Source organism: Schistocerca cancellata, chromosome 8 (genome assembly GCF_023864275.1).
Source record: "Schistocerca cancellata isolate TAMUIC-IGC-003103 chromosome 8, iqSchCanc2.1, whole genome shotgun sequence".
Lineage (NCBI taxonomy): Eukaryota > Metazoa > Arthropoda > Insecta > Orthoptera > Acrididae > Schistocerca > Schistocerca cancellata.
In genome coordinates, this window is record NC_064633.1 from 458,179,206 (window position 1) to 458,251,294 (window position 72,089).

General features: G+C 42.5%; 1 protein-coding gene across 1 annotated transcript; it reads right to left on the reverse strand.

Moving 5' to 3' along the window:
* Window positions 1–7,972: 7,972 nt before the first annotated feature.
* Window positions 7,973–56,815, reverse strand: LOC126095625 (luciferin sulfotransferase-like). The gene is made up of 6 exons (XM_049910391.1): window positions 56,614–56,815; window positions 48,988–49,087; window positions 48,759–48,903; window positions 36,005–36,125; window positions 19,604–19,698; window positions 7,973–8,281 (listed from the first exon to the last, which is right to left on the reverse strand). Exons 1-6 carry the CDS (start codon window positions 56,813–56,815, stop codon window positions 7,973–7,975), a joined length of 972 nt encoding a protein of 323 aa, XP_049766348.1.
* Between the last annotated feature and the right edge of the window lie 15,274 nt (window positions 56,816–72,089).

Genomic DNA, 72,089 nt, shown 5'->3' on the forward strand with positions numbered 1-72,089 from the left:
GACCTTCTGGTGACAAACAGACCCGAGCTATCTGAAACAGTTAACGCAGAACAGGGAATCAGCGATCATAAAGCGGTTACGGCATCGGTGATTTCAGCCGTAAATAGAAATATTACAAAAGGTAGGAAGATTTTTCTGTTTAGCAAAAGTGACAAAAAGCAGATTACAGAGTACCTGACGGCTCAACACGAAAGTTTTGTCTCAAGTACAGATAGTGTTGAGGATCAGTGGACAAAGTTCTAAACCATCGTACAATATGCGTTAGATGAGTATGTGCCAAGCAAGATCGTAAGAGATGGAAAAGAGCCACCGTGCTACAACAACCGAGTTAGAAAACTGCTGCGGAAGCAAAGGGAACTTCACAGCAAACACAAACTTGGCAAAAGCGTTGCAGACAAACAAAAATTACGCGAAGCGAAATGTAGTGTGAGGAGGGCTATGCGAGAGGCGTTCAATGAATTCGAAAGTAAAGTTCTATGTACTGACTTGGCACAAAATCCTAAGAAATTTTGGTCTTATGTCAAAGCGGTAGGTGGATCAAAACAAAATGTCCAGACACTCTGTGACCAAAATGGTACTGAAACAGAGGATGACAGACTAAAGGCCGAAATACTAAATGTCTTTTTCCAAAGCTGTTTCACAGAGGAAGACTGCACTGTAGTTCCTTCTCTATATTGTCGCACAGATGACAAAATGGTAGATATCGAAACAGACGACAGAGGGATAGAGAAACAATTAAAATCGCTCAAAAGAGGAAAGGCCGCTGGACCTGATGGGATACCAGTTCTATTTTACACAGAGTACGTGAAGGAACTTGCCCCCCTTCTTGCAGCGGTGTACCGTAGGTCTCTAGAAGAGCGTAGCGTTCCAAAGGATTGGAAAAGGGCGGAGGTCATCCCCGTTTTCAAGAAGGGATGTCAAACAGATGTGCAGAACCATAGACCTATATCTCTAACGTCGATCAGTTGTAGAATTTTGGAACACGTATTATGTTCGAGTATAATGACTTTTCTGGAGACTAGAAATCTACTCTGTAGGAATCAGCATGGGTTTCGAAAAAGACGGTCGTGTGAAACCCAGCTCGCACTATTCGTCCACGAGACTCAGAGGGCCATAGACACGGGTTTCCAGGTAGATGCCGCGTTTCTTGACTTCCGCAAGGCTTTCGATACAGTTCCCCACAGTCGTTTAATGAACAAAGTAAGAGTATATGGACTATCAGACCAATTGTGTGATTGGATTGAGGAGTTCCTAGATAACAGAACGCAGCATGTCATTCTAAATGGAGAGAAGTCTTCCGAAGTAAGTGTGATTTCAGGTGTGCCACAGGGGAGTGTCATGGGACCGTTGCTGTTCACAATATACGTAAATGACCTGGTCGATGACATCGGAAGTTCACTGAGGCTTTTTGCAGATGATGCTGTGGTGTATCGAGAGGTTGTAACAATGGAAAATTGTACTGAAATGCAGGAGGATCTGCAGCGAATTGACGCATGGTGCAGGGAATGGCAATTGAATCTCAATGTAGACAAGTGTAATGTGCTGCGAATACATAGAAAGATAGATCCCTTATCATTTAGCTACATAATAGCAGGTCAGCAACTGGAAGCAGTTAATTCCATAAAGTATCTGGGAGTACGCATTAGGAGTGATTTAAAATGGAATGATCATATAAAGTCGATCGTCGGTAAAGCAGATGCCAGACTGAGATTCATTGGAAGAATCCTAAGGAAATGCAATCCGAAAACAAAGAAAGTAAGTTACAGTACACTCGTTCGCCCACTGCTTGAATACTGCTCAGCGGTGTGGGATCCGTACCAGATGGGGTTGATAGAAGAGATAGAGAAGATCCAACGGAGAGCAGCGCGCTTCGATACAGGATCATTTAGTAATCGCGAAAGCGTTATGGAGATGATAGATAAACTCCAGTGGAAGACTCTACAGGAGAGACGCTCAGTAGCTCGGTACGGGCTTTTGTTAAAGTTTCGAGAACATACCTTCACCGAAGAGTCCAGCAGTATATTGCTCCCTCCTACGTACAACTCGCGAAGAGACCATGAGGATAAAATCAGAGAGATTAGAGCCCACACAGAAGCATACAGACAATCCTTCTTTCCACGAACAATACGAGACTGGAATAGAAGATAGAGGTACTCAGGGTACCCTCCGCCACACACCGTCAGGTGGCTTGCGGAGTATGGATGTAGATGTAGATGTAGATTTATCCTGACTAAATATCATTTCTGTTCTTCATACCCTTAGCGGATATCGGATTAATTCCTTCCTTTCATACCCTTGAAGGTCCGGAACTTCTGCAGGGCTACTGACGCGCAGTCATCTTTCTTGTAGAAGAGCTTTACCAGCAGCGCGCCACCCTTCGTGGAGTCAGTCATGTTGGGCGTCGCGGACGTAAACTGATATACAGCCGAGTGCCATGTGACTGCTGGTGGCATAGCCTGATGCTTACAACGCTATCTAGTTGTTCAAATATTAGTTAAAATTGTTTTCTCTCTATGACGTTTCCTCCCGTCAATAATACGCTTTTGAAATTTGACCTCTTCTTCAACAGGTGTTCTCTTTTTACAGCGTTTTTTCTGGAACTTTAGTTATAGGCACAATGTAGTAGAATATATTGTTGATCTAGCGCTTTCGCGGGGGTCAAAAATCTACATAGTCTTCTAAGAAATCAACGCACATCAAACCATGACAGCTAAATTTTTTTTTTGAGGTATATGCTGTATATAAATAATGTTTCTATACAAATTTTACAAAACTATGAAATTCCGTTTATACTATATTCCACATCTGTAACTCTATAAGTATTCTAAATGGAAGTCCCAAACCGCGATTTTCTGTCTTTATGTTACAGATAATTTCAGAAACTGCTGTAGGAATTTGATATCATTTTCACTAACAGACTGATTCACAAGGATGGTTCGTTTATATAATTTATAATCACACTGAAGTGAATAAAGCCATAACATACCTCTTAATATTGCGTCGGACCTCCTCGTTTTGGGATGGAGTCAAGAAGTCGTTCGAAGTCCCCTCTAGAAATATTGTACCCATTCATAAATACGAAAATGGTGCCGTTGCAGGATTTTGTGCACTAACTGACCTCTCCAGTACGTCCCATAGATGTTCGATGGGGTTCATGTCGGGCGATATGGGTGGCCAAGTCATCCGTTCGAATTCTCCAGAATGTTCTTTAAACCAATCACGAACTCGGTGAGACGCTGCGCAGTCATCCATAAAATTACCATTTCCAGTCAATGATTGGTTCAGTCGGACCAGCGAACGCATTACGTTCCACGTAAACACAGCCCACACCATTACGCAACCACCACTAGCATGGACAGAGCCTTGTTGACAAGTTGTGTCCATGGTTTCGTGGGATTTGCGCCACTCCCAAAACATACCACCAGTTCTAACCAACTGAAGTTTGGACTACAGTTTTCCAGTCGCCTAGGGCCCAGTCGATATGGTCACGAACTCAGAAGAGGCAGTGCAGCCGACTTCGTGCTATTAGCAAAGGCACTAGCGTCAGTCGTCTGCTGCCATAGCCCACGAACGCCAGATCTCGCCATACTAACGGATACGTTCGTCGTACGCCACACACTGATTTCTGCGGTTATTTCATGCAGTGTTGCTTGCCTGTTAGAACTAACAACTTTACTCAAATGTCGCTGCTCTCGGTTGTTAAGTGAAGGCCGTCGGCCACTGTGTTGTCTTTGGTGAGAGGTAATGCCTTAAATTCCGCATTCTCGACACACTCTTCACACTGTCGATCCCGGAATACTGAATTCCCTAATGATCTCCGAAATGGAAATGCGTCTAGCTCCAATTATCATTCCGTGTTCAAACTCTTAATTCCCATCATGTGGCCTTAATCTCATTTGACACCATTTCACCTGAATCACCTGAGAACAAATGGCAGCTCGGCCAATGCACTGGCCTTTTATACCTTGTGCACGCGTTATTACCGCCATCTGTATATGTGTATATTGCTATTCCATAAATTGTGTCACCTCACTGTATAGGAATGATGAGTATGTAAAATAGATATTGTTATTTCTTCAACACTTAAACAATCAGAGCTACGAGTTCGTCAGCAAAGAGGAGGCGGTGGCTGGCGACAGAAACAGTAAAATGAAGAACGGCCGCAATTCCAGAGAACAGTGGAGCTTCACCCAAGTCTACCTCTATGTACTGTACATTAAAGTTCTCGATCACATTTTTCTGTTTCTGTCTGAGGGGAAAACTTCTGGAACTACTGTAGCGATCTTGATACGGTTTTCACTACAGAGTGATTGACGATGAGTGTTTGTATACATAACATATGCCGGTAAAAATCGTTGATTTACCATTGCCGATTTGGCTTGTTCTGAGCTGTGGCTGGTTCGTGTATTTATCCAGACCGTGTTTTTGTTTGCTCTTGTGTAATTGGGCTGGCCTGTAGACATCCTTAATATCTATCTTTTTTGCTGAAGGTGTTATATGGATAACTATTTGGTGTGGTTTGTTGTTCATAGATTATGTTTCGTTTATAACTACGTGTACACTTGTTTCCTCCCGCTCATTTGTGAAATTCTGCGTCTTGTTATGTTACTGTGGCTTGGACACACGTTTCACTGCACAATATACGTTTCGACGCCCTTTTGACTGTCATTTGTTTAACTATCTGGTTTCGGCTTGACGACCGTGAACTTCGAGTTTGTTCCGCTTGTTTTCAATTTGTTTTGTTCATGTGTGTGGTTTTTATTTTGTGTTATCAGATAGCTCATTTACAGTACTGAATATTGTATTGTTGCAGAGTATTATTTGATCATTGACATTTTAGTCCAGTGTGATAGCTTTTTGCATGTTGTACTAATTTTCTTCTGTTATGAAAATGATATAAATGATCATTGTGTTTTAGGGTTTTGGGATCTGTATCTACTTCTGGTGCAGTCGTCGTTTTTAATTAAGTGGTTTCCAAACGTGGAATATGTGCTGTCACTTTTCAGTACTCTTAAATGTTCCTAAACTGTTCCGAAGTTTGAGAGGTAGACCACAATATCACCCAGAAATAGCTAAATATATAACTCGCTTCTCTTCAAGTGCATCACAAACGGAAACTAGTTCCTGACTGAGCTGTCATTGGCCAACGGTCACTGGCTATTCAAACCGAATGACTGCTTCCACATTTCGAGGCAATGGTTGGAGCTGTAGATTACCAGGCTACCTGGCCCGCTTGACGGCAGCGCCAGTTCAGCGCGAGGTGCAGCCACTTGACAGCCATCTGATCAATCGCATTCTGCCTGACAGCAAAGGAGTTCGGTGTGGCCTACGGCCAATTACTGCGCTGGAATCTGAATTGTTTGCTTTTAAAATTTCATTCGAGTGGGAAAATGACTGTAGTACAATGATTTATGCTAAAATGTACTGTTTTAGTTCCTGTAAGTAATGTGTGAACACATTTGCGTAACTACTGTTGCATTTTTAGGGTTTAAAGGAAGAACTTCTTACTCACCAAGTCTACAAAGCATACTCAGTGGCAAAAAGCAACACCATTCAGATCAGAAATGCATACTCATTCCATAACAGGATGCAATACAGTTGATTACTGACATAATTACAAAACAAGTTATAAGTACCATTGTAAAATTTCCCTTACCTTTATAATCACTGGTAACACTTCAAAATTGGTTAAAATCATGCAGTATCGACTGAAGTGTCCTACATTCAGTAGTATTGATATAATAGATGAGGATGTGGGTTTAGACGAGCCTACTGCTAATTCGCAAACAGACATATGACTTCGACATGAATCAGTATTTTTTTCCCTTTACTGTTATTTCAGTTCCTCAAAAGTGATCTGACTGGCAGCGATTAAATCCACTCACCAGCCAAAGCGCTACATGTTTTACAATGTTGTATAATATATAACGAATGAAAGTTTAAGAGCTACACAGAAAATGAGCGCTACATGTTTTACAAAGTTGTATAATATATAACAAATAAGATTTTAAGGACTACACACAAAATGAAAATTTGATGTATATGTAATATAGTCATGTGCTTAACATAAAAGTTGCAAATTAACAGAGATAATTATGTCGGTGTTTCTATGATATTCTGGTGATGTTGATTATCCATCGAAAACAATAATCTTCGTGATGGAGATGAAAAGAAATTTACGTTAATTGGACCTTGAGGAACTGTAACAGGCATATAAAACTGTAAAGTTTAATCGTTGGGTGGTAGGGAGGATACAAAGGACAGGATATGTTTGGATAAAAAATTGTTCGTTTTTACCACTCCTAGTTATATGTACATGGTTTTAAGGGGTTTAAGTACATATATTGGTACCTTAATGTGTACCCACTTCAGTGTATTAGTTGTTATTCCTGTACATTTTATAGTCTTCTTGGTAACACATCACATAAGTACTACCTGATGTTTTCTGAACGTTTGTAATTGCTCCACCAAGTGGACTACATCTGTCGCTATAGATTCACCATCTTGCATCCATGGGTTCATACTCCAAACCTAACCTCTGCCCAGGGGACAATAAGCATTACGGCCTACTCCTGCCACATGAAATTGGCGATAATAACCAAACTAAAAACATACTATTCCTAATAGCTATAATTATTAATCCACAGCTGAAGTAAATAATGATATAATGTTGTTCAGTACACTGTCATCAGTCACCAATGAAAGTATCTCCATGAGTTCCCCTAAAAATCTGTATAATAAATTATGAATAGTTCCGTTAGTCTCTAGATTTGAGTGGCCTCTAATTCACGAGTTGTCAAAAATCTTTTAAATGAAAGAACTCATCGATAAGATGCAGACTGTAAGAAAATGCATGACACCAACCCCAGACTCCTAGTGACAACTTCTAGTGGTTCACAGCATTACTGAAGGATATATAGATAGATGGATAGATAGATATCCTTCAGTTATCAAAACACACACACACACACACACACACACACACATATATATATATATATATATATATATATATATATATATATATATATATATATGTGTTCTAGGAACAAAAAAGGTATGAGAAACAAATACATATTATTTTTACTGAAGTGTTATTTCGTCTCTGTCGCTCCTCATTAGTGGAGAAAGTGCTGCCAGTGGTACAGATTTTTCTCTCCTCATCCTAATGGTTTTAAATTACAGCTAGTGATACAGTTAAGGTGATTAAATACTTACATGCGGTCTTAGGATTATTTGAAATGTGATATACATTGATGATATATAAAAACCTGTTTTTTTTCATCGTTTTAAAATCGAAGAAAATAAATCATCGAGTAAGATAAAAAGGAGAGACATCTTGTGAAGCAGTGCAATACATTCATTCAGAGTTGAAGGACCTACAGTGGGGAACGATACAGTTCTTTAGCGTTCTGAGGCGTAACTATAAACAGAGGGGTCAGGTGGAATGTGATGTGGAAATCAGAATATATGGGGGTAGGGAGGTAGGAGACAGCAATTGAAGGGGACTGGGGGATGGATGGGGCAATAGTATGAAGGAGAAAGGAACTGCGAAAGAAGGAAAGAGAAGAGAGGGTTTTGCAATGAGGGTATAACTGTGAGAGTCAGACTGACTGTAAATTTGAAGAAAAAATAGATTACTTGTGTGTAAGTGGAATTCAGTTGAAATTTTGTTGTGAGAGGTAATATCTGTGTGTTCTCTTTGATATGCTGGTAAGTGACAAGTCTAAGATATGATCATCGAGTTCGGTGCTCCATATGTCGTCACTGATCAACCTGTAATGTTATCAGATTTCAAATGGGGCCATAATCTCTGGCTTCTCATATGTTGCCTGGTAACGATAGTTGGTCTCAGATGGGCTTCGAATATATGTTTCGTTGATCCCCCACTAGCAGTGACAGGTCTCAGATGTCGTCATTACATCCAGTGCTGAATATGACCTCTTTGATGCACTTATAACAGTAGCTGGTCTTAGACGGGGCCATCATACCCAGTGCCACGAATGTTTTCCTGAATCCACCGGTCGAAGCGACAGTTCATTTCTGGGGACATGTGCAGCTTGGCCTGGCCTACTTTGCCCTCTCGCATGAAGGTCTGATCCGAGGGTGGCGGCGGTAGACCGATACTGGTCCTCAAACTGAGCAGCACGTCGCTGCAGTTGGTGGCCCGATTAGCCTTCATGCTGGTGAAGCTCAGGTGGTCCTCCAGTTGGTGCAACTGCTCGTCTGTCACGCTCTTGCCCAGGAATGCGGCTGTCTTGCGGATGACTGCTCCCAAGTCCTGTAAAGAAACCACCAGCTGTGACATCCTGTAGGCATGCCACAGAACCTTTGATAGAATATCGTCAACCAGTCCAGCCAATACCAAGGACAGACAAGTGTGTGAGTTGTATGCGAAGAAACTTGACAGCACATAAATCCTAGTTACTGAACAGAACAAAATAGACAAAAATGGAAAAGAAAATTGAGGATCTGTTACATGACAATCAATATTGCTTTAGGGAAGGCACCATAGAGACAGTTCTAACATTACGCTTGATAAAGGAAGTAAGACTTCGCAAAAAAGTCAACGCACTTTCATAAGACTTGTTGGTCTAGAAAAATCGTTCGACACGGTAAGAGTATATTTAAAATCATACAGAAATATTTATTTACATCAAAACTGTTTAATATAACACTTTTTTACAACAGTCAAAAGAGTAAAAATATGTTTCCTAGACCCATACAGATTCCTGAAAATTTGTGCTTGTGAATTTCTTAACTTCTATTACAATACTAGTAAAATGTGAAACGTAAGGCACATGCAAGAGATAACTGATGCATGAATAATTGACTTACGTCATTAACAGTTTTATTGCACTACGAACGATATGAAAAGCTGCGTGATTTTTCTTAACTATGGCTACTCTCTCTACTAAAAATTCGCAAGCAGAAATTTCAAGACTATTTGTATGCGGTTATGAATCGGTATGGGGCTAGGAGAAACTATCTCACACCTTTTAGTTAGTTTTAAAATGTGCTACATTAAAAAGGTTTTTACTTCAATCATTACTTTTTGCGTATTAGTCCTGCGTATCGAATTTTTCAGTCGTTTACAAGCATTTTGATAAGACGACAACAGATACGTGTGGTAAATTCAGTTTCTGTTCACCTAAGTCAACCAAATATTGTTTCCTTCTTCGTATATCTCACGGAAAGACCATAAAGTGAAAAAGCAGAGCTATTAGATCTCACATAGACGCATACAGCAATCTTTCTTACCGTGAAACGTTCGCGATTGGGGCAGGAAAAAATAGCGGTGGTGCGCAAAGTACCCTCCACCACACACCAGAGAAGAAAGTGAGCTAAAACTGAATTGCGATCCAGTTGTGAGTCATGCTGAGCTCATCACGGAGTTAGTTTAAAATCAATTGCAAAATTAGTTAAAGTAGGAAAACTTTACAGGAAGGAAAAGTAACATACAAGAGATACAGGAAAGAGAGAGGAACGTTAAGAATGGATGGTCAGTGGAGATGTGTAGGATTAAAAAAGGGTGCAAAGCAAAAATGCAAGCTTCCTCCCCTATTGTTCAACAAATATGTCTAAGAAGCAATGAAGGAAACAAAAAAAGGTTCAAGAGTCCGATAGAATTTGGGTAAAAAGATACCAATGATAAGATTCGCTTATGACATTGCATCATCTGTGAAGGAAAAAATGTTACTTAACATCAAAACTGAAAGAAATGTAACAGAGGAGTCTTCCTACATTTGAAGCAAAATAACTCCTGATGGACGAAGGAATGAGGACATGAGAAGCATACTAACATAGATGAACGTGGCATTCCCTGTGTACTACTATCAAACATAGATATTAACTTGAGAAATAAACTCCTGGGAAATGGAGCATAGTACTTTATGGAAGTGACTGCTGGGGAACCGGTAAAAAAGATAGTTTGCCGAAAATTAATTGTACTACACTTTTATGGAGATGTATAAAGAAAAAATTATACAGTACAACACAAATTGGAATATGTTACAAAAATAACAGAGAATGATGAGTGTGCGTGCTAAGAGGTTGACATGGCACAAGAAGTCATAACAGATGGCAATAAACTGGTCACAAAATTTATGACAACTTTCCTTGCCCCCAATCCTCCGAAACAGAACTCTTCCTGCTCTCATGAGTGAAAACATATTTGTAACTAATAAGAAACAAACAAATACTACTGTAAAGAAGTGAGCTGTGGAGAAATGAGAAGTAGGCCTAAATAGAAGCAGCAGAGATGAAATATTCGTAATTGAGGAGAGTGAAGTGTGCACTAAAAGATATGGTTCAGCAAAACGGTGAAAAAATTAAAAAGGACCCACTCGCAGTTGCTACTCCAGCTAACATTTTGAGACAGGGAACCACAGTCTGGGAGACCATATGAAGAAGATGTCAGCTACAATCTACACCTTATAGTTAAACCCGATTACTTTACTGCAGCAAAGTGAAGTGTAAGTAACTGCGAAGAGAATGTACAGTACATCAATGTAAATATCAAATGCACACAATAACTCTGACAATGAGGGTCCTACAGTCTCCAAGGTTGCATTTCACAAAAAAAGATAATGTAGGAATGATAGAGAAGCAACACCTCTTGAAAAACCTTGGTCCACGCCCCCTTGGCAGGGTGACGGTGAAGATCTTACCAGCAAGGAAGGTGGAGAAGACAGACTTAGGAACAATGAAGGTGGGGAAAGAGCCACCCTCTTGTCCGACTCTAAAATGGACAAAGGGCACGGCAGCTCCACATTTCAGCAGTGGTAACGCGGCAGCGTCTGTTACCCACTTCACTGGCGGATGAACTAGATGAATTTCAAACTAACGACATGGTCTCACTTTGTGAATTCAGGGATGAACCTGGATTTCTTACTCTCTGTAATTTACAGCTTCAAACAGCAAAATGTTATGTTCATGTAATGGATGCACTACCTCCAGTGGTAACTCTCATGAGGAACCCACAATTAGGCCTAGTAAAGCATAGTGATTTAGGATGATGTTGGGACTCCACGCTGCAAAATCCCAATTCAGTATACTGAAATGCCTTTTAACTTTAAGTTCAAGAAGAAGCACTACTTTTGAACAGTAAATGCAAATTCTTTTCTGAAAATTGTTAAATAGGAGAAAGTGGAATAATTTCTACAGAAGAAACATATAGGGATTATAGCAGTGCTGGAAACAAGGATAATGTAAATGTTACACAACATTACAGAATTTACAAAGGGAAACCAGCAGCAAGAATAACGAAAATGGCTTGGGCAGAAAGATTAGTGCTTAACATCACTTATGCATGTACAAGCAAAGTACTTTATAAAGGAGTGTATTGCGCTGAAAGTGATTCCAGTGTTTGCAAAAGCGATATTAACGTCAAGAACGAAGTATCAGAGGACTTCAAGACAAATTGTGAATAACAATGGCTTAAGTATGAATTAAAAGCAAAACACCGACAAGACGCCGTCCTCTCTACACAGATATACACTGTACACGTTACTCTAGGTAATAATTTAGAGAAATGTGTGGTAGACATGGTCATTTATGCTGTAAATGTGTTAGCTGACAATGAACAATAAGTAATCAAAGACAGACATTATAAGATAATTTACAAACTGGTAGGGGTTTGTAATATTCTGAACAGGGGTATCGACCCAGATATTACGTTTTATGAAATGATTGGAAACTCAGCAAATGCACAGTTCACTTCTGTTGAAATGAACCTGCTTACTAAAGCAAAAAATTTAATGTTGCACTAAGGCTTGATGATGAAAACGCAAAAGAATTGTTAGTTCATACTAAACTGGTAATATACTTGATAACAGATTCAGCAAGAAAGAAAACGAGATAGCATGTAAAATAGCCAACATCATCAAAGAACATCCAATAGCTGGTAATAGGCAATGTGACTAGGGTATATGAGTAATAGAACAATCAGTAGCAAATTAGATGAAGAAAAGTCATTAATCCTCAAAGCAAACAAAGAGCAATTTTCTTGTTATCCTTACTGAAGAAGAGTATGTAGAGATGACTGAAAAGTTTTTTAAAGTTAATCAAATGTTTAAGATTCTTAAGGATCCCACTGGTAAATATCAAGACGAAATTAAAGAGGTAGTTAATATACACTCCTGGAAATTGAAATAAGAACAGCGTGAATTCATTGTCCCAGGAAGGGGAAACTTTATTGACACATTCCAGGGGTCAGATACATCACATGATCACACTGACAGAACCACAGGCACATAGACACAGGCAACAGAGCATGCACAATGTCGGCACTAGTACAGTGTATATCCACCTTTCGCAGCAATGCAGGCTGCTATTCTCCCATGGAGACGATCGTAGAGATGCTGGATGTAGTCCTGTGGAACGGCTTGCCATGCCATTTCCACCTGGCGCCTCAGTTGGACCAGCGTTCGTGCTGGACGTGCAGACCGCGTGAGACAACGCTTCATCCAGTCCCAAACATGCTCAATGGGGGACAGATCCGGAGATCCTGCTGGCCAGGGTAGTTGACTTACACCTTCTAGAGCACGTTGGGTGGCACGGGATACATGCGGACGTGCATTGTCCTGTTGGAACAGCAAGTTCCCTTGCCGGTCTAGGAATTGTAGAACGATGGGTTCGATGACGGTTTGGATGTACCGTGCACTATTCAGTGTCCCCTCGACGATCACCAGTGTTGTACGGCCAGTGTAGGAGATCGCTCCCCACACCATGATGCCGGGTGTTGGCCCTGTGTGCCTCGGTCGTATGCAGTCCTGATTGTGGCGCTCACCTGCACGGCGCCAAACACGCATACGACCATCATTGGCACCAAGGCAGAAGCGACTCTCATCGCTGAAGACGACACGTCCCCATTCGTCCCTCCATTCACGCCTGTCGCGACACCACTGGAGGCGGGCTCCACGATGTTGGGGCGTGAGCGGAAGACGGCCTAACGGTGTGCGGGACCGTAGCCCAGCTTCATGGAGACGGTTGCGAATGGTCCTCGCCGATACCCCAGGAGCAACAGTGTCCCTAATTTGCTGGGAAGTGGCGGTGCGGTCCCCTCCGGAACTGCGTAGGATCCTACGGTCTTGGCGTGCATCCGTGCGTCGCTGCGGTCCGGTCCCAGGTCGACGGGCACGTGCACCTTCCGCCGTCCACTGGTGACAACATCGATGTACTGTGGAGACCTCACGCCCCACGTGTTGAGCAATTCGGCGGTACGTCCACCCGGCCTCCCGCATGCCCACTATACGCCCTCGCTCAAAGTCCGTCAACTGCACATACGGTTCACGTCCACGCTGTCGCGGCATGCTACCAGTGTTAAAGACTGCGATGGAGCTCCGTATGCCACGCAAACTGGCTGACACTGACGGCGGCGGTGCACAAATGCTGCGCAGCTAGCGCCATTCGACGGCCAACACCGCGGTTCCTGGTGTGTCCGCTGTGCCGTGCGTGTGATCATTGCTTGTACAGCCCTCTCGCAGTGTCCGGAGCAAGTATGGTGGGTCTGACACACCGGTGTCAATGTGTTCTTTTTTCCATTTCCAGGAGTGTATCTTGTTCCTTATTTACTGATTTTTAAAAGAAAAATTGTATAGTCATGAATCCCTGTGCTGCTAAACATAGCATTCAAAAAAAAACTATGAGTCCCGGTAAACAAGTTGTTAATTAAATGAACTGCTCAAGTTATCATTTAAGCCAATAACTGATTAAGATTATAACAGAAACTATACACCCACAACAGGCACATGCTAAAAAATGCAACAGAATTTGTATTGTTTCCCCTGCTATTGTAATTCCAGCTGAGGTGGCTTTCCCCTCACTAGATGTAACACATTTATTTTTTATTCAATGGTGCCCTCTATAAAAAACCACTTGGCTTAGCCATGGATATTTGCCTGGTACTAGAAAACATTTTAAGATGATCTTGGGAACAATTGTTTCTCTGAACAGCAGTAGCAAAGTTACCTATTACAAAAGGTATATTAAGGACACACTGCTCAAAAGATGCACAGCAGATGTTCAGAGTTTACATAACAAATTTAATGATGTACATCCGAATATCAACTTCACAATTGAAGTGGGAGAAAAAAAATCAAAAGTTTTCTTGATTTAGGGACAATCAGACTTAACTTACAACATATTTAGAAAACCCACTACCACACCTGCAGCTACAACTGTCTTGTCATCCTCTGAGATATAAACATGCATTTTTCCATGCCATGCTTGACAGTTTGGTTAGAACTCAACAACTTATTACGAGATATGACTATGTTAGTGGACAAGTTATGGATGAAAAAGGTTAGACTAAAAGAAAACTTAAGACAGCAAGAGATCACATTACAGAAACTTACAAATGAGGAAAATCTTATGTTTGTAATCTAGCCATATGGGGGTAAAACCTCTGATAAAAATAGAGCAGCTTTTGAGAAAGAGTACTGTGAAAGTTGCTTTTGAAACAGAGATGAAGTAAAGACAGTGCAAGACATAGAATCGAGAAGGAATGAATATATCATCAGTTGGGGATACATAACGTCACTTGCAGCCAGTGTTACCAGATATACCCCAGTCACAAAGCTGCTTTGAGTGACCACCTTAAGACATTAGAACATACAACAGGGGACACGCTACAAGAAAACACGGAAGTAGTACATATAGTGGAAAAAATTATTCACATGAATTTTCTTGAAGAAGTGGAGGTATATACCACCATTAAAGTTCACCCTGACAAAATATTTATGAGTGAAAAGATGGTCAGAGAATGAGACATTTTAATAATGAAGGTTTAATTACGAATGGTAACAGACATCTTTATACCTTAGCACTAATAACTGTTGACTATGGGGTACACCTACACTACAACACAGATTATCTTAATTACTGTGTTGCTCCCACATTATTTTCTCACAAGATATAGTTGTGGAACAAAGAACTTTTTACTTCAACCTATATATATATATATATATATATATATATATATATATATATATATATATATGCCCTTAAAAAGTTGTGTCAGTTATCAAATTATGAAATACTTCTGGCACTGCTGATCAGACTTGAATAGATGTTAGGTTTTACTCTATTATGGAGCTATTGTCCACTTGTATGGTATCTATGGACATTTTGTTTAGTTAGTAACTGTTTAATGAAATAATACTGTTTCCAGTGATACTATGGGGAGATACACAGATAAAATAGTTCTTCTTTAGTTAGTTATGCACCAATAATTTTAAAATATAGTATTTCATTTTCTGTGATTTGACAGTGGCAATTACACCTGCGCAGAAAGTGTGTGGTCAAACAGTTTTGTTAAAGATGTTAACCCAAAATGACGTAACATTTTATTTGGTACAATGTACCGACCATGACATAATAATTTGACTTATTATGTTGGCTTCCACAGTAATAATCCTGCAATATGAAGCTGTGACCAATGAAAAATTTTTGTTTCAAATTGCTAAAATATGTGCTATTGACAATTCCAGCGTTATCCCCAGACAACATTAACCGCCCCTGTATTGATCAGCCAAGTGCAACAGGCATGGAACTCCATCTCATGTACTTACATCTGGCACCTTTGCAACACAATGCATGTACGTTTGCATGTTCGTATTCAAAATTCTGGCGGCTGCATCAGTTATTGATGTACCATCGTTTCACATTTGCAATGACGTATGTCACATTTACATTAAACTGTGTTCTTGCGATATTGATCACTTAAATGCATTACCTAGGCAAATGTAATCCCAAACTTTCATTACTCTACATTAATTACTTTTTACTGCAATTATTTTTCTGTCAGTGTAGTTTAGTGTCCGTGATTATGTAGTTTCATTACACCAGAGTAAAATGTGTGTAGTTAAAGTACATCGTTATAGACGTTACCCAAAAATGATATAATATTATATTTGGTATGGTCTATGTAACTACGACTGTACGCGTTTGAAGAAGTATTTTTGTTTTAATGTTCTACTGTGAAACTAAACACAGTAAAGAGGTCATAGTGTTAGACCTACTACTCATTACAAAATGGTATGAAATCGGTTGCTTCCAAGAAAAAAGATGAAATTTGTACATGAAATAATTGTACATGTAAATGATAGAATAACATAAGCAAAATACCTTCAATATGTAAGGCGATTTTGCAACTTCATACTTTTGTTGGTCTATGTTTAATGACAGTGGGCCTCATTATTTCATGTGTGTCTATACAATTTTAGCTTGTCAGAGACAGAGTTATGTAGTGTAGATTAACACCTCCAGACGATGTTATCTGGTAGTGATGGGGAAGCCCATGACTCATTAGGTTACGTAAATTTTTAACAAAATGAATAATGTGGTCTATATTACTGAAATACAATGGAACATTTGTTATTTTGTCATTCAGGAAGAGTTACGAAAAGGTCGTACTAATAAATTTTTACTGTACATTAGTATGTAGACAGTCTTTTTGAAATATGATGTTACAGAAAATGTGAGGATATGCCTCACTAATTTCTATGTTTTATACTATTATATAAAAAGTGTACCTGCAAAAGCAATTCATTGTTTTGAAGCAAAATCAGTGTAACAATAATCACGTACATGGCCACCAAGAAATATTAGAAGGTATGAGGGCTCACACCCAATCTATTATTTTACGTATTGTGTCATGAATCAACCTGACATTGGAATAGATAACGATTTAATAACTTGGTACGGTGTATAGACTGCAATTTCAGGTTATAACGTTAAGAAATATTGTTATGCAAAGGTACTGTAAAAGGGGAAGTTGTAAATACGATCTAAGAAAAATTAAGTTTTAGACAATGTTGTATGGTATGACAACGATATATGATATGACAAGGAACTTTATTATTTTTATCGTATTTATTACTTCGTCGCAACACACAATTCTTTTATGGATGTTATACAGCCACCAGTAAATACAATTAGACAATTAGTGAAATAATAATGTTGTAAAGCCTAATGTAGTAGTAGCATCTATGATATGCTGACAGTCGATTTAATCTGTAGTCATTATATATTTTTCGTGTCTTAAGTCATCCAACGAACGGTCTTTGACCTGTTCAACTCAGTACACCAAAAACCACAAGCACGAGTGCACACAAGTGTCTCCAAGGCTGATAGAACTTATACGTGATGCACATTCAGCTAATACACTGACAAGCCAAAGAAACAGGTACACCTGCCTAACATCGTGTAGGAGCCGCTGCGAGCACGCAGAAGTGCCGCAACAGGACGTGGCATGGACTCGAGTAATTTCTGAAGTAGTTCTAGAGAGAACTGACACCACGAACGCAGCAAGGTTTTTCCATAAACCCGTATGACCACGATGCAGTGGAGACCACCTCTGAACAGCACTTCGCAAGGCATCCCAGATATGCTCAACAACGTTCATGTCTCGGAAATTTGGTGGCCAGCGGAAGTGTTTAAACTCAGAAGAGGGTTCCTGGAGAAACTATGTGGCAATTCTGGACGTGTGGGGTGTCGCATTGTCCTGGTGGAATTGCTCAAGTCCGTCGGAATGCACAATAGACATGCATGGATGCAAGTGATCAGACAGGATGCTTACGTACGTGTCACCTCTCATAGTCGTATCTAGACGTATCAGGGGTCTCATATTATTCCGACTGCACACGCCCCTCACCTTTACAGAGCCTCCACCAGCTTGAACAGTCCCATGCTGACATGCAGAGTCCACGGATTCATGAGGTTGTCTCCATACCTGTACACGTCCATCCGCTCGATACAATTTGAAACGAGACTCGTCCGACCTGGGAACATGTTTCCAGTCATCAACAGTCCAGTGTCGGTGTTGACGGGCCAAAGTGAGGGATAAAACTTTGTGTTGTGCAGTCATCAAGGGTACACGAGAGGGCCTCCGGCTCCGAAAGCCCATATCGATGATGTCTCGTTGAAGGGTTCGCACGCTGACACTTGTTGATGGTCAAACATTGTAATCTGTAGCGATTTGCGGAAGGTTGCAGTCCTGTGACGTTGAAAAATTATCTTCAGTCGTTGGTCCCGTTCTTGCAGGATCTTTTTCCGGCCGCAACGATATCGGAGACTTGATATTTCCTAGATTCCTGATATTCACTGTACACTCGTGAAATGGTCGTACAGGAAAGTCCCTACTTCATTGCTACCTCGGGGATGCTGTGTCCCATCGCTCGTACGCCGCTTGTAACACCACGTTCAGATTCACTTAAATCTTGATAACCTGCCATTGTAGCTGCAGTAACCGATCTAAAACTCAGCCAGACACCTGTTGTCTTATATATGTGTTGCCGACCGCAGCGCCGTATTCTGCCTGTTTACATATCTCTGTATTTGAATACTCATGCCTACAACAGCTTTTTGGCGCTGCAGTGTATATGGTTAACGGTTAACTACGTAGGGGCTTTAGAAAGTAAGTTAGATATTTCATCCTACTCTAAGACCACTGCTCAAAAAGAGTGGCGCTGTGTGAGCAGAGAGTACAATTCACAGATTTCCTGCAGACTCATTTCTGTTGCTAATGAAATGTCACGTTAGCTCGATTCGTACTCCAGAACTGAAGTAGGCGGGACAGTACGATTCTTGTGGGCAAAACGTAAAGAAAAAGTGGCGTGAAAAATCAAACAAACGCACTGTTTTCCTGCAGACCAAAGTAACTCCCTACACGGTTCAGACAATACGTGCATTGCTTCAACGTTTTCGATGGGAGGTTTAGAAGCGTCCACCGTACAGTCCATTTCTTGCACCTTCCGATTTTCCATATTTTCGGCAGGTTGAAAGAACATCTGTGGGGAAAGAGATTTTCCAACAATGAGAACGTTCTTGTAGTGGTTATCGAATTGATTCCTCGACAGTGGAGTGGATTTCTATCGTCGAGGGTCATGGATTTGCACTACTTTGTCGTGTAGTGCTGCGTTCAATGAATGTTACTTTGCATGCGATAATAAAGCGTAACTTACCTACTGACGACCCCTAGTACAAGCTGCACAGAATAGAGGTACTTGGGAGATGTACTATTAGAAAAAGTAATGGCTAAAATAGAAACTACAGATGGCTGGAAAATGAGATGGGAGAAGTCCTATGAAAATGTAGAGAAAATATCGGAAGTAATGGCAAAGCGATGGTTAATCTTGTTCGGACACCCCTACCGAATGAATGAGAAAAGGCCAACGGAACAAAATGCTCAGCAAGCCACTGACGCTGTGTGTCAGAGGGCACTTCATGTACCACTAACTGTCCCCCCCCCCCCCCCTCCCCACCACCCATTTCCCTGTTCCACTCGCTGATGGTACATCAGAAGAATGATTATCGGTAACGTTCTGTATTGGCTTTAATTTATCAATTTCTTTTCATCGTGGTCCTTTCCCGCTCTTTACATGGGACCAAGTAACACGTTGCCCGACTTTTCCCGGAAAGTACTCTCTCTAAATTTTAGTAATGAAAATCTCTGTGATGCACAACGCCTATCTTCTAGTGTTTGCAACTGGAGATTGTTAAGCATGCCTATAACGCTCAAGAGACCGACAGGGAGATGAACTGTCCCCTTTGCCCCTTAGTTGTCCCCACATTACGAAGATTAGGAATGGTGACCACTTACCTGTTTCATTTCTTCGTAGGTGTTCCACAAAATATTAGGCTCATTCCGCAGGTTCCAAAATTCCAGAACGCTTGTCCAGTAGGGAGTGAATTGAACTGCAAGGAGACAATATATTTTATAACATAATACACAAATTGTTTTGCCAATGACACAAGTAGAAAGGTGTTGAGACGTTTCTTACAAAAGGGAACACCTTAATTTTGACAGTAGTAGGTTATCAGTATTTTTGTTGAGATCAGGAAGTTCCTCTGGAGCGTATATCGTTGTATTATGTAATAAACGCTTCACGCCCTCCCAGTCCAGCCTGAATGCTAGTGGGATATTCTTCAACGTTCAGTTACGCAGCAGCTTTCGTCCGTGCAGCAACACAGCAGAGCACAACGTTTCGTTTGTGAGTTGTTATGAGCTCCTAACTAGATGTGACTTACTTTGATTTGATTTTCATTTGTGCTTTCATTTACATTCTTAAATATCCTGTGTGTTAGTGTTTTACTAGGAACAATCCAGCACGTTGACAGCTGTATAGTGTGTAGTTCCACCGTTTGCCGGCCGGAATGGCCGAGCGGCTCTATGCGCTACAGTCTGGAACCGGTCGACCGCTACGGTCGCAGGTTCGAATCTTGCCTCGGGTATGGATGTCTGTGATGTCCTTAGGTTAGATTGGTTTAAGTAGGTCTGAGTTCTAGGGGACTGATGACCTCAGACGTTAAGTCCCATAGTGCTCAGAGCCATTTGAGTTCCGCCGTTTGCATTGCGACAGTCGTTTGTTTTAGTTTGAACAGCCAGTTATTGAATACTCCAGTTAGAGGTAGCTTCTGCCCATACACCTCCACAACAGAGCACACCTTTTTGTTTGTGAGTTGTTACGAGCTACTAACCAGAAGCGACTTATTTTGATTTTCTCGTGTACATTTTAATTCAATTCTGAAATTTCTTCCAAGTTTACTAGGCACAGTCCTGTGTTTAGTATGGATTGGGACTGTGATTGATGTGAGCGGGTGCGAGCTGAGTTGGTGGGCCTTCGCTCACTGCTCCTAGTTGACATCATTACAGGAACCTGGACATGGGGATCCAAGGCACGTACAGCAGGTCCCACGTGTCCCCCCCCGCCCCCTCCCCCCCCCATTGGTGCTTTTCTGTGACCACTCTGTGCTCGCACTGAGGTCCGCATTCTACCTGTGGTCGAGTCATTTCAAGGTGTGGTAGGCAGTGAAAGACTTTCCGGCTGGGCCGAGCCACAGGCCTCAACTTTTCGTCTGGTAAACAGGCTTGGGCGCTGTCTGTGGCTGGTAGGAATACTGAGCCAGAGGCCATCACTTGCCCTGTTTCAGAGGAAGCCTCTCGGCCTGCAAGATCTGGGATTACTGGTAGTTGGGAAATCCAAGGTTAGGCGTGCAATGGGAACCTTAGGCATGTGACTGCCAAGCAGGAGAATAAGGTCAATGTGGACTTTATTTGCATACTGTGTGGAACCACCCTAGTTGTGAAACAGGTATCACTAAGAGCACAGGGTAGGTGGTGGCTCGTGTCAGTAGTAATGATGTGTGTCACTGTGGATCGGAATAGATTCTGTCTGCCTTCGGTTGTCTGTCTGAGGTGATAAAGACTACCTCTCCTGTTTGCGAGATGAAAGCTCAAATCAAGCATCGTCGAAAGGGTCGACTGCAAGCCGTCGCTACAGAGCCGAGTGGAAGGTCTCAATTAGAGGCTCAGATGGTTTTACAAAATTGTTGCGGCTTTCGTGGCCACTTGTTGACAAACTGCCTATTGGCTTCTGTCTCGGGTTCTTCGGCCGACGTTCATCTAATGATTTTTCTGACATTTCGCCAGCACGAGTGGCTGGCATTGTCAAAGCTTCACCCTCCATTGCCGGTGGTGAACTGGAGCCGAGCTCGCGGCCGCAGACTATATGTACCTGGCGCGCCAACGTCCGAGGGCTTCTCCGCGGCCATTTCCGGTGCGGTTCTCCTCTTGCTACCTGCGACGGTCGTTCGCTGCAGTACGGGAAGCCAGGATCCGTTTACCTTAAGGCTTTCCTCTTTCTTGTTCAAACTGTTCGCGTGTTTTTGTATTTCTACAGCTTCTCTGAACAAGCGCGTGTGATAGTGGTTCTCTACAGCCAGAACTTCCGTGTCGGCGAATTTTATTACGTGGTCGGTCTCATTCAGTGCGTGCTCTGCCACGGCCGATTTCTCCACCTGCCCCAACCTGCAATGTCGCTTATACTCTTCGATCCTGGTGTTAATGGATCGTCCAGTCATTCCGACATAAACTTTTCCGCATGTGCATGGTATGCGGTATATTCCCGACATTGCAAGTGGGCCTCTCTTCTCCTTCGCCGATCTAAGACACTCTTTGATCTTCCTTGTCGGTTTGAAAATCGTCTTTACGCCATGTTTGCGCAATATACGGCCGATTCTGTCCGTCACTCTGGGAATGTATGGCAGAAAGGCCGTACCCGACATTTGTTTTTCTGGTTCCTTATTTCGCCGAGTGTTTGGCTCTGTTACACTTCTAATATAATTTGTGGAGTACCCATTGCTCCTCAGGACAGTTTCCAGGTGTTGCATTTCTCGTTTGAGGTGTTGCGGCTCACGTATTCGTCCTGCTCTCGTTACAAGCGTACTAATCATGCCTCTTTTCTGGCTCGGGTGGTGGTTTAACAGTTTGCGCAGGTATCGGTCCGTGTGAGTCGGTTTTCGATACACGCTGTGTCCCATGTTTTCGCCGTCCCTTGTGACCAGCACATCTAGAAATGGCAGTTTCTTGTCCTTTTCTACTTCCATGGTAAATATTATGTTGGCATGGAGGCTGTTCCAGTGTCTTAGGAAGTCACCGAGCTGTTCTTCACCATGGCTCCACACCACGAAAGTATCATCGACGTACCTGTACCACACCTGAAATGACCGCGGAAAAGCCCTCGGACGTTGGCGCGCCAGGTACATATAGTCTGCGGCCGCGAGCTCGGCTCCAGTTCACCACCGGCAATGGAGGGTGAAGCTTTGACAATGCCAGCCACTCGTGCTGGCGAAACGTCAGAAAAATCAGTAGATGAACGTCGGCCGAAGAACCCGAGACAGAAGCCAATAGGCAGCTTGTCAGATGGTTTTACCATAGTTTAGATCGCAGATCCATCAACTTACGCCATAGGGTGGTAAGGTTTGGGGTTCCGCTTAGTAGGTCAGGAGTCTATTACACAAAGGAGGCAGCTACATGGGTAACGGGATGTGTATGGAGTGCACTGGGCGACTCTTTACGTCAAAGTATCTCGGGAAAGCACTGAAAGTCTTCCATCTCAAAGGCTGCATTGTAGACACAGGACGAGTGGAGACCTAGAAAATGGCGGTAGCTGAGTTGGGAAAGATTCAAGGCCCCGAGCGCTAGTAAAAAGTCACTGAAAGCAAAGCTAGTTAAAACTGGAAATACGTATAACCGAAATTTTTGCAAAGTACTTAACGGTGTTTAGATAGAATTGATTACATAGTGTTAGTTGCGGAGAGCTGTTAGAAGTAGTTTACCTTGTAGTGAAACTGAGGCGGATTGATCCTTTTGAGTTAGTATGGGTAGAGGGCTACACTTGACAATCAGAATAAATAAATAACTGGTTGCACTTACCGACTCTCCGACTCAGATAATACAGTTGCTGATGAGGTGAAATGAAACTTGAGCCTCATTTCAGACAGGTACCCGCACTCATACAATTATAGTTGGTAGGGACTTAAGTCCACTCTTGACAACACACGTTCAAAGCCGGTGGTAGGCATAAAACGTCGTCAGAAATAATGCTGAATGCTTTCTCAAAAAATTATTTTCAACAGTTTGCTCAGGGGCCTACTCGAAGCTCAAATATTTGTGAAAACATACTTGGCTCCTTAGCAACAAATAATCCCGAGCGAATAGGATGCGTTATGACGCATACAGAGATTAATGGTGAGACTGAAATCCAAATATTCAAATCCACCAAAAACAAACGTAAAATATATACATGTTTTGAAACAGATAATAATTATCTTGACGCCTTCCTAATAAACAGTCTGCATTCCTCCCAAACTAACTATGCAAACACAGAACAAAGGTGGCTTGGAATCAAAGAAATAGTATCCGCAGCAATTGAGAGATACAGAATATGCCAAATAAATTAATAAGAGATGGTACCGACCGCCCATTGTACACAAAACATGTCAGAATACTGTTGCAGAAACAACAAAAACAAAAATACATACCATATTTAGAAGGACGCTTAATTTCAGACACATGATGTTTTACTGCAGCTCGAAATTCAGCGGGGAATTCAACGTGAAATGCTTATAGTAGTTTCTACATCGAAACTTTGTTTCAAAATCTGCCAGAAAATCCAGACGTTCTGGTCGTATGTAAAGTACCCCAACGGCGAGACACAATTCATTCCTTCTCTGCGCGATAGCAATAATAATGTAATCGACGATAGTGCCACTAAAGCATAGTTATTAAACGCAGTTAAACGAAATTCCTTCACGAAAGAAGAAATTCATATTAAAGAATTCAAAACAAGAACAGTGTCCATCATGAGAAGCCTAGAGATAGATATCCTCGATGTATGGAAGTAGCTTAAATCAATAAAGGCAAGTCCTTTGGTCCAAACTGTATACCAGTTACTTTCCTTTCAGAGTATGCAGATACAATAGCCCCATACCTAGTAATCATACACAACTTTTAGCTCGACGGAAGATCCGTACCTAAGAATGGAAAGATTGAAAGGCCACACCAGTAGTCAAGATAAAAAGTAGGAGTAATCTACTGAAATACAGACCGTTATCACTGAGTCGATTTGCAGTAGGATGCTCGAACATATACTCTGTTCGAACATTTATGAATTACCTCAAAGAAAACGATGTACTGATAAATACTCAGCACGGGTCCAGAAAATATCATCTTGTGGAAAATATTGAACTCTTTATCCACACGACGTAATGAGTGCTATTGACAGGGGATCTCAAATTGATCCGTATTTCTAAGAGCACCATAAAGCTTTTGACACAGTTCTCATAAGCGACTTATAATCAAAGTGCGTGCCTGTGTGACTGGATTCTTACCTGTAAAAAATCTCACAGTTCGTAGTAACTGACGGAACTGTGAGATTTTTTACAGGTAAGAATCTAGTCACAGAAGTTCCCAGCGAATTGTTATAGGCCCTCTGCCGTTACTGATCTCTATAAATCACTTAAGGGACATTCTTAACAGGCCCCTTAGATTGCTTCCTGTCATCTACGGTCTAGTAAAGTCATCAGAAGATGAAAACCAATTGCAAAGTGATATAGACAAGATATCTGCATTGTGCAAAATGTGGCAGTTACTCCAAGTCAGGGCCGGCAACGGCGTGCCAAATTTCACGGGAGCAGAGTTTGCGGCTCGACACGTCTCGTCTTTGCTCGGCCCCCTCGGTAGTAGCCGGAACAGCTCGACGTTTCGTTGCATACTGTGGTGCGACATTTTTCAGTCGGCACAACTCGCCTCACTTCGGCAGAATCGTGGTATCAGCGCTGTTTACCACTCGCAGTTTCTTCGCGGTATGAAGGACGCTGCTTGCACAACGATCTCATCGCCACATGCCTTTAAGAATGAATGGGAATGACAGCAGAGAGGGATGAGAATTCGTATAAGCGACGGTACTGATTATTTGTTGCGAAACGACGCTATATTACTATGCAGAAAGAATTTACATTTTTAGATGAGAATGAAAGAGCAAAAACGTACGATGGACAGGCGGGATTCATTGTTCTGTACATCAAGAAGCATTTTGCGCTAGATTTAGAGGCATGGAGCACATGAAATTGGTGGTACGAATAGCATAATTTCATTATATCGTAAATAGGCTGTTTTTTACTAACGAATTGATAGTTCAGTAGCATTTCTTCATTAACGCACGAGTGTTTAATGACCATCTCTAGAACGATCAGTTGTCCAGTTAAAACTGATCATGTATCCATAGAACATATTTTTCAGTTGTGTATGGTTTTATTTAAGGTTCCCTTGTACCTCTTTATAGACTATCGCAATTTAAATTTATAAGTTAATTTGTTGGCCCTTTAGCCCTCCGACATTTGTGACACATATGTCGCGAAGGCTGTGTCTTCGGCCACGCCATAATTTGAAATTATTTTATTAATGCTGTTATATTTATTTTAACTTGCTATTATGAGCATTCTTGAATTGGTGCTCATTCATCTTGCATTATTATATTTTCTGTGTACTTTTAACTGTTATTAGCAGTTTCCGTTAGTTCTTTTCAGTTTCTTAACTGCCCTTTCTTAAGTGGCATCGCATATATTTTAATATATTTTAAATTGTTGACATTAAAAAATGCGGTTAGTGTAACCTGTTACATTTGAGTCTGTACTAGCGTGACATGTCCGGTCGCACGCCTCACATCTCTGTTCTTGTGCTGGGCGGAGCTGCTTAGCCTTTCTACTTTGCGTCCTTATATTGTATGCGTGGTTTTTCACTGTCTAAACCGTGCTAAGAATGCATTAATACACATAAGCTACCCGATAGGTTTGGTATTTTACCTGCTTTAGACTGCCGTTCCTCCCAACAGTCAAAATTTATCTTGGTTAATTTTACGTTTCACTTTTACTACCATTTAGTTCAAAATGGTTCAGATGGCTCTAAGCACTACGGAACTTTATATCTGAGGTCGTCAGTCCCCTAGACTTAGAACTACTTAAACCTAACTAACCTAATGACACCACACATATCCATGGCCGAGGCAGAATTCGAACCTGCGACAGTAGCAGCCGCACGATTTCGGACTGAGGCGCCTAGAACCGCTCGGCCACCACGGCTGGCCCCCATTTAGTTCCTTCACGTATTTGATGAGACATTTGGTGACCGTATGTTGTATCCAGGCGCTTCTTATTCTTATTTGATGCCCTTCGATGTCAACTGAGAGATGAAGCCTATTCTGATACAATTTAGCGTGTCTATGCATATATTACTGTGCCTTATACGCCTGGATCCACAGCTTAGAACCAAGTCTCATTCTATTTACCATTCTGTCATATTGATTTTTTGTTCGATTTTATCCAGATAATCTGATGATGGCTTACAAGGAAGAAACGCGTAACTACTGTCAATAAAAAAATTGGCTCTGAGCACTATGGGACTTAACATCTATGGTCATCAGTCAATAAAAATAATATTGCAACCGAGACCAGTTACATTGTTGTTGTTGTGGTCTTCAGTCCTGAGACTGGTTTGATGCAGCTCTCCATGCTACTCTATCCTGTGCAAGCTTCTTCATCTCCCAGTACCCACTGCAACCTACATCCTTCTGAATCTGCTTAGTGTATTCATCTCTTGGTCTCCCTCTACGATTTTTACCCTCCACGCTGCCCTCCAATACTAAACTGCTGATCCCTTGATGCCTCAGAACATGTCCTACCAACCGATCCCTTCTTCTGGTCACGTTGTGCCACGAACTTCTCTTCTCCCCAATCCCATTCAATACTTCATTAGTTATGTGATCTACCCATCTAATCTTCAGCATTCTTCTGTAGCACCACATTTCGAAAGCTTCTATTCTCTTCCTGTCCGAACTATTTATTGTCCATATTTCACTTCCATATACGGCTGCACTCCATACAAATACTTTCAGAAATGACTTATTGACACTTAAAACTATAATCGATGTTAACAAATTTCTCTTCTTCAGAAACGCTTTCCTTGCCATTGCCAGTCTACATTATATATCCTCTCTACTTCGACCATCATCAGTTATTTTGCTCGCCAAATAGCAAAACTCCTTTACTACTTTAAGTGTCTCATTTCCTAATCTAATACCCTCAGCATTGCCCGACTTAATTCGACTACATTCCATTATCCTCGTTTTGCTTTTGTTGATGTTCATCTTATATCCTCCTTTCAAGACACTGTCCATTCCATTCAACTGCTCTGCCAAGTCCTTTGCTGTCTCTGACAGAATTACAATGTCATCGGCAAACCTCAAAGTTTTTATTTCTTCTCCATGGATTTTAATACCTACTCCGAATATTTCTTTTGTTTCCTTTACTGCTTGCTCAATATACAGATTGAATAACATCGGGGAGAGGCTAAAACCCTGTCTTACTCCCTTCACAACCACTGCTTCCCTTTCATGCCCCTCGACTCTTATAACTGCCATCTGGTTTCTGTACAAATTGTAAATAGCCTTTCGCTCCCTGTATTTTACCCCTGCCACCTTTAGAATTTGAAAGAGAGTATTCCAGTCAACATTGTCAAAAGCTTTCTCTAAGTCTACAAATGCTAGAAATGTAGGTTTGCCTTTCCTTAATCTTTCTTCTAAGATAAGTCGTAAGGTCAGTATTGCCTCACGTGTTCCAGTGTTTCTACGGAATCCAAACTGATCTTCCCCGAGGTCGGCTTCTACTAGTTTTTCCATTCGTCTGTAAAGAATTCGTGTTAGTATTTTGCAGCTGTGGCTTATTAAACTGATAGTTCGGTAATTTTCACATCTGTCAACACCTGCTTTCTTTGGGATTGAAATTATTATATTCTTCTTGATGTCTGAGGGTATTTCGACTGTTTCATACATCGGTTACATTAATAATTATTAATAAGCCGTCGCTACGTCAAACAGCCAGAATGGAGTAGAGCCAATATTATTATTAAAATTAGTTTTTTTTTATATAATGTATAAGAGAGTGGGCTACAGAACGGCATCATTTGGTCGAGGCTCAGCAACAGCAAAGTTTCACCTGAATCTGACAGCCAGGGCGACTGTCGAAATATTGCGTCAAACTGAATTGAATACCCGAGTGCAAACCCGAGTGGAGTACTCAAGTTACTCCGTCAGAAAGTTTACTGTCACAGTATTCAGACCTACTCACACGCTTGCATTGATCTGTTACTCCATCTTTTTATGGAGATTTTGTGGAACTAAATAAAACTGTCATCATCTGCAAATCGGAGGGAGAGTTAGGCAGCCGTTTCTACGTATTCCTTTTTCATCGCAGTCAAATGATTTTAAGACCTGCACCAAGACTGCATGAAATACATTCACTACATTCGCTTACTTTGAGTACTTCCATGTCAAATTTTTTTATGCGTCATCAGTCTTCTGACTGGTTCGATGCGGTCCGCTACTGCGAATTTCTCTCCAAAGCGAACGTTTCCATCTTCCTACGTCCTCAGTTATATGCTAGATGTATTCAAATCTGTGCCTTTCTCTCCAGTTGTTACCCTCGACAACTCCCTCTAGCGACATGGAAGTTATTCTCTGTCTTAACAAATGTTCTACCATCCACTCCGTTCTTCCTTTGATAAGGGAGGCTATCTTTGCCAGTGCTCGTCTATTTTTATGTTCTCCTTGCATCGTTTGTCAAGTGTTATTTTGCTTCGAAGTAGCATAATTCCTTAACTTAGTCTACTTCGCGGTCACCAATTTTGATATTAATATTTCTGTTACTCCTCATTACTTTCGTCTTTCTTCAATTTACTCTCAATCCGTAGTGTGTCATCAGTAGGCTGTTCATTCCATTCAACACGCTCTGTAATTTTATCTCACTTTCACTGAGGACGTCAGTGTCGCCAGCGAATCTTATCATTCATTTCACCCTGAGTTTTAAGCCGTTCATGAACGATCTTTTATTTCCATCATTGCTTCTTAAAATGTCGAGTGCAAGCATCTGCGTCAAAAATGTAAACTGATAGTCTCCTGAGTAGTAATTGCCATAAAACAGAGGTAGAATGCCCATAAATCTGCTACTCTTGTCTAGCCAAATTGAAAAAGGCAAACGATGTCATCACAAGATGCAAAGCAAAACTTCAGACAAACGAATCTGTCAGTGCAAATCAAAACAAATACACTCAATGTGTTAATTTATAACGAGAAATGGCAATGAAGGCAGTAGAGGTCAATGATAACAAGGTAACAGTGAACCACTTATTGAATAAATTTCAGGAAATAGGAAACGAACTACGTTAACGAGTTTCAGAAAAGTTTAACAGAAAATTGAAACCGTGTGTGTAGAGTCTGGGATCCAGTTTCTACTACTACTCCTGTATAATATTACCAGCACATCGGGTAAATAAATTCAGTGTGCTTGAAAAGAATGATCCTCCCAATAATGTAATACCTCCACCGAAGAAGTGAATCACGTAACGCTCGTTCGTCCTATTCCTGAGTATAGCTCCTGAATCTAGGACCTATGTCAAGTTGGGTAAATAGGAAAGATACAGAAGATCCGAAGAAATGAAGTGGCGAGATCCATTACAGGATCGTTTAGTCAGTAAGGGAGTGTTACAGAGAAGCTCAGTCAACTTACTCCGGAGACAGAAGCTAAAACAGGGGCATTGTGCGTGTGTAGGGGTTTACTAATGAAATTCCCGGAGCGCACGTTGCGGGAAGAGACGAGCAACATACTACTACCTCCCACACACGTCTCGCTAAATGACCACAACGAGAAAAGCAAAGAAATCAGAGCTCACACGGAGGTTTACCTACGCCCATTACTTCTACGATCCATTCGCAACTGGAACAGGGAAAGGGAGAAATAATGGTGATACCACAAATACCCTCCACCACACACCGTAAGTTGGGTTGTGGAGTACAGATGTAGACTTAGATTCCAGCTGACTGTCTACACGCTAAGGTCTCGACACGACTCCCACGGAGACCGTTAAGCAAGCAGCTGTCGCACCGAGAAGCGCTGGAGTTATCAGCGACTGCTGACCGCTGTCCCATCGTAACACGTTGTTTGCCCTCTGACCAGCGCTGCAAGTGGGAAGATGGATCCTACAATGCATCAATCGACACACACAGCGTACGTGCATAACGGTAAACAAATCGACTTTGATAGCGCGCATGTTCCCGCGAAAAGCGATGCTGAATAAGTGACATTTGAAAATACTGCTGTTGGTAAATATCATTAATCATATGCCTTGAATACCAGTCAGTAGTTTCATGGTGCTATAATAGCGTTGATGTTCTATCTCCTAGACCTATACTATTACAGCACTACATTGCCTCTCTGACACCATGTAGTACTACTACAGCCTTCTACTTCCTAGACGCCATGTGGTCCTGACGTCGAGTTCTGCTTCTTAGACACTGTGTATTTTTATTACAGTGTTTTACTTATTGGACACCAAGTTGTGCCGTTACAGTGCACCGCTGCTTGTACACAAAGAAGAAGTTTGTTAGTGCTTTACTTCTTAGACACGAAGTACAACTATGTTAGTGTACTACTTGTTAGAAAACATGTAGTCACACTATAGTGCTCTACTTCTTACACATCACGTAGAGCAACGATAAAGCTCTACTTCATAGACAGCATGAAGTCCTACAATAGTTCCCCGTTACTTAGAGATCATGTAGACATATAGTAGCTCTTTAGACACTCTGCAGATGTTAGCGCTATACTTTTGAGACACCACGTAGTCCTAATACAGCGTTCTGCTTCTTAGACACCACGTAGTTCTACGATAGTGCTCTACCTTTCAGACATCGTGTACTCCCACTACAGCGTTCCATTTTCTAGACACTACAGCGCTCTACTTCTTAGACGCCATGTAGTCCTACTATACGAGTAATGCTCTACTTCTCAGACATCATGTAATCCTACCTCGCTGTCCCAGTTCTTACCTAGGGAATACCCCAGCTCCCACGGTTAAAACAATAAAAATAATTTCAAGATACCGAAGTACGTTTGTTCTGTCATCTGCCAAGGACATTTATCGGTAAAATTCTGTATTTTAGTCGGTCTTTGGAAGTAAACGGATGTAAGGGCAGCAAAAGCACAAGTGACTGATAAAGCAATACTGCGTACCTATAATTATGACCAGCAGGTTCACAAGAGTTGTAAGTGAGGTGTTATATGTCAAAATATGAAACATTTGCTTGAAACGTTATATGTTAACTCTTTCAGTGAGGGTAGAGATTTCCCAAAACAGAAGTTTTAGAATGTAACAGTTCGTGGTGGAAGAGATAGGGACAATGTGATACCTATGGCCTTTGATATCGGACTACCGCAGTATGGATATGCTGAAAAGGATGTACCCCGCTGCTCTGGTCAAGTGTGCATACTGTTCCATTCCGTTGTTTTTTTAATCGCGTAACTGAAACTCAACATTTACGATGCGATGACGGATAAGAGATCAATGTGCGAACACATTCTTTTTGGGGAATATGACTGTCAGAGTGACAATAATAGAAGAAAAACACATTTCTGAAAAAGAGAAACACATCAGTACTTAATATAAGTTGTAATCTTAGAAATTCTTATCTGAGGTGTAGCCTGCAGAGGGATCGTTCGTAAAACAAGAGCCAGGAAACCAGTCACAGAACAGGATACCGCCACTACTGAACTGAATGGAAGGGTTATAAATATTGTGGTAGCCAATATATTCCATAATCGTTACATAAGCATAGTAGAAGGTATAGTGAGAAACATTTCATGAGAAAAATTACAGCAGTGAGCTGAAAAATGAATGTATCACCAATTTCTCCGCCTGAAATCAGGAAAATTACACATTCTCTCGTAAATATAAGCTCATCTAGTTCTGATGATGTTTCCAATAGAGTACTAAAGATTTGTTCCCATATAATAAGCCCACAGTTACCTGAAAAATGTATTTTTCAGAGACAATGCCGTTGTCAAACCCCTACTTACGGAAGATGACAGGAGAGACGTCAATAACCACCAACTTTTTTCACTGCAAACATAATTTTACAAAATTTTTGAGAAGCAGACGTATTCTAGAATTTTATTTCACCTTAGCAACAACAATATCCTCAGAAAATCATAGTCTGGGTTTCAGAAGAGGTGCTCTACTGAGAAGACCATTTACATGTTCACTCACCATTCTTAACAAGCATTGAATAATAAAATCGACAGCAAACCATCACCGACGACGATAGTTCAGATACACATGCCGACGTCGCAGAAAGTAGATGAGGATGTTGAACGAATAATTCAAGAGAAATGAAAATCTAGTAGTCACAGGGGACTGTCCTGCAGTTGCAAGGGAAGGGGTAGAAGAAAGGGTTACAGGAGAATATGGACCTGGTACTAAGCATGAGAGAGAAGAAAGACTAATTGAGTTTTGCATTAAATAGCAGCTAGTAATAGCGAATACTCTGTTCAAGAATTGTAAAAGGAGAGGTATACTTGGAAAAGGCGGGGACATACGGGAAGATTTCAGTTAAATTACATCATGGTCAGGCAGAAATTTCGAAATCAGTTAATGTATTGTAGAGCTTACCCAGGAGCATTTACAGAGTCAGACCATAATTTAGTAATGAAGAAGAGTAGGTTGAATTTTAAGAAACTAGTCAGAAAGAATCATTACGCAAAGAAGTATACGGAACTACTAAAGACTGAAGACATATTCTTGAAGTTCTCTAAGGCTATAGATACTGCAATAAGGAATAGCTGAGTAGGGAGTTCAGTTGAAGAGGAATGGACGTCTCAAAAAAAGGCAATCACAGAAGTTGGAAAGAAACAGATAGGCACCAAGACGGTAACTGCGAAGAAAACATAGGTAACAGAAGAAATACTTCAGTTGATCGATGAAAGAAGGAAATACGAAAATGCTCCGGGAAATTCAGGTATGCAGAAATACAAGTCATTCGGAGATGAAAAAAACAAGAATTGCAGAGAAGCTACGACGAAATAGCTGCATGAGAAATGTGAAGAAATCGAGAGAGAGATGATTGTCCGGAGGTCTGACGCAGCATATAGAAAAGTCAAAACAACCTTCGGTGAAATTAAGAGCGTTAGTGGTAGTATTAAGAGTGCAGTGGGAATTTCAATATGAAATGCAGGGGAGGGAGCAGACAGGTGGAAAGAGTATACTGAAGGTCTCTGTGAGGAGAAAGAGATGGCAGAAGAAGAAACAGGAGTCGATGTAGAAGAGACATGGGATGCAGTGTAAGAATTAGAGTTTAAAAAAGCTTTGCAAGATTTGACATCAGATAAAGCAGAAGGGATGGATAGCGTTCATCAGAATTTCTAAAATAATTAGGGGAAGTGGCAACAAAGCGACTGTTCAGTCTGGTGTGTATGAGATTGGTGATACACAGTCTGACTCCGGAAAAATATCATCCACACAGTTCTCAAGACTTCAAGATCTCACAGGTGCGTGAATCACCACACAGTCAGCTTAACAGCCAATGTATCCAAGTTGCTGATAAGAATAACTTACAGAAGACTGGAAACGAAAATTGTAAACGTGTTAGATGACGCTCAGTTTGACTTTATGAAAGGTCAAGGCACAGGACAGACAGTTGCGCCTCTTAGTGGAAGCCAGCCTAGAGAAAAATCAAGAGACGTTCATAGGATTTGTCGACCTGGGAAAAGCGTTCGACACTGTCAAATGGTGCCAGACGTTACAACTTTTGGGAAAATTTGGGATGAGCTTTAGGGAAGGCTGGTAATATGCAATATGTACAAGAGCCAAGAGGGACCAAGAGGGAACAATAAGACTAGAAGGCCAAGAAGAAAGAGCTCGGGTTAAAAAGGCTGGAAGATAGGGAAGTAGTCTTTCGCCTCTACTGTTCATCTCTACATCGATGAAGTAATGACGGAAATAAAAGAACGGTTCGACAGTGGAATTAAAATTCAAGGTCAAAGGATATCAATGACGAGATTCGCTGATGACGTTGATATCCCCAGCGTAAATGAGGAAGAATTACAGGATCTGCTGAATGGAATAAACAGTTTAATACGTACAGAATATAGACTGAGTGCAAATCGAAGAAAGACGAAAATAATCAGACGTAGCAGAAATTAAACCAGCGAGATACTTAACATGAGGATCGGTGATAACGAAGTAGATGACGTTAAGGAATTCTGATACCTAGGCAGTAAAATAAGCCATGATAGAAGGAGCAAGGAGAAAAAAAGCAGACTAGCATTGACAAAAAAAGGAGTCTAGTCAACTCAAACATAGGCATTAATATCAGGAAGAAATTCCTGAAAATGTCCTTTTGGAGCACAGCATTGTGTGGTAGTGGAACATGGACAGTGGGAAAACCGGAACAGAAGAGAATCGAAGCATTCGAGATGTGGTGCTACAGAAGAATCTTGAAAATTAGGTTTACTTATGAGGTGTGCAATGAGAAGGTTTTCCCCAGAGTCGGCGAGGAAAGGAACGTATAGAAAACACTGACAAGAAGAAGGGACAAGATGGTACAACATATCTTAAGACATCACGGAAAAACTTCCATGGTACTGAAGGGAACAGTAGAGTGTAAAAACTGTAGAGAACGACAAGACTGGAATGCATCCAACAAATAATTGAGGACGTAGGTTGCAAGTGCTACTCTGAGACGAAGAGGTATGCACAGGAGAGAAATTTGTGACGGGCCGCATCAAATCAGTCAAAAGACTAATGACTCCAATAATTTTCCGCGACCTATTTAAACCGTTTGACTGTGTGAATCATAGTTGTACTTAGTAATTTAACCAATATAGCCCAGGGACGTAATTCTGACTGGAGAGAGATCACAAGCCTAGCTCTTAAGTCCACTGTTGTTACTCATACATGTAAACGACCTTCTGTCTAATATCCAACAAGCAGAATTAGTTCTTTTTGCATATGATACTAATATTGCACTCAATCCAAGCATACATAAACAAACGGAATAAATGGTAAACAATGTTCTTAATGGTGTCATTGACAGGTCTCCTGTGAAAGCTCTAACTCAATTTTGAAAGGACACAAAATATTCCGTTCTGCCCATCTAGGACCACTAGATCAGTTGTAAGTGTAACACATGGTAAGTAAATAATAAATAGAGTGGATACTTCAAAATTCTTAACTGTCAAGCCAACAGCCATGTAACTAAGATGTTATTTTATTTTATTTTGACGAAAATCAGTTTCGGCATTCCACTATGCCATCTTCAGGCCCCATATGCAACTCTCAAAATAAACGATAATGCCACACAGTACGATACACCCCTGCGTTTCGTAAATTCAAACCGTTTCACAAATGATTCACTCAAATACTTAGTAGCAACAGTTGCTATATAGAGGGAGACCAAAACCTGATTACATAAGCAGGTTCAGTTGGTTGTAGGATGCATTAGTTATACAGTGTGGAGAACTGCATCAAACCAGTCTTTGGGCTGAAGACCACAACAAGAATCGCCGCATGGGATTAGCCGAGCGGTCTCGGCGCTGCAGTCATAGGCTGTGCGGCTCGTCCCTGAGGAGGTTCGAGTCCTTCCTCGGGCATGAGTGTGTGTGTTTGTCCTTAGGATAATTTAGGTTAAGTAGTGTGTAAGCTTAGGGACTGATGACCTTAGCAATTAAATCCCTTAAGATTTCACACACATTTGAACATTTTTGAACACAACAACAATCTGATTTGATTAATTTCATCGCTGTGCTCTAACAGGTCATACCGTGGTTCACTTACCAACACCCGCGAGGAAACACTCGAGGAACTCATCCAGTGAGAGACTAATTCCGTGAACGAGACGATTGAAGTAGTAATAGGAGGTGGCGGCGTCCGTAGGACTTCTGGCAACGTATATGATCTGGAAAACAGAGACACTTTGTAGTACATGACGGAGGGTATATAGCACCAATATTACCGCTTTTCTCACGTATTACGTTTGCACATCGAGCTATTCTATACCCAAAAAATAACTGGTGTGAAGACGTTGGCGCAGGAGAGAAATCCGTGGCGGGCCACATCAAAACAGTCAGAAGATTGATGACTCAATATATGACACTTCCTGGCAGATTAAAACTGTGTGCCCGACCGAGACTCGAACTCGGGACCTTTGCCTTTCGCGGGCAAGTGCTCTACCATCTGAGATACCGAAGCACGACTCACGCCCGGTACTCACAGCTTTACTTCTGCCAGTATCTCGTCTCCTACCTTTCCTATCTATATCCTTTCTTGGTGCTAGTTCTGCAAGGTTCGCAGGAGAGCTTCTGTAAAGTTTGGAAGGTAGGAGACGAGATACTGGCAGAAGTAAAGCTGTGAGTACCGGCCGTGAGTCGTGCTTCGGAAGCTCAGATGGTAGAGCACTTGCCCGCGAAAGGCAAAGGTCCCGAGTTCGAGTCTCGGTCGGGCACACAGTTTTAATCTGCCAGGAAGTTTCATATCAGCGCACACTCCGCTGCAGAGTGAAAATCTCATTCTGGAAACATCCCCCAGGCTGTGGCTAAGCCATGTCTCCGCAGTATCCTTTCTTTCAGGAGTGCTAGTTCTGCAAGGTTCGCAGGAGAGCTTCTGTAAAGTTTGGAAGGTAGGAGACGAGATACTGGCAGAAGGAAAGCTGTGAGTACCGGGCGTGAGTCGTCCTTCGGTAGCTCAGAAGGTAGAGCACTTGCACGCGAAAGGCAAAGGTCCCGAGTTCGAGTCTCGGTCGGGCACACAGCTTTAATCTGCCAGGAAGTTTCATATCAGCGCACACTCCGCTGCAGAGTGAAAATCTCATTCTGGAAACATCCTCCAGGCTGTGGCTAAGCCATGTCTCCGCTATATCCTTTTTTTCAGGAGAGCTTCTGTAAAGTTTGGAAGGTAGGAGACGAGATACTGGCAGAAGTAAAGCTGTGAGTACCGGGCGTGAGTCGTGCTTCGGTAGCTCAGATGGTAGAGCACTTGCCCGCGAAAGTCAAAGGTCCTGAGTTCGAGTCTCGGTCGGGCACACAGTTTTAATCTGCCAGGAAGTTTCATATCAGCGCACACTCCGCTGCAGAGTGAAAATCTCATTCTGGACTCAATATATATTTATATATCCTCATGATTGCTACGCAAGATATACAGGGGGTTGTCAAAAAATATGGAAATCCACAACATTACATTACCGTGCTTAATACGGTGCAGGAAAATCGTTGACCTTCGAAAGAGCTCCCAGTCATTTTGGAATGAGTAAATAGAGGCCCTGAATGGTTTTCAAGGGAATCTTATTCCATGATTCCTGCAAAATAGTGTCAAGTTCAGGTAACGGTGATGTGGATGGGTAGTGAAGATGCACCATTCCCTCCGAAGTAGACCGCAGACGCTCAATAATATTAAGATCTAGCGACTATGGTGATCGGAGGAGGTCCGACAATTCATTCTCTTGTTCACAAAACCAGTTTTGGACGATGAGAGTTGTATAAATCGGGGCTCTGTCTTCTTTGAGCACAGCATAATCTTTGGGAACAAATACTGTACCAGGAAATGGACCCAATGAGCCAAAATGGTCACATAATTGTTGGCAGTAATGCGACCTAACAGATTACCCATCGAGCCAATTGTATGCCGTATATGGCTGCTCAGATCACCTCTGCAGTCTCTGCCCTATTTCACTCTTGAGACGTATACTCGGCCAGAAGTTAAAAACAGTGTGAGACAAGACTCCTGCGCCCAAATGACTCCCTTATTCATTCCGTGGCTCCATAGTCCAGCGTTTTGTGTCTTCCACTCCCTGTTTTCATGTTACGGGCGTTTGTATCTCTGGTGTGTGCTATTGGAATTCCAGCTCGCACTGTGATTCCCTGCTTATGGAGCACAGTTCTTGATGTTTTGGTGCTCACAGGGTTCGCGAGTGTGACACTCGGTTCTGCGGTGACTTCTGTAGCTTTTTCGCAACGAGCTTCCTCAATGACCATCTCTCACGATTACTCAAACATCCTACCACGTTAAGACTTGGCGGATGGTGTATTTTTTCTTTACCTTTATACGGTATAAACATTGAATGTGGTGCCTCTTGAAACACGAAAAACTCCGCTTATCATGGTTACAGAAGCACCCATCATACGAGCACCAGAATCTGCCCATTGTTGAGTTCTCTCACAACTGTACAGACCACTGTTGTGACTAGGACTGGCAATTGCAACGTATTGAAGATGTTTCGCAAGTGCCACTCGTGAACAAATAGAACAGGTTATCTGCAGGCTCGGCTACTTTATTCAAGCAAGCGTCTCTAGCGGTCTTTCCCTATCTTTATCCAAACCTTGTAAAAGTTTTCTATTCTCCTTCCATGGTACCGATTTTACGTTACCATCCAATTTCGTATTGCTTCTTAAACGACTTAACTTCCCGTATATGTTTACACTAGCCTTGTAATTCGATGATATCGGTTTGTTTGTTCTTTCTCGTAGGCATTATATTGATTTACGCAGATTTAAACAGTGGAAAAATAAATCTGCCAGTTTATTTTTATCAGCCGTTACCCAAATGTTTGTACACGATATTACAAACACGCAACAAACAAAGTGTTCCATCACCCCAGTTCCCACAATTCCTGAAGGCAGATGTTGACTGTGGATATTGTATCGTAAACACGGTGCCTTTGACTGTTCTCAGACGTCACTAAGGTCACACGAAGATGTTAACAACCATGCATGAGCAGCATCTATTAGATGGGGGCGATCAGTTCCAGTCATACCACCGGGAAGGAGGTACACGGCTCGTGTTGTCTGAGCCGATCAGTCCAGTCATCGGGGTCCAACAGCCGATCAGTTCCAGTTATACCACCGGGGAGGAGGTACACGGCTCGTGTTGTCTGAGCCGATCAGTCCAGTCATCGGGTTCCAACAGCGGATCAGTTCCAGTCATCGATCAGTTCCAGTCATACCACCGGGAAGGAGGTACACGGCTCGTGTTGTCTGTAGTTCAAACATGCCTAGACGGTCTATACTGCGGTTCGATCGTGTCCGCATTGTTACTTTGTGCCAGGAAGAGCTCTCAAGAAGGGAAGTGTCCAGTCGTCTCGGAGTGAACCAAATCGATGTTGTTCGGACATGGAGGAGATACAGAGAGACCGGAACTGCCGATGACATGTCTCGCTAAGGCCGCACAAGGGCTACTACTGCAGTGGGTGACGGCTACCTACGGATTATGGCTCGGAGGGATCCTGACAGCAACACCACCATGTTGAATAATGCTTTTCGTGCAGCCACAGGATGTCGTGCTACGACTCAAACTGTGTGCAATAGGCTGCATGATGCGCACCTTCACTCCCGACGTCCATGGCGAGATCGATCTTTGAAACCACGACACCATGCAGCGCGCTACAGATAGGCCCAGCAACATGCCGAATGGACCGTTCAGGGTTAGCATCATGTTCTCTTCACTGATGAGTGTCTCATATGCCTTCAACCAGAAAACAGTCGGAGTCGTGTTTGGAGGCAACCCGGTCAGGCTGAACGCCTTAGATGCACTGTCCAGAGAGTGCAGCAAGGTGGACGTTCCCTGCTGTTTTGGGGTGGCATTGTGTGGGGTCGACGTACGCCGCTGGTGGTCATGGAAGACGCCATAACATCTATACGATACGTGAATGCCATGCTCCGACTGATAGTGCAACCATATCGACAGCATATTGGCGAGGCATTCGTGTTCATGGATGACAATTGGCGCCCCCATCGTGCACACCTTTCGAATGACTTCCTTCAGGATAACGACATCGCTCGACTAGGGTGGTCAGCATGTTCTCCAGACATGAACCCTGTCGAACATGCCTGGGATAGATTGAAAAGGGCTGTTTATGGACGACGTGACCCACCAACCACTCTGAGGGATCTACGCCGAATCGCCGTTGAGGAGTGGGAAAATCTGGATAAACAGTGCCTTGATGAACTTGTGGATAGTATGGGAAGAGGAATAGAGGCATGTATCAATGCAATAGGGTATTACAGGTACCAGTGTGTACAGCAATCTGGACCATCATCTCTGAAAGTCTCGCTGTATGGTGTTACAACATGCAATGTGTGGTTTTCATGATCAATAAAAAGGGCAGAAATGATGTTTATGTTGATATCTATTCCAATTTTCTGTACAGGTTCCGGAACTATCGGAACCAAGGCGATGCAAAACTTTTTTTGATGTGTGTATTTCTCGAGAAGCGTCATAGTATTTGAGATAATAATATGCTCTAGGTAACTGCAACAGACGTGTCCTAACGATGTTCATCTATGACTCCGTGTATCGGACCGATAACCCCTTTGGCACGCAGGAGAAGCCTGCGCCTTTTCCATTTACACGTGAATAAAGTTGCGCAAGCGATTCTAGAAAAGTATGAGCCAGGAAACAAGCTAAATTTGTGACGTATCCAGAACAGAAGGAGTCTAATTTGCAAACATCAGACTTAATTTGAGGAGAAATTTCTGAAAAAGAACGTTCGGAGTACATTGTTGTATGGTAGTGCATCATGGAGTGTGGGAAGACTTTTTTTTTGAAGAGAATGGAAGCGTTTGAGATGTGTTGGTACAGAAGAATGTTGAGAATTGGGAAAGGAATGAGGAATGAGGAAAGTACGGGAAGGATGGACAAGAAGTGGGACAGGATGATAGGATCTGAGTACAAATATCAATAAATAACTTCCACAATACTTGAAAAAGCTGTACAGGATTAAAACTGTAGGAGAAGACAGATATTAGAATATATTCTATAAATGATTTAGGACGTCGGATGAAAGTGGTACTCTGAGATGAAGCAGTTGGCACATGAGAAGAAGTCGTGGAAAGCCGCAAGAAACCAGTCAGAAGACCGAAAAACGAAACAATCCAGTATTAAATCAAACAGAATTTCCGACGTGTCCTGGTGCCTTGTTAGCATTAAGTATTCGTAATTCTTTTAATAGTTGTTATTATCGATCTCTCTCTTTTCTGAGTCGGTATGGTACTTTGGTATAGTAGTATTGACATACTTAATGTACGTCTGTTGTATTCAATTTCAACACAAGAGACATTCACAAGCGACTGAATGAAAGCTTAGGATCCATTCGTAGACTTTACGTATGACTACAACTTGGTAGGATTTTCCGATAGATCAATTAATCGGACTGTTGGGTTCTCCCATGGCCCTTATCCACGGATGCACGGAATGCTGTCAAATTTCCTCTCGCAGTGGTGTCAGAACTGTGCTGTGACACTATAGCCCGGAGACTTTTCTGAGACCTATAAATGACGTGGCGAAGCCTTACGCAGCTGGCAAAGTGCAGTCGCCTTACAAAGAAAAAGAGTTGAATTAAATTGAAATCACATTTATAGTCACTGATTCGTACTGTTTACGTTACCATGATTTAAATTGCTATACTCACGAGCCTACAAATCAACTCATTTAAAAGTCGATGAAATTAACCAGTCAAATTATATATTAAAACGAATTTTCCCCAGTCAACTGAATCCATCAGTGGGTCGCCTGAGTAGGCGACCACTGAATGGTGGGGGTGGCACAGTTTTCATGTCCACCAACCAATTCGGAAGACTGAGAAGATAGTGAAAATCTGCTGAGGTTCGGGGCCGTTACTTTTACTTTCAAGCTGCAGCTCACGTTTGGAGAACCGGCACCACAGAGTGCGACCAAGTTGAGCACCAGGAGGCCGAGCTGCCCTGCCGTCAGAAAGCATGAACCATGAGCGTTGCCACCTCTAGTCAAATTGCAATAGGGACATTCTTCTAATCGCTGAAAGCACACTGCTCCGGTGCATTCGAGGTTACAAAACTAATGAGAGACGCTCTCCTAGTCCCATTTCGTTGCCGTTCTTGGTCGGCTTCACATCTTTATTTGTAGTTGTGAGGGAGTTGCCACAATGCGTTAGCTTCAGTCTCTTTCGAAATTAACATGTATAGATTACTGTTTGACAGAGGCAGAGTTGGCCACATAAGTTAATTTTGGGGAAGCGCTAAGAGGGTGACAGAAGAAAGTGCGTTAACCTTTTCTGAAAAGTAGCAGGCTTCGAAAGCGCAAAGAGTGCAAGACTGCTAGTTTCAAAGGCAGACAGCAGTGTCAGTAATGGAGTCTGCGTATGTTTTTGTTTTATAAAAGGGATACTAGACGGTTGAAACCTTGTGTTTATATCATGATTGCCGAAAAAAGTTTAATCTCTTAAGCGAACTACTGGGGTGCTTGTTCACTGAATCATTCATCTGAGTAGTCGCAGTGTCTATATCTTCAGGTCTGACACTTAGACAGAGAAATGCTATTTACAGGAAGACAAAATCGATGCAATGTCATTGACGTACGAGGCAAACGAAAGTGACCCTAAGACTGACAATTGTGGTGCTCCTAAGAAACATGTTTCCAGGACGATTTTTCATTTCCAGAGGTAAGATTTTGCTGTCTGGTGAGGAATTACGCCTTATGCAAAACCTCGTTTTATAGTTTTGTTTTCAACCAGGCGTGATTCACCAGTTTTTGTGTTATCTTAAGTGGATTTATTCGTTTTCTCACATGCACCTATTAGTTGTTTATGCTGGTAGCTTTAAATCTACTTCACGTACGACAGCTTGTTGTGGTTTTTGATATTATGGTGATTTTCCATTACCTATGCTAATAAATCATATAAAATGCATATATAATAAGGAAGAAACTGCAAAACGCCAAACCCCTGACTAGCTGTAGATAACGTAGTAGATTTAAAGCTACCAGCATAAACAACTAATAGCTTCATGTGAGAAAGAAAGCAAACGAATAAACTCATCTAAGAGAGGACAAAAAGTCCTGAAACATGTCGGGTGCAAACAAAACTATGGAATCGTGTCCTGCGTAAGACTAAACTCCTCTCCAGTTTTTTCTTAGCAAGCAGGGAAATAAGAAGAACTGCAATATCCACAAGATGATTACTTTGCTGTCAGATTTACAAATGGTTTTCAAACCACTTCAGTGCACTATCTGGGACAATAAGCTGTCGCGTTTTTCTGAGCAGTATGTCGACGTTGACAGTATCAAAAGCTTTGTATAAGTCTAGTAGTGTCAGTATTGTGACCTCACGGACATCCATGGCATACTTAAGATTATCAGTTACCTTGATTAGTGAAATATTCGTGCTATGGTGTTTACAAAAAACGAGCTGATATTTATCAAATAAGTTGAATTCACTCTCTCTAAGGACTTCACGATTTATCGTTGTTTCTTGATTGATTCAAATTGTTTTTCACATATATTTATATTTTCCTGCACCAAGTCGGCAGCTCCTCTATTTGCCCACAATTGTGGGTTTGCTAAATTCCATTCTTTGCGGCAATACTGCCTGGAATTTATGTATTTTTATCTCAAGAACTTGATCTAAATTTCAATTCGCTGTCTGTTAATGGTCTGTAATTTTCTCCCCGTTCCCTTCATTAATTAAGACATTTATTCAAGCAACAGGATCCCCTTCTGGGCTGATGTCACCACAGTCTAGGTAAAAAAGATTAGCAATGAGATTGGTTTCGTCTCCTAAGGAGATCTACTACCAAAGCAGTCAGTAGAAGGTAACAAAGCGAAATTTACCGTTTAATAAATCGTTCATGCAGAGGAACTGTACCAACATACTGTCATTTGACCATCGAATAGACTGCCATAGGGCGGACATAGTAATAGGCATCGCTGGCATATAAAAACAAATTAAAGAGTTGGAAATAATTAAGTCCAGATGGAATGCAAATTCGGTTTTTCAAAGAGTATTCTGCAGTACTGACACTTTCCTTAGCTTACATTTATCGCGAGTCTCTCGACCAGCGCTAAGTCCCAAGCGACTGGAAACAAGCGCGCGTGATTCCTATATACACTCCTGGAAATGGAAAAAAGAACGCATTGACACCGGTGTGTCAGACCCACCATACTTGCTCCGGACACTGCGAGAGGGCTGTACAAGCAATGATCACACGCACGGCACAGCGGACACACCAGGAACCGCGGTGTTGGCCGTCGAATGGTGCTAGCTGCGCAGCATTTGTGCACCGTCGCCGTCAGTGTCAGCCAGTTTGCCGTGGCATATGGAGCTCCATCGCAGTCTTTAACACTGGTAGCATGCCGCGACAGCGTGGACGTGAACCGTATGTGCAGTTGACGGACTTTGAGCGAGGGCGTATAGTGGGCATGCGGGAGGCCGGGTGGACGTACCGCCGAATTGCTCAACACGTGGGGCGTGAGGTCTCCACAGTACATCGATGTTGTCGCCAGTGGTCGGTGGAAGGTGCACGTGCCCGTCGACCTGGGACCGGACCGCAGCGACGCACGGATGCACGCCAAGACCGTAGGATCCTACGCAGTGCCGTAGGGGACCGCACCGCCACTTCCCAGCAAATTAGGGACACTGTTGCTCCTGGGGTATCGGCGAGGGCCATTCGCAACCGTCTCCATGAAGCTGGGCTACGGTCCCGCACACCGTTAGGCCGTCTTCCGCTCACGCCCCAACATCGTGCAGCCCGCCTCCAGTGGTGTCGCGACAGGCGTGAATGGAGGGACGAATGGAGACGTGTCGTCTTCAGCGATGAGAGTCGCTTCTGCCTTGGTGCCAATGATGGTCGTATGCGTGTTTGGCGCCGTGCAGGTGTGCGCCACAATCAGGACTGCATACGACCGAGGCACACAGGGCCAACACCCGGCATCATGGTGTGGGGAGCGATCTCCTACACTGGCCGTACACCACTGGTGATCGTCGAGGGGACACTGAATAGTGCACGGTACATCCAAACCGTCATCGAACCCATCGTTCTACCATTACTAGACCGGCAAGGGAACTTGCTGTTCCAACAGGACAATGCACGTCCGCATGTATCCCGTGCCACCCAACGTGCTCTAGAAGGTGTAAGTCAACTACCCTGGCCAGCAAGATCTCCGGATCTGTCCCCCATTGAGCATGTTTTGGACTGGATGAAGCGTCGTCTCACGCGGTCTGCACGTCCAGCACGAACGCTGGTCCAACTGAGGTGCCAGGTGGAAATGGCATGGCAAGCCGTTCCACAGGACTACATCCAGCATCTGTACGATCGTCTCCATGGGAGCATAGCAGCCTGCATTACTGCGAAAGGTGGATATACACTGTACTAGTGCCGACATTGTGCATGCTCTGTTGCCTGTGTCTATGTGCCTGTGGTTCTGTCAGTGTGATCATGTGATATATCTGACCCCAGGAATGTGACAATAAAGTTTCCCCTTCCTGGGACAATGAATTCACGGTGTTCTTATTTCAATTTCCAGGAGTGTATAAGTCGAATAAAAGGACCGACCCACAGAACCACAGACCAAATTCCTTAACATTGGTTTGCTGCAGCATGCTTAAGTATATTCTGAGTTACAGTACAATAAATTTGGTTGAGACGGATAAGCTTAGGTACGCGAATCGGCAAGGTTTCGTACGAAACTTAGCCGGCCCTTTTCACACACGTTATTCAGCTAACCATGGATAAAGGGCAGCAGAAAGAATACATACCCCTGTTTTCCGAAAAGCGTTTGACAGTGCCCCACTGCAGACTGTTGACGAAGATATGAGCATGTGGAACAGGTTTAAGGATATGAGAGTGGCTCGAAGAGTTAAATAGTAGGACCCAGTATGTCCTCCACAGTGTGTGTTCACCAGAGACAAGGGTGTCGTCAGGACTGCCCCAGGAAAGTGTGGCAATATCGCTGTTATTTTCTGTATACTTATTTTCTGTATACGTAAGTGATCTGGCAGACAGAGTGAGCGCAACCTGCGGCTGTTTGCAGATGATGTTGTTAGGTACAGGAAGGTGTCGTCGTTGAGTGATTGGAGGAGGAAACAAGATGACTTAAACAAAATTTATAGCTAGTATGATGAGTGATAAAGTTGTAATTTACTGCAGATGAGTAGGAAAAACAAACCCATTATGTTGGGTTACAACATTAGAAGCGACACAGTCATGTCGGTTAAATATCTGGGCGCAACGTCGCAAAGCGGAAGGAAATGGAACGAGCATGCAAGGATTGTAACAGGGAACGCGAATGGTCAACTTCGGTTTGTTGGGCGAATTATATGGAAGTGTGGTTCATTTATGAAGGAGACCGCCTACACAAGACTAGTGTGACGCTTTCGTGAGTACTGCTCGAGTGTTTTGGATCCCCACCACTACAAATTAAAGGGAGATATCGAAGCACAGCGAGGGATTAGCCGAGCGGGTCTCAGGCGCTGCAATCATAGACTGTGCGGCTGGTTCCGGGGGAGGTTCGAGTCCTCCCTCGGGCATGGATCTGTGTGTTTGTCCTTAGGCTAATTTAGGTTAAGTAGTGTGTAAGCTTAGGAACTGATGACCTTAGCAGTTGAGTCCCATAAGATTTGAAACACGTTTGAACACATGATATCGAAGCAGTTCATAGAAGGGTTCAAAATGGTTCAAATGGCTCTGAGCTCTATGGGACTTAACTTCTAAGGTCATCAGTCCCCTAGAACTTAGAACTACTTAAACCTAACTAACCTAAGGACATCACACACATCCATGCCCGAGGCAGGATTCGAACCTGCGACCGTAGCGGCCGCGCGGTTCCAGACTGTAGCGCCTTTAACCGCTTGGCCACCACGGCCGGCTCATATAAGGGCTGTTAGGTTTGTTACCGGTAAGCTCGATCAACAGTATTACGGAGATGCTTCGTGAACTCAAATGTGAATCACTGGAGGGAAGACGGCGTTGTTTTCGCGAAACACTATTAAGACATCTTGCCTTTGCGGTATTGCCGTCCCGTTTCTTATTCGATTTACTGGCGTCCCTAAATTGCTGGCTTGCCTACCCCTTAGTGGCAGCAGCAGCGCTTATCGACAATAGCACTGCCATACTATATTTTTAGCGACCGCTATTATTTCGCCGGCCGATGTGGCCGAGTGGTTGTAGGCGCTTCAGTCTGAACCGCGCGACCGCTACGGTCGCAGGTTCGAATCCTGCCCCGGGCATGGCTGTGTGTGATGTCATTAGGTTTGTTAGGTTTAAGTAGTCCTAAGTTCTAGGGGACTGATGACCTCAGATGTTAAGTCCCATAGTACTCAGAGCCATTTTTTTGCTAGTAATTCTGGGTCTGCGTGTGTCGGGAGATCAGCCAGGATGGAGCTCCAGTGAGGTCTGGCCAGCCAGTACTCGCCGACCGCTGGCGACACACATGCACTTGAGCGGGGACGACCGTTGGTTGACCGTTCTGTAGCTCGCCTCATCGGGCGACGTGTATTTGGTCTTCTGACCGCTTCTGGGCCCCTTCAATTGGTCATTTTGCGGCACTTGGGTCGGTTTCTTCCTTGTGCGGAGATGTCGGGTGGCCAGTAAGCCGGTGTTCCCAATGCATGGTTGGGTCCTAGCCAGTGTCTCCGGGTCATCATGTGTCCGAGTTGTGAACGCACATCAAGGGAGTAGGGGACGGAGCAGCAGTGTGGTCCGGACAGCCTTGATTTGGTCAACTGTTGCCGACACATGACTTGAGTGGGGACGACCTTGGTTGGTCGTTCGGTCAGTCGTCTCATCGGACGACGTGTATTTGATCGCTGACCGCATCTGGGTTCGATTTGTGTCTCGACTTGTGATTCGTCCTTGTTGTTCTTCCACAGTGACCGTTTTAGTATTGTTCGAGTTGTTTGTGGAAGAGTTTCGTGGAACCGTGTGTAGCTTGTTTGGTTTGACTGAGAGGCTGTTTTAATGTTGCCTGCGTGCTGCAGGCGGTCAGTCAGTAGTTCGGTTGCGATGGAGCAACATGGAAGTCTCCGCGACGTGAGGTCAGGCCAGGGCCGCTGGCGGCTTGCACGCACAGTCAGAGTTGTGTGGCACTAGCTGAGAGAGCTGCAGAGTCCGTCGCCCACTGAACCTGCGTACTGGAGTTGAGTAATCAGTGAACCTGTTATGGGACCTCAACTGCTCTGACATCTCTTCGTCGATTGCTGGTTTTTGCTTCCTGGGCTGTTCCCACAAGCAGCAACATATTGACGAGCTGGAATTGGCAAAATTTTGCAGCCGTCTTCCTGTTTGGTGTTTTAAAACCAATCATTTAAACTTATTTTGGAGAAGTTACTTGGGCCCTCAGCCATGAATTGATCTTTGTTGTTTTAAAGAGAAAACTGTGCTCTGGTTTAACGAATAAAGTTGTGTGTGTTCTTGTATAACTAACATTAATTGAACTTGGCCCCTTTCCACAATCTGATCCGCTCTGTCCTGCGAAACCAGATTTCAGTCGCCAATGTACATTTTGTGTAAGGACCACGAGGCTATGATTACAGAAATTAGGGCTCGTACGGAAGCCTTTAGACAGTTGTCCTTCCCTCGCTCTGTTTGCGAGTGGAACAGGAAAGAGAATTACTAGTAGCAGTACATGGTCCCCTCTGCCAAGCACATACCGTGCCTTCCTTGGATATGGATGAAGATGTAGATGCAGTTGCAGATGCAGACTGGGGAAACAGCGATAGACAGAACATCAAACTTCCATTTGATAAACTTACATCCCCAGACCAGACCAAACGCCAGGATCTAGAACGTACCTTGGGCTTGACGGTCCACAGCTGCCTAGGCAGCAGTGCCGGCGGCAGGTGGCTCTTGATGAGTCTGGGGGATGGCTGGTCCACGGCCAGCTGGATCGTGTCCGGGGCCCCCCGTCTGGTCGCCTTGGGCAGCGTACTCATGCGCCTGTCACCAGCAAAGAGATTTTGCATGAAACACTTTAAAGAAGCCATCGTGACGGTATTTCTGTAGGCAGTACGGTGTACTTACTCGATATACCGGAACCGTTCGGTGATGCAGATCTCTTTCGCGGTTTTGAAGTCCAAGTCGTTCATCAGTAACCAGACCAACTCCTGTGTCCAGGTGGTACCTGTTGAATGATTGTGTTGAAGTGGTAATCATTTGACAAGAAATATCTAAGCTCAACCAGGTTGCGAGGTTTCATTGTCTTCAAATGTCAAGTTTTTACGGAAATTTTAGTGCTGTTGACGCGTCTAGTGAGCAGCGATAATCGATATAACCGATTCAGAACGTACGTCATCTCTGCTGGGCGAAGGTACGTATAAAATTAATCTTTGAATAATACAGATGAACTTTGGATCGACAGTGTAAAACGCTGCTTGTGTAGGAATGGTAGATGATGTCAGGTCGAATCGGTGTAGTGAAGTCTGTGTTAGCGGAAGTCGTACTGTCCAGTTGACTCCCGTATCAGTGTGGAGTGGAGTAATTGCGCAAATGTGGAATGGAGTAATGATGGTTAGTGACATATTGTATGAATGATTACAATGATGGGTAAATATGGTAAGCTGCTAACCTATGAATATTTCTCAGAGTTCGTTACTCTTGTCAGTGATTTTTAATTACAGAACTGGAAATTGAACTACATGGCTTGTACCCTCATTCTCGTACTTCGGTGGAAACAGGCGGGCAGCGTCATAAGGTGTACACAAAGCTACTCTGGATCAAAGTCAGGCATGAGACCCGCGCCGACGTCATGTTCGTGTGTGCTGCTGTATTCTTTTGGTGACTCCTTGGCGCTAAGGATTGAGTGCGAAATAATTACTGCGGCACACAGTGAATATTGACATAATGTTCGCATGTGTAATGTGCCTCGAATAAGTAATCGATATAACGTAGTCGTTATTAGTCGATTTTCACCAGGTAATTTTTAAGTTTTTACAATTAATTAAACTAAATCGTTAAGAGAAGAGTCGTCTTTAGGTTAGACAGCCGTCTCATACAATCTACATTGTCTAAACATAAAGGAAACTGAAAATTCGTTTCCTATAACGTCTTGACTTTTTCAGACCAGATATAACTGATAATTGTGCCATAGCTTCTCACATCCTAGGAGCAGGACACAGTTTCAAGAAAAGCGACACCGATCACTTGCTTCACACTTACCTATCAGTTGGCCGATGTCCGTAGCAGAGGAACTAGAATCAGCTGTTAATAAAAGCAAGAACGAAAGAGAGATGCTGAATGAAGCGAGAAAATTAAGGAATAGTTGCCACCAATTCTTACCCCCCTGATCACATAATAATTATCCTTTACTATCAGTACACTCTTATATTCGTTAGAATTTAACTCATTTCTGTAAATACGTACTCCATCTATTGCAAATTAATACGTTATTACAAGGAGGCACCAAAGAAACTGGTATAGGTATGCGTCTTCAAGTACAGAGATTTGTAAACAGGCAGAATAAGGCGCTGCGGTCGGCAACATCTATGTGAGACAACAAGTGTCTGGCGCAGTTGTCAGATAGGCTGTTGCTGCGATAATGGCTGGTTATCAAGATTTAAGGAAGTTTTAACGAGGTGTTATAATCGGCGCACAAGTGATGGGACACAACATCTCCGAGGAGGCGATGAAGCGGGGATTTTCCCGTACGACCATTTAACGTCTATGCCATGAATATCAATAATCCGGTAACACTTCAATTATTATCCGATATCGCTGTGGCCGGAAAAAGATCCTTCAAGAACGGGACTAACGGCGACTGAAGAAAGTCATTCAGCGTCACAGAAGAGCACCCTTCCGCAAACTGCTGCAGATTTCAGTCCTGGCTCATCAACAAGTGTCAGCGTGCGAACCATTCAACGAAAAATCATCGATATGTGCTTTCGGACCCGAAGGCCCACTCGTGTACCCTTGATGACTGCACGACACAAAGATTTACTCCTCGCCTGGACCCGTTAACACTGACATTGGACTGTTGATGACTGAAAACATGTTCCCTGGTCGGACGAGTCTCGTTTCAAATTGTATCGAGTGGATGGACGTGTACGGGTAATGAGACAACCTCATGATCCATGGACCCTGCATGTCAGCAGGGAACTGTTCAAGCTGGTAGAGACACTGTAATGATGTAAGGCGTGTGCAGTTGGAGTGGTATGGAACCCCTGATACGTCTAGAGACGACTCTGACAGGTGACACGTACGGAAGCATCCTTTCTGATCACCTGCATCCATTCATGTCGATTGTGCATTCCGATCGACTTGGGCAATACCAGAATGGCAGTGCGACGCCCCAAACGTTCAGAATTGCTTCAGAGTGGCTCCAGCAACACTTTTCTAAGTTCCACTGGCCACCAAACTTCTCAGACATGAACATAACTGAGCATATCTGGGATGCCTTGCAACGTGTTGTTCAAAAGAGATTTCCACTCCCCCGTACTGTTACGGATTTATGGATAGTCCTGCAGGATTGTTGGTATCAGTTCGCTCCAGCACTACTTCATACGTTGTCGAGTCCATGCCACGGCGTGATGCGACACTCTTGCATGCTCGCGGGGACCCCACAGGATGTTAGGCAGATGTACCAACTTCTTTGGCTCTTCAGTATACAAGTAGACGACATTGTTACATACATTCAGGACCTTTGTTTTGCCAAAATGTCAACGCAACATTTATCCTTTTCCATGTTAATTCATGTACTGTCTATTTTGTTAAAAATGGTACCCAGCTTGTTAACAATTTCCCTTATCATAATGATGTCACTGTACATATTAGCACGTACCTCAGTGTGTTAGACTAAGTATCCTAAATATGGAAGAAAGACATCAATCGATGTTGATATAACATAGTTACAGAGTAAGCTGTCGTACATACGTAACGCTACTATTCTTTTTGTGAACGGATGGCTTTTTTTTTTAATTTCGTGACACCAACGAGATGCTGTGTACTATGAACTGCTTCAAGTGGTTTGTCCATTGCAGTTGGCTTTTATGCCAACAGCTGAGATGCCTTGCGATTGCGATATAAGAAAACTGGAGTAGGGCTCGCGCTCTGTCAATCCTGTACAAACTTAATTATGTATGTAGATAGTGCCTCTGCACAATCTGACGAATCATGTTGCGAGTAAAATTGTATGTGACAAAAATAGCCGTACCTTTTGACTGCATTGACTTGAAAGCTTAATTTTTCTTACTCCGACGAGGGACTGTAGAGCTTAGTATTTGCATACATTTCAACTTGACACCTATAACCGTTCCTGAGAAAAAGGGACTTAGACGGATAGACAGACTGACAGCAAAATGACGTATGATTAGGTTCACAGTTGTCATTTGCTTGTATATTTTTAACAGATCTCAAGATTGGGTACATTGCACAGAAACCAGTAATTCAGATATCAGAAAACTGTTATTGACAGAGTGGCTGAAAAAACTGGATTTTTTTCCTAGAAATAAGAATCAAAGTTCATTGCGTACTGATCAGAATATCCAATTTCGTATCTTCCATGTTAAATATCATTGTATTATTACATGGTAAATTACTCAGTTGGAAACTAAAATATATATACGGCACTATACAAACTTTGATACAGCTGTGTTGTAATTGGAAATTGTAAAGTATACTTTCCACAGTGATTTGTTCACCAGGACTAATCCCATGCATGCAAATAACTGTAAGACTTTCAGGTCGATATTACGATGTAAATAATTCCAGATACTTCGCCACATAAAAATGCTTCTTGTGGAGATTTTTCTTCTTGCCACTATTACACAACGACCCTCACACTGCTTCGGCCAATCGGAAAGAACGGTATACAGTCTGCTGAGGAGTTGCTAGGTGACTTGAAACCGGTAATGGTGAAATTATAAAATTTCTACCATCACAATAGGTAACTAGTTGCAATTATTTCTGAATATCTGTAGACACAGACTTGTTTGAATGGTGAAAGGGGGCAGTCAGTCCACGTTTCGTGTGGTTCTGAAGTTTTGTCGAGTCCTCGAAAGTGTTTTTTCTCTTCCTGTGTTTCCTTACACTACTGTAACGCGAGGGAGGAAGATCATGATGGAAACGAAACTGACAGATTTTTTTAATCTTAATTTTTATTACATCTGATATTCAGCAGCTCTTGTACCTTTAATCACCTTTCCTGAACATGAATGATTGCTAAGTTGTATGAATGTAGGTGTAATTGCGAATGTATCCACATTGGTAGGTTCACGTTTACTTTCTGGGTTCTCAGTCTAGTAGGGCCCGGAAATGTTCAGTTTAATTGTTCGAAGCGGGCTTGGGGTGGGGAGTCTGTCTGCCAAAGTAAGACTTCCTTAAAGAAAGGCCTCGCGATTGGTTCCCTCATAACCGTGCGCATGCAAGTACATCTTAAAATTTTAGAAGTTGAACAGATGAAAAAATTTTAACCAAAGGAACCAAGCATTGTTTCTCCTGTCTTCTAATCGGAGGAGACACCTGGTACCACTGCAAATTCGTCGGTCCATTGGTCATTCGACGCCTTCGAGATACTTTCTGTCGCTGTCCATGGAGTCTAGGCAGGTTGGATTTTCTAGCCTTTCGGTGGGAATTAGTTCAGATTTTCGTTTTAGAAACTTTCTATAATTCCCAAAGTCACTTATCAAAGGTGACAATTTTGCTGTTGTTTACCTAATCCTAGATAAGGATGACTTTGTTCATTACCTGGTCACGACTCCCTTCATACATCGTCGTCCCGATGAAGTATCGTGTTTCTTTTTGTTGTTAGTCACGCGCAAGTTTCGACGGCTCAGCCTTTACTGGGAAATTGTGCATTCAGCCTGCGGTTATTCTTTGAGTATTTCAATCTTTGTGTGCGAGTACATGAGAGCCCACATTGCGTTCCTTATGTAACATAATCATCACTGAAAAATGATGATCAATATGATAAAACAATTTTCCCATATGTAACCACAGTGTTAGGATTTTATACGTGTTAAATGTTCATTGAAGATGAAGACAACGCTCGTTTTGTGAATAAATATGAACGTGCAGTCAACTTAGTTCGTTAAACTTTTCCGCAATGTGCATATTAATACGCAATTCCACTCGATTACAGCACGCTGTTTCTTGCAAACCGACATAGCTACGTTACACACTTCCATCTTACATACTACAATTAAGAAGCCTCTAGTGGCAGAGTTTTGTAAATGTATAAACACGAAGAATTGCGATGGTGAATGTTAAAAACATGGTTTTGTGTAAAAAGTTTTAAGAGTTTTGACAGAAAAAATTCGGAAGCGTTACTTTCTAGTGTACCATCATACCTTAATTGAATTTGGTGCTATGTTCTATCACAAAGGAAATGCACAACGGAAATTTAACTTCTTGACTTTAGTTGATCAGGGAATGAACTTCACTAAATACCTCCTAGTACCTTTCTCTTACAGGTCAAACAAGTTGAGTTAAAAAATTTAGAGAACTTTCATTCGAGGAAGGCTACGATACTGTAGTTCCGCTGCCACTACCGTTTTTCTCGTTCAAGGATCATGTGGGAGCGATAAGAAAGATCATGACACTTCATTGTTATTACTCCTCAGTTCAGAGAATTTGTTTCACTATTAATCATAAATGGCACAGAAACAATCTTTCCTTCTTCTTCAAAAAGCTCGGGAAGAATTCTGAACCATCATGTAGACTGGATTGAACACACAGCTGCAGTTTGTAAGAAAGTGCCAGCGTCCTTTCACTCACTACATAAATATGAAAAAGTATTTCCTTTCGAGCTTAAAAAGAAGGTCGTAGAGACACTAATATTCCCAGTACTCGAATACGATGATGCTAGTCTCCCAGGATTTCTGACGAAAGCTCACGCAGGATGGAACTGGCGATGAATGCCTGTGTACGATACGTTTGTGACGTATTCTTTTCCGAACATATCCCACCAGCCTACGAATAATTATCACGGCTGTGTGCCGATAAGCGTAGACACTATCATACTCTATATTTGCTCTCTCTTCTTCTCAGTCATTGCTCTACCTCTTGTTATCTTCAACTACTACACCACTATCTAACAGGAGAAATACTCGTTCTCAACGACGTAAAATTCTCTCTGTACCACTGTCATATTTTCTAAACCATTCTCTGTATCAGAAATTCGACATTGGAACAACTTTCCTCAAAATATCAGAGAAATTAAATTCGTTCCAAACTTCAAAAGGCAGCTAAGTGTCAACCATCTATCGCAATAGCCATCTCTCCCACATACTGTGCAGCTCGCTCTCGTTAGTCCCCCTCCCCCACAACTTTTCCCTGCCCCTTGTCGGCAACGTTCTCTATTTTTATTCCTAACAATGACTGTCGCTGTCATTTCAATCTTTTCCTCTTCCTTTATCCATTGCGGTTCTGATAATACTAGACATTGCTTCAGATATGCTAAGCTGATCTGTATCACTCTAAATATCCTTTACTATTATAATTATTTCTATTATTGTCATTACTGTCAGTCAATATTATTATTATCGTTATTGTTACTATTATTATAATATGCAGCCATGTTTAAAACTTCATTATTATTATTACTATTGAGACGTTCTGTAATACCTTTTGTATGCGTCGCTCTTGGTCGGATGTAACAGAGCGCCTTAAAGCCTTAATGTCGTCAGGTTAAATAAACAATAAAAAAATAAATAAGTAACTAAATATTAATCCTGTGATTGATGTGTTGCGATGAGCACAACTGCTGCTCTTGTTTCACAGACGAACTGCCTTATGCAATGATAAGACAAAACATGATGATAATTTCCCATTACGAGACTGTATACCGCCCGGTGATGCGGTGAGGAAAGCATTTAGGATGTCCCAGGGGAATGATCCGTATTCAGGGATATAACAGAAATGCTCATTTGTAGTAGAAAACTTCATGCGGATATATGCTCCGTTCCGAATGGCTTTTGAGATACAACTCATTTAAAGCACATTTCCGTAATGGATAAATTCGCTCTGGTTGTACTTGACAAATACTGTATTTGGATGAAATCTAACACATCACCTGGGTTTCAGGCGCTTGGTTTGAGTACATGAAAATCATACCAGTCACTTACAAAATCCAGCAAATCTGTCAAGTAGTATACGAGATCCCGTGCGGGTTAAGCATGAAAAGCTTTTTTGAGTTAACCAGTACCACAATGGGTAGACCGGGCCATATAAGTGCCCCCAGCCCGTCGCATGTCTTGGACGTCCACCAAGACCGATAAACAGACTCCGCGCAGGGGCAAGCCGTCAGCACTTCACTCTCCTGACTTTTGTTAGCTTTCGTGACCGGAGACGCTGCTTCTCCATCACGAAGCTTCTCAATTGGCCTAACAAGGGCAGCGTAAGTACACTCTGCTTGCCAACAGCGATCGGATAACGCTGACGGTCACCAGCCCAGCTTATAGCACAGCCCGACAGCGCTTTGATGGGAACCGGTGTTAGCAATGCGACAGGGCAGTTAACATTTTCTCTTAACGGGTAGTAAACTTTTCTTTTCTGCGTGCTTACCTGCTACATACTAAAACCATAGAAAACAAATAAGACAATAAAGAAAGTTTGAAAGCTACTTCATTCCACTAGTTCATACTGTCGACATCTCAACCAAACACACTGTTAGGTTTTTTTTTAATTTAATTTAATTTTTTTTTTCTAATGACTGACCGGACTTGGGGAAGGTGACCAGCCAGACGTCGTCCTCCTTGACTGGGAAGTCTAGTATGCGCTGGGCATCCAGCAGGAACTCTGCGGGCATCACGATGCCACCGGGCTGCGTCACCACGAAGCCCTCCCGATAGCGGTGGTCGAACCCGGCACTCAGACGCTCCGCCAGGGGGTGTTTCAACGGCTCGCCCGTCACCGACATTGTCTTACTGGAAAGAGAGGAGCGATATCACTGCCGAAAAAGTCCACTTCTGACACTGCACAACTTGCTAAAAGCCTAAGACACTTTATACAGTATGATTTTGCTAAATGGTGACAAACTGCAGAACAGGGAGCAGAACGGGTGATACAGACATATGATCGGAAATATGTTCCAGGAGAGGTACACCCAAATTACACCCACTTGAAGATAAAATATCTCTGACAGTGTAAATTTCAATAACTGAAAGCACTCATGGGAAGACACCAGGCCACTGAGGATCTCGTGCCTGTACTAGTGTTTTCGCTCCACGGTCAAGAGGCCACAAGAGTTAGAGCACCGTCATGTGGTAGCCGTACTACCCTTCGTACTACCGAAGGTGCGTTCTACATAAGGGGAGGCATAGTCACTGGCAGGGAGTGCAAATACGCCTGGCTTCTGAGGCAAAGGATGACTGGTCCAAGGAGGCAGTCGCGAATAACACGCACCACTCACTGAGGCTTGTGAAAGCAACACCAAGCAGCTTTCATAGGTTGTGAAGCTTGTTAAAGTTAATATTAATGATAATAATAATAATATGTGCGTTAAACTGATGAGATTGTAATGAATTTCCATCCACACGGTCTACTGCCACGCATACAACATGACAACAGACATTTTTCTGGAAGCTCTTTGCTGAGAAACAAGATGTCAGTAGTAGTTCTAATGAAATTATACAGACATCTTTAACTTTTGTACTCTTGTCGCCATCAGTTATGTTTAATATTACGGAATGTTAATAATTTTTATTTTGGGACAGAAAAACTTTCCGCAGTGTTGACCATGGGATGGACAATCGTCATGAAACTTCACGAGCAGTAACATTACCCAGGGCACATTCTGGATGGACAGCTGCAGCAACAGCAACATCGTCGGTAACTTCACCAGGATAGGACCCCTTCCTCTTCTAGGAGCCACACCAAGCTCACCCGGGTTTTCCCACTTCATTGTCTCCCTTGCATCATTTAATGACATCGGCGATCTCCTCAAATCATTCAGTCGGCGATGCTCTGTCAATGCAGCCCTGCAATTACTGCGGTTCACATAAAACACCGCCGGTCACTCTGCTCGGAGGAGAATAGTGTTTAACGTACCTCCGACAACGAGGTCATTAGAGACTGAGCCCAATCTCGGATTAGGGAACGACGGGGAAGGAAATCAGCAGTGTCCTTTCAGAGGAACTACCCCGGCCTTACACGATTTAGGGAAATCACAGAATACATAAATGTGGATGGCCGGACGCGCGTTCGAACCGTCGTCCTCCAGCATGCGAGTCTAGTACGCTAACCACTGTGCTGCCTCGTTCGTTCTCTCTCCTCGATGGCCATACTATTCACTCACGGTATGGCTTGTCAAATGACAGCGCGGATATCATACCATCATACAAACAGTGTTTAGATTCAGTTTTTCACCTGGTGGCCAAATCTGCAACAAATTTTTCCCAGCGTAGCTTTGTTTCGCGTTAGCATATCTACTTGGCTTCGCTGCCTTACGACAACTACAGCCCGCACTGAACCTCCACTACATACATTACTTTCTACCTACTCAAACTGTAGAAAAGGCTGACCTTTAATCGAATCAATAACATCACTGATTCAAAGTTAATCCTGCACGAAGCTGGCTTCAGGCCACGTAAATCTTGTACTGTCCAGACATGGCACGCACAAAGCATATAGAGGAGGGATATCAAAATAAATAGATTAAGGAAAGGCAAACCTACGTTTCTAGCATTTGTAGACTTAGAGAATGCTTTTGACAACGTTAACTGGAATACTCTCTTTCAAATTCTGAAGGTCGCTGGGGTAAAATACAGGGAACGAAAGGCTATTTACAGTTTGTACAGAAACCAGATGGTAGTTATAAGAGTCGAGGGACATGAAAGGGAAGGAGTGGTTGGGAAGGGAATGAGACAGGGTTGTAGCCTATCCCCGATGTTACTCAATCTGTATATTGACCAAGCAGTGAAGGAACCATAAGAAAAATACGGAGTAGGAATCCATGGAGAAGAAATAAAACTTTGAGGTTCGCCGATGACATTGTAATTCTGTCAGAGACAGCAAAGGACTTGGAAGAGCAGTTGAATGGAATGGACAGTGTCTTGAAAGGAGGGTATAAGATGAACATCAACAAAAGCAAAACGAGGATAATGGAATGTAGTCGAATTAAATCGGGTGATGCTGCGGGAATTAGATTATGAAATGAGATGCTTAAAGTAGTAAAAGAGTTTTGATATTTGGGGAGCAAAATAACTGATGATGGTCGAAGCAGAGAGGATGTAAAATGTAGACTGGCAATGACAAGGAACGCATTTCAGAAAAAGAGAAATTTGTTAACATCGAGTATAAATTTAAGTGTCAGGAAGTCGTTTCTGAAAGTATTTGTATTGTAAGATGTCGTGGTCTCCTGACCTTCATTACTTACATATTCCGCCCTCACAATCATATTCTGCACATCAAGACACTTCATTCAAACCAAAACTCGATAAGATAAAGTCAATATTGTATGAATTCATGTAAACGATATGCAAATAACAAGTAAATGACAAGTGCGCCCCGAGGCTGAATTACTCGAGGCTGGCGTACACACACACACACACACATTCAAAACACGATGGTCACAAAAGCTTTTAGTTTAGGAGAGGCAAACCACACACCAGGAGGCCAGTCCCTTCAGAAGATGAGTCAACCTATCTACATCAGCCGGCGACCGCCCGTAGAGCAGACAGTGTTTGCCCAAGAGAAAAGGAAAACGACCCCGTGGTTGGCTTAAAAGCAAATTCCTCCACATTGTGTGGAAGTGCCCAGCCTACACATTCTTTACAGACACAGCACACAGTTTCAGAGGTTTTCAGAGGGAGACAGCAAACACCAAACGCCGATGTTACAGATTTCCGGATTGGTCGCCATAAACGAAACGTCATTCTCCCGTTTTAGAAGGGCATGCTGATTGGCATACGATATTCCTAACGCCTTGAGCTGAAGGAGTAATGGAAGAGACCGAAAGACATACCCCTTCATGTCTGGCGTGGGGAGGGGCCGTTCCGTTGTCGCTCTTGGAGCGAGAACACGTAATGAGAGCGTGTGCGCTAGTACGTGTACTCAAAGAGTGAGGAACAAGTCTCTCCTCAGTACTTCACTGGGAGAGCACCTCTGTCAAGAGCGAATCGAAGTGCGACTCTATATTGAGTCCTTGTGATTAAGCTTCGTTCACTGTGTTGGCCACCACACTTATTGTGCGGTGTGAATAGACAGAGTGATAGTTAAACGCCTGTGAGCGACTTTTTGAGTGGCATCGCAGTGGACTGGTTATCTGACCGGTGTACCACGCCAATAGACAGACTAGGGGCGACTAGGAGTCCTTGACTTCATCAAGGCGTAGGGAGAGTTTGATTGGCGAAGGTCAATCCAGATAGAACGAGAGTTATCTTACGAGGTGTGGCTAGAAAAAAACCGGACTAGTACTGGTGAAACAATAAAACGAATGCAATAAGGCTGAAAGTCGCGTGGCCTGTCACATGACTCTCGCTCCGCCTACTGCTCGAGTTTCATCTGCCTCTTGGACTCAGTCTGCCCGTGGCGTCTGTTTTAAGTAGTTGACGTTTTGTCTGTGTGTCGGAAAATGTTGAGTGTACAGAAAGAACAGCGTGTTAACATCAAATTTTGTTTCAAACTAGGAAAATCTGCAAGTGAAACGTTTGTAATGTTACAACAAGTGTACGGCGATGATTGTTTATCTCGAACACAAGTGTTTGAGTGGTTTAAACGATTTAAAGATGGCCGCGAAGACACCATTGATGACACTCGCACTGGCAGACCATTGTCAGCAAAAACTGATGCAAACATTGAAAAAACCGGTAAACTTGTTCGACAAGATCGCCATTTAACAATCAGAGCAGTGTCTGAGTTAACAGGAGTTGACAAGGATCTTCTCGAACAAGTTTACCGATTTTTTCAATGTTTGCATCATTTTTTGCTGACGATGGTCTGCCAGTGCGAGTGTCATCACTGGTGTCTTCGCGGCCATCTTTAAATCGTTTAAACCACTCAAACACTTGTGTTCACGATAAACAACCATCGCCGTACACTTGTTGTAACATTACAAACGTTTCACTTGCAGATTTTCCTAGTTTGAAACAAAATTTGATGTTAACACGCTGTTCTTTCTGTACACTCAACATTTTCCGACGCACAGACAAAACGTCAACTACTTAGAACAGATGCCACGGGCAGACTGAGTGCAGGAGGCAGATGAAACTCGAGCAGTAGGCGGAGCGAGAGTCACGTGACAGGCCACGCGACTTTCAGCCTTATTGCATTCGTTTTATTGTTTCACCAGTACTAGTCCGGTTTTTTTCTAGCCACACCTCGTATTTGTCAGCAGCGAGCGGCGCAGACAGCAGTCATCGCAGCTTACGGTATTGTGAGCTACAGCTCTTGCGAGCCCCATATTTCCTCCACAACAGTACACTTCACTGCATTTCACACACGACAGCCCCGACTGTATCTAGCAACATTCTAACGGATAATAATTCAAGCTGAGTAGGCGCGGCTCTCTGCCATTCTGCCAAGTCAATAACAATCTTAAACTTTGTATAGAAATTTCATTAGCGAATCCTATCCTTAAGAGGTAACTTCACAGTAATGGAAACTCATACAGTGGTGGATATGGGTTTAGGAATCAAAATGCCAATGGTCAAGGGCACTTCGAAAGAGGTCATGATGTTAGAAACAGCAATTGGCGAGACCAGGACGCGAATAATTACCGAAGAAATTTTGGTCCACAGAGACAAGAACAACACAGCAAAGGGAACCCAGAAGTAGAAATTAGGCCACCAAATCCTGAAAAAAGATTTACGTGAAAATCCGGAAGAGGTTAGGCAAACTGATGTCCATTTACTAAAACAATCAAAAAAGGACATTTGTGTTTTGGACATAGCTAGATCAAAATTAGAAAAAACTGAAAATAGCCAAAAAACTGAAAATAGCCAAAATTCAGACAAACAGGGACTTACAAAAATTTCCGATAAAGAGTCAGCACCAGATACACTTGAATTACGCTACATAGCCTGGGAGATCCACCAGAAAAAATAAAAGAAATCATTAAATTTCCAGTTATTCCCTGAAAGCAACATAGACAAATCGTCGCTGCTGCCCTACAAAACATTCGCTCAGCAGCAATGAGACGTAAGATCACTCAAGACAAATCTGCCACAAAGAAACGCTTCACACTGGGCCAAAAGGTATTCGTAAAGACTCATTACCTTTCACATAAGAGTCAAAATAAATGCAGAAAATTTTTTGCAATCTATAAAGGGGCAATGATAATTTCCAGGACAGAGCTAATGAACCCAAAAACAGGTAAAAGTATTGGCATCTATCACGTGAGCCACCTAAAAGAATGTGAATGAAAGAAATGGTAAAAGACAAGAAAGGGAAAGAGACAGAGGGGCAATCACAAATCGTGTACTAACCACTAAATCAAAAAATAAATTAAGAATCAATAAAATAACACATTAATTAAAAGGAAAAGAGACACAATACACACTAACAATCTCTTGTAGTGTCAGGTACACTACAACATACACATGAACAATAAATGGTACACAACAATTAAAAGAATCAAGAAGTGGTAGGCTATAAATACGATAGATATAAGCTTTAATTAAATTATCATATGAGAAATAAATAATAATTTTCTTCATTTTTATAAACATTCCGTTATATAGAGTCAAAATCTCTTGTTGTTTGTATAAAACAAAGCATTGTAAAAAAGTTCTTTACACGAAAAAAGGGACATCGCCACCAACACCAATAACCAGCTCCCTTAACACCAGATGCTTCGAGATAGCGACAGAGAGGATACAGAGATGTTGAGAAAGCACTTAGGGCAATAACAACAACATGAAGACCAACGCCACACTGTAAATGCAGGTTGCAACCAGGTTGGACTTCAGGAGGACAACGCACAGCACAGACAATTCATATGTCACGACACTGTTACACAACGGAAGAGTGTGGGGAGAATCATAATACGACGAGACGACAATGAAGGTACAACAAATTACTAAGATCTACAAACTCATCAAGTAACATTTGGAAAGGCAGTCGGATCCTACAAATCCTATATCACTCTTACACTAAAATTCACATATTCTTAGCCCAAGAAGAACAGAAGAATGCAAGAAAGAAGAGAAGAACAGAAGATGCAAGATGGAGAAGGCAGAAGGCAGCAAGATACCTTTCTCTCCTACCCTACAAAGCAAATTCCTACAAACGTCTTCCCATGAACTTTGAGGCATGGCATCTACTACAATCACCTCTCCAAAAATAAACCTAGAATCGTCAAACAAATACAAGCGAATGGCAAACGGAATATTAAGTAGTACCAACCAACATTATCTAGAAACAGATTCAGCAAAATGAACAGTATGCTCCCTACCACATTATCAAATTGCCATCCGAACCAGGTGTGAAGTACCAAACCGTCACAGTACAATATTGGGTGACAATCATCAGTGGTCAACAACAATCATCGAAATGCCATATCATCCCAGGTGGGACAGCAAAGGAGTACCAAGACATCACTGTTTATGCAGTAAACCACAGTCATCATCATCGGTTAAAAGTACCACTCCATGATGACAATGTCAACAAGTAAGACCCGTCATCGCATGCTAGAGTGCTTCTCTCATGATTTGTGACACCCATGCAAATGAGTTGATCCCTTCCAGTATTTCATTGGGGATCATTGAGAACAGGAACTGGCGCAGCACAAAACGAAAAGACTGATAAAATACAAATGTAGAGTTGAGAAAATGATATATTTGTAAAAATATTTTTTTCCTTCTTTCTAAAAGTAATTATTTTATCATATATGTAAACCCCATAATGTGATAGAGACCTTAAAATATTATGTCAAGAAAATTAATTAGTACAATTAGATAATCTCAAAAATCCCTGTAAAGCCAAGTTAGTTTTTTATATAAAAAAGGTTTTGGTTAATCATAGGTTCAAAGAGGATAGAATAAAGAAAAAACATTTCTTCACTCTTAAAACAGTGACACACAAAAAAGGAAAATAATGCCTAAATAAATAAAACAAAGTCACACAACAGAGTTTTTGCGAACATTCATGCAAAGCTTAACTAAAGAAATGATATAACCACACTAAAACGTGACTCACTGTACACTAACGAGTTTAGAAAAACTAATATTGTAAAAACAATTTTTGGAAATGATAAAGAAAAACAGAGACACGTACTGGAAACGACAAAGAAAAACAACCTTTGTAATGTCTATATTCGCCTAACAACAAAACATAAATTTTAGAATTAAAAAATAGAAACATTAGCTATAAAGAAATGAGTAGAAAAATTGTTAAGAATGGCTGAGAAAAGTTTTTTTGGAATATCTAAAAGAACAATTTTTTCCTGACTTTGTCAATGTTTTACTCGGCATTGACAAACCCCAGACAAAAACATTGTCAGAAGGGAGGTATGTAAGACATCGTGGTCTCCTGGCCTTCATTGCTTAGATATTCCGCCCTCACAATCATATTCTGCACATCAAGACGCTTCATTCAAACCCAAACTCGATAAGGTAAAGTCAATGTTGTATGAATTCATGTAAACAATATGCAAATAACAAGTAAATCGCAAGTGTGCATCGAGGCTGAATTACTCGAGGATGGTGTACACACACACATTCAAGACACGATTGTCACAAAAGCTTTTAGTTTGGGAGAGGCAAACTTCATGCCAGGAGGCCAGTCCCTTAAGAGGATGAGTCAACCTATTTACGTCGGCCGGCGACCGCCCGTAGAGTGGACAGCATTTGTCCAAGTGAAAGGGAGAACGACCCTGTGGTTGGCTTAAAAGCAAATTCTGCTGCATTGTGTGGGAGCGCCCAGCCTACGCGTTCTTTACAAACATAGCACGCAGTTCCAGAGGTTTTCACAGAGAGACAGCAAACGCCAAACACCGATGCTACAGATTTCCAGATTGGTCACCTTAAACGAAACGTCATTCTCCCGTTTTAGAAGAGCAACGCTGATTGGCAGACGATATTCCTGACGCCTTGAGCTGAAGGAGTAATGGAAGAGACCGAAAGATATACCCCCTCACATATGGCGTGGAGAGGGACCGTTCTGTTGTCGCTCTTGGAGCGAAAACACATAACGAGAGCGTGTGCTCTCGTGTGTGTACTCAAAGAGCGAGGAACAAGTCTCTCCTCAGTACTTCACTGGGAGAGCACCTCTGTCAAGAGCGAATCGAAGTGCGACTCTACATTGAGTCCTTGTGATTAAGCGTTGTTCACTGTGTTGGCCGCCACACTTATTGTGCGGTGCGAATGGACAGAGTTGTAGTTAAGCGCCTGTGAGCGAATTTTTGAGTGGCATCGCGGTCGACTGGTTATCTGACCGGTGTACCATGCCAATAGTCAGACTAGGGGCGAATAGGAGTCCTTGACTTCATCAAGGTGTGGGAAGAGTTTGATTTGCGAAGGTCACTCCAGATAGAACGAGAGTTATCTTATTTGTCAGCAGCGAGCGGCACAGACAGCAGTCATCGCAGCTTACGGTATTGTCAGCTACAGCTCTTGCGAGCCCCATATTTCCTCCACAACAGTACACTTCACTGCATTTCACACGCGACAGCCTCAACCATACCTAGCAACATTCTAATGGATAATTATTCAAATTGAGTAGGCGCGGCTCTCAGCCATTCTGCCAAGTCAATAATAATCTTAAACTTTGTGTAGAAATTTCATTAGCGAATCCTATCCTTAAGAGGTAACTACACATTCCGAAAAGAACCTGGAAATAACTTGTTCAGTTCATAACTAAAATTGCCATTGTGATTTCTCAGAATTTTTGCAAAATAAATAATAATTTTTGTTAGTTTCATGTTTTTCTTACACTAACTAGCACTACTCCAGTACCCAAGTATCCCACTAGTTACGTAAGAAATTTTGTGAATTTTTGTGTCATTTCCTTACAATGGACGACTCCAGAAGATATTTATTGCTGAACGTTTCTCAGGCGTTTCTCATTAGAACGTTAGGAGCGTCTGCCTGACTTCTGTAGTAGTGTGGGTGTGGAAACTGTATCTTGCAGGACCCACAGGGTAGAGGGTACATCTCAGATGAATCCGTTGCACAGAATGACAGAATAGCACCCACACCTTCACCACATAGTATGGAGTGTAGCCTTGTATGGAAGTTAAACGTGGAAGATAAATAGTTTAGACAAGAAGAGACTAGAAGCTTTCGAAATGTGGTGTTACAGAAGAATGCTGAAAGTTAGATGGGTAGATCACATAACTAATGAGGAGGTATTGGATAGAATTGGAGAGAAGAGGAGTTTGTGACACAACTTGACTAGAAGAAGGGATCGGTTGGTAGGGCATATTCTGAGACATCAAGGGATCACCAATTTAGTATTGGAGGGAAGCGTGGAGGGTAAAAATCGTAGAGGGAGACCAAGAGATGAATACACTAAACAGATTCAGAAGGATGTAGGTTGCAGTAGATTCTGGGAGATGAAGAAGCTTGCACAGGATAGAGTAGCATGGAGAGCTGCAACAAACCAGTCTCTGGACTGAAGATCACAACAACAACATGAAAATAAATTAATAACGGGCTTGGCTTTGGTCGATCTAAGTGCTACCTACGATACAGTAAACCACCAAAAACTATGGCTCAAAATCTTTAATATTACTAGAGAATATAAGTAGCAAAAATTATAGAAGCCTTGCTGCAGAACCAACAGTTCTACGTCACTCTAGACGGGTAAAAGGTTACTCTTGGAAGCAGACAAACCTCCTTGCTCAACCTAGCTCAAAGAAGTATTCTAGTTCCATTCCGTTCAATATATATACCAATGATCAGCCAGTACCCAAAGAAACGAGACATTTCCTCTATGCTTACGATTTGGGTATCACAGCACAAGGATGAACCTTTGAGGGAGTCCCTAGAAACTATGTAAAGAGATTACGATGACAACTCTCCCAAATCAAGTCCAATTAAAACGAAGGTTTCATCTACACAGACACCTGGCAAATAGAAAGATCCACGTTAACTAGAATGGGTCTACTATTCATCATACAGAGTAACAGACATACCTGGGAGTCACGCCGACATACAAACATCACTGCGAGAAAACCCGAGATAAGGTAGCCGCAAGGATCGATATCCTTAGAAGGCTTAATGGCAATAAGTATGGCACCAAACCTGCAGTTCTTAGAATTATCGGCTTGAAACTCTGCTTTCCGCGGAAGAGTACGCATGCCCTGTCTGGTCGAAATCAACAAATACATTGAAGATCGAAACAAGCCTTCATGCAGCCTGTGGGCTAGCCACGAGATGCATGAAGCCCACTCCACTGGAAAGTTTCATGCCTAGCATGATAGCTCATAACGAGCAGTTCAAAAAGACTTTTGGTGAGCGTCATCCACCATAAGATAGTCTTCATGGATCAAAAAGACTAAAATCAAGATATCGGTTCCTCAGTTACATATTCGATGATCCCCCTGTCGGCTGTCCTATTTCAGAACATCCACCACACGAGACTGAATTAAAGTACAAATCACGGAAGATGCTAACCTGTAGGAGAAGTGGAGTAGCCACTGTAAATATCAGTCCTATAAAATTCGGTCTATTAGATCCTGATGGCAATAAGCGTAACTGGAAAAATACAAAACATTCCCGGCAGCCTTTGAACTGGCTCACCCAGCGAGTTATAGGGGGCCCCTACATTCTGAAGCAAGATGCACCTCGGGTTACTTTACAGTATCAAATCATTGTCAGAGATGATAACCGGTCGAGAAAATGCAGTGGTCGATTGGAAATGGAACTCCACAACTTACCATTTGTGGTCTAACACCTATCCATTAAGTCACCGAGCCACACAAACATCGCTTATCGTACACCAAAAAATGCTTTGGAGGTAAGCCCCGCCACCCACAGTACCTGCATTTGTTGTGGAATAGGGTAAAAAAAGTAAAAAAAAAACGAAAACCAGCATTAATAATCGTTCAGCGTTGAACAGTGGCCGAATTAGTGAGCACGTTATTTACGTGGGCCATGAATAGCAAGTGTGAACACTCTCTTTGATGTGGGACTAGTCAGTTTGACAATTGTAGTATAGATTCTCAGTAAAAAAAGATGATAACATGCCCACCATTAACACACAGAGTTTTCGTGAATTCCCGTTCCAAACTTGTAGGCCTTATGGAGGGGAGTGAATACATAACATTTCGAATCGGAACCCATGCCGGAAAAGCACCGTTTCCGTGCTACAGCCGTTTAAAAACATGTTTGTTAGTAGCTATGCAACAGGATAGTCATGGTGGGGGGTCGCTACGTCGGATCAGCTGATGTCGGTTGATGTCTCTCCTACCTACCTGACCTGGTTCTAGCCTCATTCAATTGTCTGTGGGTGTTAGAGCAGCATGGTTAAGTACCCGTTTGCAGAATACACCGACTTCATCCTTCTGAAAGACGGACCTCGCGGTAATGGAAGAGCTGCTCTTCGCCTTTATCGAGATGGTTTTCCACAACGTTCGACTCCATCGCATACCCTTTTCGCTACAATTACGCACCGGCTTCGACAAAGGGTACCTTCAACGTCAGCAAGCGTGACTGTGGGGCTCAAAGGAAATGCTGCACACTCAAAATAGAAGAGGCTCCACTGCATCACACTGATGAGAACCTGTCAACGAGTACACGAACAATTTACACTGAAGCACCAAAAAAACTGGTATAGGCATGCGTATTCAAAAATGGTTCAAATGGCTCTGAGCACTATGGGACTTGACATCTGTGGTCATCAGTCCCCTAGAACTTAGAACTACTTAAACCTAACTAACCTAAGGACATCACACACATCCATGCCCACGGCAGGATTCGAACCTGCGGCCGTAGCGGTCGCGCGGTTCCGGACTGAGCGCCTAGAACCGCTAGACCAGCGCGGCCGGCGCATGCATATTCAAATACAGAAATATATAAAAAAACCTGATTACTGCGCTGCGGTCGGCAAAGCCTATAGAACACAAGTGTCTGTCGCAGTTGTTAGATCGGTTACGGCTGCTACAATGGCAGGTTATCAACATTTAAGTGAGTTTGAACGTTTCATTGTTGTCGACGCACGAGCAATGGGACACAGCGCCTACGAGGTAGCTATGAAGTGGGCATTTTCCTGTACGATCATATCACGAGTGTACCGTAAATTACAGGAATCCGGTAAAACGTCAAATCTCCGACATCGCTGCGGTCAGAAAAAGATCCTTCAAGAACGAGACCAACGACAACTAAAGAAAATCGTTCAACGTGACAGAAGTGCAAGCCTTCTGCAAATTGATGCAGATTTCATTGCTGGGCCAGCAACAAGCGTCAGCATGTGAACCATTCACCGGAACAATATCGATATGGGCTTTAGGTGCCGCAGGCCCACTCGTCTATTCTTTGCACGACACAAAGCTTTTCACCCCGCCTGGGTCCGTCCCCACCGACATTGGACTGTTGATGAATGTAAACATGTTGCGTGGTCTGACGAGTCTCTTTTCAAATTTTATCGAGCGGATGGACGTGTACGGGTACGGAGACAACGTCATGAATTCACAGTCCCCTGCATGTAAGCAGGGGACTGTTCAAGGTGGTGGAGGCTCTGTTACGGTGTGGGGCATCTGCAGTTGGACTGTATGGGACCCTTAATACATCTAGATATGACTCTGACAGGTGACACGTACATAACCTGTTCGATCACTTGCATTCATTCACGTCCATTGTGTATTCCGATGGACTTGGGCAATTCCAGCAGGACAATGCGACACCCCAAACGTCCAGAACTGCTACACAGGGGCTCCATGAACACCCTTCTGAGTTTAAACACTTCCGCTGGCCATCAGTCTCCCCAGTTATGAACATTACTGAGCATATCTGGGATGCCTTGCAAAGTGTTGTTAAGAAAGATCACCACGCCCTCGTACTCTTACGGATTTATGGACAACCTTGCAAGATTCATGGTGTCGGTTCCCTCCAGCACTACTTCAGACATTAGTCGAGTCCATGCCACGTCATGCTGCGGCACTCCTGCGTGCTCGTGGGGGCCTTACACGATATTAGGCCGGTGTAGCAGTTTCTTTGGCTCTTCAGTGTATTTAGCTACAATTGATGTACTGGGTCACACTTAATCAATTATTTGGAAAAGTGTTCGTGTTACCACCATGTTTTCAAATGGTTGGAGCACGGAAACGATGCGTTTCTTGGCATGGGTTCCAATTCAGAATACTGTTTAGTCACTTCCCTCTACAAGTCCTAGAAGTTTGTAACGCAGCTAGTTTGCGAACACCCTGTACAAAAAGAATATTTACATGATTGTCTGAAGCTGCTATACTATGTTCAGTCTCCCTCTCTCTCTCTCTCTCTCTCTCTCTCTCTCTCTCTCTCCCTCTCACAAACACACACACACACGCACACACCATACACACACACACACACACACACACACACACACACACCAGTAAACTAGTAAACTAGCAAACAAGCGAACATGTTTACAATTTCTGTTTTAAATTAAGTTCATTATTTATTAAATTCATTACACCACTGTGAAGATGGTCAATAATTTTCATGATTGAACATCTCACTCCTTTCTGCACCATATAAAGGCTGATTGATGAATGGAGTGAGTCATTTCCCCCTCTAGTGTAAGGGGTGATTACAAGGAGCGATCAAAAAGTTTTTCCGAACACCGTGCAGTTCAGAATCGGTATGCCAATCGGGAAAAATCACGGTGAGGATTGAGGCAATCATCTGAGCGACGAACCAGGTTGAAGATACACATTTTGTCAATAACCGTACCATTGTATTCCTTATTGATCGTTGACCTTGTGGCAAGAATTCACGGCGCATTGTGCCGTTAAAGTCGAAGAACAGAGCGAGCATAACCTTCACATTTCACCGCACTTGTCCAGCTTTTTCCCACCTGGCGATCCAGAATGCTTTCATTGGGACGACTGAGCCTGAGTTTCCACGTCATATCCTTAAATCCATGATTCATCATCAAATACAAAGGGAGTCTCTGTTGCAAGTGTTTATTTTAAAATTGACGCATTTCGTGTCAGTAGCTCATCTTTTTGAATTTCTTAGACAGTCACTAGTCAAGAAGTAAACACTGAATGGGAAAACGCAATCGTAACACATAAAATCGGAAGCCAAATCATGGAGAAAATCGGTATGCGGGTGGACTTGCGGTGAACAAGCATATCGAAAAAAGGTGATGCTCCCTGCAACGGACACTGCCTTTTTATTTGAAAATTGGTTTAATGCTGCTGGACCAGCCGGAAATATAGTGCAGAAACATATCTTGTTTCAACACTTTTCATGACACATTTCAGTAGTTCTGCTTCGTTGTTGACTTTATCTAGCTACTACAATGCCACTGGCATTCGGCATCGTTTTCAGTCCAATTCCAGCAATTCTTGCTCTAATTTCAACAGTTCTTGTTCTAATTTCAACAATCTTTGTTGTAATTTCAACAATTTTAAACAAATTTTGCTGTCACGTGTTTCATACTAAATACATCCGAAACAATGTCTGTGATTCGGCGATCAGTTGTAATCATTTCTTTCACTCTGTCCACGTTTAGACGGTTGATAATGTGGTGGGGCGACCTGTACGTTCGTCAGCTTCAGAATCTTCACAGCCTTCTACGAAACAGGTATACCACTCGTAAACCGTTGTTTTGCTCACCAGACTCAAGGAAAGCAATATTTTAGATTTAATCCTTTGTTGAGCCAAAATTTAATATAAACAATCTGACAATAAAAATTCATAAAACAATTCCAAGACGTTTTGATTTTATCCATACTGGATCAGAGGTCGTGGTTGTCAATTTCAATGTTAAAAAAATATATCGGTTCAACTACTTGTATATAGTGTAAAACACTAAGATTGACGCGTTTCGGAAGTCAAGCTTCCATCATCAGATAATACAAACTAAAAGAACCTGTTAAAACTCGCTAAAATGGAAACAAGCACCAGGCACAATGAAATTGATAATAAAATTAAAACAACGTGGCTACTTCAATTGTTGCGGCTGTGTCTTCCAAGGTGCATCTCTGCATAGTCGTCAAGATATAATATAAATTCATACGACAGAAACAGCGCGCGAATGCAAGGAAGAATACCGCAAATAATATTACGAGAATCACATTACCATACTTCGGTGATATTTCGCAA

Excerpts from the sequence above, each read along its gene's own strand:
- LOC126095625 (XM_049910391.1), bottom strand. The coding sequence starts at position 56,815 with ATGTCGGTGACGGGCGAGCCGTTGAAACACCCCCTGGCGGAGCGTCTG. Across the intron at positions 49,088-56,613 it reads GGTCACCTTCCCCAAGTCCG|GTACCACCTGGACACAGGAG; the intron begins GTCAGTCATTAG and ends ATCATTCAACAG. Across the intron at positions 48,904-48,987 it reads GAACGGTTCCGGTATATCGA|GCGCATGAGTACGCTGCCCA; the intron begins GTAAGTACACCG and ends TGCTGGTGACAG.